Here is a 72,089-nt window from a genome sequence, read left to right on the forward strand (position 1 = left end):
CTTTTTAAGTTTGATAAGTTTTGTGTCAACCAGTACTTTTATCGAAAATATCGGTTCGTTATCGGTACATGAAGGTAAAAACCAGCCCCAGCCTGGTACATAAAACGCCAAAAGTCGGTACCGGATTGAGTTTGATAGTCTTTTAGTTCGAGAAGTTTGGTACTGCTACCCAGTACCATTTGCTCATCCCTGATCACAAGTACCGTACGAACAACAACGGTATCGTACAACTTTTTTTTTAGTTTCAGGGGTAGGGATGAGCTCGGTGCCAACTGATACCCCGGTTACGGTATCGGTATATGAAGGTAAAAACCGGTAGCAAACCCGTACCAGGAACGCCAAACGTCAGTACCAAGCTGGTACTTAGGATCTTTCGGTTCAGGAAATTCGGTACCGGTACCCATTACTATTTGCTCATCTCTGACTATGGGTTTCTACCGAACAACATCATTACCATACAATTTTTTAGTTGATTTTCTTTCGGTTATTTTTTAGTGTTTTTTTCTACATTTTCTTTTTATTCTTGTCAGCGATTCCGTGTGCAACGCGATCGTAGTGATTTCAAACACAGATAAACACAGACTAAATAACAAAAGAAGTTCGCCGCAACGCGACGACAGTTTTTATAACTAGTTAGTTTAAAATTCAAAATAAGTACACCCGTCGACTATTTATGATTTCTTCTAAAGTTCTAGAATTACAATAATTCAAAGTTCAAAATAATAACAAAATGTCGAAGACTTATTAATCAGTATTTAAGAAATGGAATATTCAAAGTCTGAGCTTGGACTACCATTTTCCAACTCCCACCTAATCCACTTACAACTAAACATCAAGTCGCGTTTCATTTTTTTTATTTTTTTGTTAAAAGAGTAAAAACGACTTGGAATATTTGTCTTTAAAAGTATAAGTTAGTATAGCTTCTAAGCTTTTGATGACGGGGTAGCTCAAACCTTAATAAACTAATTAGAGACACAACAGCTTAAAAGGTTAAAAGGTTAAAAGGTTCGGAAACGTTCCAACGGTCATGAACAGTAAAAAGGACAAGCACAGTGTCCGGTCACATCAACACTTAACGTGTGAAACCTCCTGCCCAGCTGCAACCAGACCATGTGGGAGAGCACACCCTTTTGTCCGCAGGTCCAAACCCTTTAACCCCCAAAATGGGCAAACCCCTCACTGCAAGCACAGATTCACTAGTCACGGGTTTCTCCTTTGAGAAACACCTTTCCCTATAAAATGCAGGCCATTTCACCATACAAAACACCCCAGGATCAGCAGATATCACCCTAACTCTCTGATTCTCCTTCTCCCTCTTGAGAACTAGTTTCATGCTTGCTTCTCTTCTTCACACTAAATAATTCATCTTCTCCAACGATCGCTTTCTGGGTTGATTTCTAATCAGCTCAAGATCTAAGGAAGATAAAAACAATACTAGTGAATCTCTCTCCACGTCTTGCAAACGTGGGGGGACCCCACGACCTGCGTTAGGCTAATCCAACCCCTGAACCCTTTTACCCAGAGATATCGCTACAGGCCTTGGTCTTGTATTTGTTGTATCAACAAGTTGGCGCCCACCGTGGGGCTACGCCGCTTACTTTATCTTAAAAGACCTGTTGTGTAGCTCCATTTTCTCTTTACATCATGTCTGAAAGCGAGTCTCTCGGCCAAGTAAATCAGGTTCCTAACAACACCGATTTAACACCAAGTTCCGGTCGGATCTCACCGGTCAAATCTACATTTCTTTCTACTCCCGGAAGTACTCCACCGGGATATGTTCCCGGAGTTCACTTCTTTTCAAACACCAACCCCATCTCGGTCAGGGGTTGCACCTACTCAAATCGATGCAATGCATACACCGGAATGTATAAATCTAACACTTGAGGGAGTAGCTAGAAATTTCTTACATGAGAGATTTCTTCTCAACTAGCATGTGAGCTTAGAAAGGGAAAAAGGGTGAGAACAATACTAAATTATGACGAGTCTAAACCCTCATTATCACCTGGCCCTCCATCTCTTCCTTTTAGCAGCTCACGTTCAGCCACATCTTACCTTGAAGTTGGTCCTAGTGTGATAGACCAACCACTCAAGCCTTTAAGCTTTTGGGAGGCCAAGTCCAACCGCTTTTCCCTTATTTACCTACCAACCCGTTACAACCGGTGCACCTATGGGGCATAAAACCACTCTTGATCAATTATGGTAAGTCACCAACTTCAAGTGTTCTCCCTCCCATTGCCACTTCGTGAAAACAAGCCATGGCCACCCTGCCTTCGGCTCGTGGTATGGTCATGAACACATCCATGGGAATGCCTTATACAGTAAGCCTTAAAGGCTTTAACCTTTTGACACAGATGATGACATCTTTCATGAGTACCATCAGAAAGCCTTTAAGGCTTTAACCTTATACCCTAGCTGATGACACGGATGATGGAAAAAATTTCCTTTGCAGCACGTGAAAAGTGGATGATGACACAGAAAGCCTTCAAGGCTTTGACCTTAATTTCATCAACCAAGTGCCAACCACTCACCAAGGTACCTCAAGCGGTTACCCAGCTTTAAGGGTAGTAGAAGACCTCTCAAAACCCTACAAGCCTAACAAACTTGTCTTGCTTCTCCCAATAAATCGTTGATTACAAGTTTCAAACCCAGATAAAGATGCCATCACGGTACTAAAGACTACCTCCAAATCTTCGCCGGGATTGCAAGAATTGAAAAATGACCCAACTCCAAATGTTGTCTCATGTTCATGCAAACCCTTGAAGGGTTTTCACGCATATGGTTCAATGACCTTCCTGGACGAAGCGTTCAGACCTTTGATGATCTTAGCAAAAGTTCCCTATAACAACAGAGGCATGTCAATGACGCCACGATAATCTTCCAGACCAAACAACGTGATGATGAACGTCTCAGAGACTTCATCGAAAGTTACAAGACGAAAGATTTAACTTACGCCAATGAAAAGATTAGGGTTGCAAAGTTCATGAATGCTAAATTCCAAATATTTCACAAGATACTTCAATAAATGTCTGCCCAAAACCCTTGAAGAAACATTTGAAAGGGCTGAAGCCCACATTCGAGGAGAATAAGCTGTAGACATCAAAGAACAAAATAAAAGACTCTTAACTGGAGCTTCTAGTATGGCTCTTATGACAAACGGTTCAAAGGTTCAGATTCCAGAAGGCCTGAAGGCCGGAACCCTCCAAGCCAAGAAAAAACCATAAAACTTTACAGCCTTAACCAAGGCTACATAAGAGATCTTGGCAACCGAAGGGGTAAAACACAGCTTCTGCCCTCCTCAACCTTTGCCAAAAAACAAAAGATTGGAATAATCAAGCCAGTATTGTGAGTTTCACGAATAGAAAGGTCACCATACCAATAATTTCTTCCAACCCAAAACGAGGATCGAAAAAGCCGTCAACTCCGAACTTGCTCACTTGGTTAAAGGGGTCAAGGACAAAATGGTTGAAGAATAAAAGTAGGAAGTGAACATGGTCGACCTTGAAAACAAAGCTTTAACCCTCTCAGCTGATGAAAAGCTTGAAACGCTTTAACCCTCTCAGCGACAATGAGCGTTCAAAGCTTCAACAGTCTGAATCCTCCAAAATCATGCTTGAGAAATGCTTTAACCCTCTCAGCTGATGAAAAGCTTGAAACGCTTTGACCCTCTCAACGACGATGAGCGTTCAAAGCTTCAACAGCTGAATCCTCCATCGAAGGTATCGCAGACATACCTACCAAGCCTTTAGGCCAAATAACCCCTAATGTTTGTTCAGCGAAAGAACAAAGGGACGAACCGAACAACTCACTTTTGCGGTGATCAATATCCCTTCCAACTATGATATCATCGTAGGAAGGCCAGGGCAAGGTGTGTTCGGAATGGCAGTTGTAGTTGGTCAAGACACTGTGAAGTTTCCCACTGAAAAAGGGATAGCAACCCTTCAATCTACCCAAGAAGCTTTTGTGGTTGAAGGGGAAAGCTCAAGAAAGGACGAAGACGATGGACAAGGGTTGAACATAAACCCAAAATATCCTCAACAGGGGATAAGGGTAAACACTAACCTTTACAATGAAATCCTCTCATATCTTGAAAAGCTGCTCTTGCACTATGTATTTGCTTGATGCCCCGAAGATATGATCGGCATCCCTCATAGCATTGTTGAAACATGAGTTATGGATCCCACCTGATGTTAAGCCCATTATACAAAAGAAACGGAGTCAAGCCCCTAAAAGAAGCCTTGCAGAATGCCAAAAGATGGAAAAGCTTGTTCTAGCCGGAACCCTTCGAGAGGTCAAGTATCAATCATGGGTGGCCAATCCGGTAATGGTTTAATAAAACCCGACAAGTCTTGGAGAATGTATATCGATTTTAAAGACTTGAACAAAGCACGCCCAAAGGATTGCTACCTGCTGCCCTGGATAGACCTCAAGGTTAACTTACTCACGGGCTTCTCGTGTTTTCTTGACACCTAAAAGGGTTACCATCAGATCCTAATGAAAGAAGAAGACGAATAAAAACCGCATTACACACTGATAAAGGCATATTTTGCTACCAAAAAATGCCTTTTGTTTTAAGAAACACAGGTGCCACTTATCAACGCCTGGTTGACAAAGCGTTTACCGAACAAACTGGCAAGAACATAGAAGCTTATGTTGAAGATTTGATGATCAAGAGCAAAACGGAATACCAAATGCTCAATGACATACAAGAAACCTTCCAAACCTCGAGAAAGATAAACATGAAAGCTTAATCCAGTCAAGTGCTCGTTTTTAGGGCACATCATGGGGAAACAAAGCATAAAAGCCAACCCTCAAAGGATGTGCTAACAAGAAAGACTTTCAATGGAAAACTTACAGCTTTGAAGCGTTTTACCTCAAAAGGAAGCCTTCAACCAAATGAAGCAACACTTGGCTTCACTCCCAGCCATTTCGGCTCCAGAAACAGGAGGAACGACCTCTATCTACCTTTCGATTGCTGAAAATACCATAAGTACGGCTCTAATCATTGAACAAAACAAAGTTCAGATACCCGTTTACTTTTTCAAAACTTTAAAATTAGCAGAAATCAAATATTCTTCTTAAAAAAAAAACTTGCTCTAGCCCTAGTCCAAACGGCTAGAAGGCTTCGAAGGTACTTTCAGTCACACCCGATACAAGTGATCATTGACTAACCAATTAAGAATGTGCTTGAAAAACAAGAAAATTCCGGACGATTAGCTAAATGAGTTGTGAAACTAGGTGAACACAAAATCACCTATGTCCTGAGAAAAGTTGTCAAAGCTCAAATCTTGGTTGACTTCATCTTGTAAGTCCCTAAAGAAGCCATAACAAAAGTTAATACAACTGCAGCTGAACCCTCCAACCCTGATACCTGGAAGCTCTTTACCGACAAAGCTTCCAGCATTGAAGGGTCAGGAGCAGGGCTAGTTCTAATTGATCCCAACGAATTGGAATTCACGTATGCCTTTCGTCTTGAATTTCAGACTACAAACAACGAAGCTGAGTATGAAGCATTGATTGATTGGCTCAAGCTTGCAAAAAATATGGGTGTCAAAAGGCTTCAAGTCCCCACAGACTCTCTCAAGCTTAGACAATAACATCTACATAGAAAAAGAACCCGACATGAATAAGTACCAAAATAAATCAAAGGAATCGATTAACACATTTGAAACATGTGCCATCAAATAAATTCCAAGATCTCAAAACAAGAGAGCTGATGCAGTAAGCAAGCCTGCATCTCTTACGTTTGCACATCTCACCAAGAAGATACTAGTTGAGGTATTAAAAATACCATCCATCCAAAAAACACGAGTTTCAAGATGTGATCACCGAAGAAGGGCCAAATTGGATGACTCCCATTGAAAAGTTCCCAAAAAACGGTGAATTACCTAATGACTAGACTAGGGCTGAAAGGGTTTGTATCAAGTGAAGGCAGTATGTGTTACAAAGATATATCCTTTACAAAAAAGGATACCTTGCACCACTACTTCGATGCGTTGGCCCAAAACAAAGCCAATATCTGATCAAAGAGGTTCACGCAGGGATATGTGGAGCTCATTGTGGCCCAAAATCGGTAGTGTCAAAGTTGATGAACCTCGAACACTTTTGGCCTTCCATGCATCGAGATACCTCCGAACAACTGCGAAAATGTGAAACTTGTCAGTTACATGCTCTGGTGCCCAAAAGCCCCAAACATGACCCTGTTTCCATCTCCTTCGATTGGCCATTTCACAAGTGGGGTATAGACATTGTTGGTCCATCCCCACTAGCCAAATGAGGAGTCAAGCTCTTATTGGTAACCGTGAATTACTTCACCAAGTGACCAGAAGTAAAACCATTGGCAAAAATCTCAGGGAAACATGTCATTGATTCCGAAAGCATAATCTATCGTTTTGGGCTCCCAGGGGTACTAGTCATGGATAACGGGAAATAGTTTGCCGAGAAACCTTCTAGCTCCCGGTGCAAGGAGTTCAGAATAACTCAAGTATTCAGCTCGGTAGCTTACCCACAACATTGTTGAAGAGATTAAATCTCGATTAGGAAGATACGACAACTGGCTCGAATAGCTTCCCAATGTGCTATTGGAAATTCAAACAACTGAGAAAACGAGCCACAAAGAAAATACCCTACAGCCTAGTGTTTGGATCAGAGGCTGTAATCCTAGTTGAAATCGGAGCAACAACACAAAGAACAATTAACATCGACCTTAAGCCAAATAAGAAAGAGACGATGTTGAATTTGAAACTCCTCGAAGAGGCTCGTGACCAAGCAGCCATACAAAAAGCAAGGTACAAGCAAAACATGGAATTATATTACAATACACGAGTGAAGCATGAACGCTTCAAGCCTGAGGACCTTGAGCTTCGAAATAATAAGGCCTGCAAGAAAGAAAGCCAAGGAAAGCTCGACCCTAAGTAGGAAGGGCCATACACTATCTTTAAAGCCCACAAAGGGGGATCATACAAGCTGGCAGGTCCGCAAGGCAAAAAGCTTGCCCGCCATTGGAATGGCAAAAACCTTAAAAGGTTCCATGTTTAACCAAACGTATTACAAATAGTTCCCAAAAGTTGTTCTATTCCCCTAGTAATCAAAATACTTTGAAATGAATGAACGGTGAATCAAAATTTGTCTTTCTATCCTATAATCAGGTTGAGAACCTAGCAAGAAACTCCATGGCAAGGGCCATGTAAGGGGATGAGCTCCCAGGCCACATCGCTCAATAGGTTCAAGGGTTGAATGGACCTATATAAGGGGTGAGTTCCTAAATCAATACAACTCCATGAGACTCAGAGAAATCTTAAAAATCATGTCTCATAGACAGGTTTGAACAGCCTACACCAAATGTTCCTTAAGCCCCAACATTGGCTTACGAACCAAAAAGACTCTAAGTGAATGTCATACATAGGATAGAGGTTGTATATTTTTGTTAAAAATATCCTAAGGCTAAGTGACTGCAGCACTGAACCCTTTAAGGTATAAATAACATAAGATGCACCACCCAAAACAAAGACAACATGCAAAATCAATGAAAACGCAAGGGAATAAATAGAACAACATAGCAAGATAAGTTAAAGATAGCAACGGCCATATTGGCCATCAAACATAAAACATTGTCCACAAGCCTTCAAGGCTTTAACCACCAAGGGATCTAGACGATTCCTTTAAAATAAAAAGATGTTCAAACAAACAACCCATAACATTATTCGACATGCTAAGAAAGCTATGAATTAAGGTTTCTTCTTCACTTAGCAACGTCATGGATGGTAGACTTTGATGCATCATCCTTCTTCGAACCTCCATCATCTTGGGTCTTTTTAGCCTTCCTCTTTTTCCTCCCTGCTGCACCCACTGCCTCGGAGGCTTCAAGGTTTGAACCCTTTAAGCCCTCACCACCTTCAGAACACGTTTCCTCGCTATCTCCGGAGCAAGGACGCTTCTTCTAGAGGGACTTCAACACTTCGTTACAAACAGCCTCATTAAGGCCCTTGGGTTTTAGCTCCTACAAGACAGGCAAAGGTTTACCAAAATACTTGGAGACTTCACCCACATAAGGGTAAATAATATGCCCTACCTTCAAAACAGTTTCCTTGAAAACTTCGAAGGCTTTGGGTTGAAAAAGAGAAGACTTTTCCTAAGGCTCCCCAGGCTTACAAAGCTTTGTAACTAGCAAACAAATCTTGGTGTCTCCCATGAGCAAGAAGCGCGGTGTACACATCACCCAAGACCTTTTTGAACTCTGATGAATGGAGAAGATAGTTAACCACTTGCTGGAATTCATGCTCAATGAGCCATTTATTATCACTAGTTGCCTGGGCAAGTGAAGCCTTTAACCCTTCTTTCTCCTCTAATAAGGCCTTTTTTCTGAAGCTCCAAGGCAGCCTTATCGACCCTGACTTGAACCTTGTCAGTCTCCAAGAGCTTTTCCAATTCAGTCTTGTGCGGGAAGAAAATTCCTAAAAATCTTCAAACAGCAATGCTTTCTCCCCCTTAGCGTATCCCTCAGCTTCTTTCAAAGCAACCATTGAAGATTTCATCTCATCCCTCTTCTTCGAAAATACTTCATATTCTTGCATCCTTTCTTCGAAATCGGGATACACCCTCAAGAAGCAAGGTAGCAAGGTTGCAAGCACCCATCATCATTTTCAAAATCATCAGTTCATCGTCCATAGACGAGCAAAAAAACCTCGTACAATAGGAGGAGCAAAATGGGTAAGAACATCCTCACAAATGGATGAATACTTGAAGCTGTTACCAACTATGACCTTCCAATCCGGCACATAAACCTCTTCGGGATTAATATTGGTGGAACCTTCACCACCTTTCCCGAAACCCTTCAAGCTTACAAGCTTCTTACCCGCTGCTTTACTCTCCTTACTAATCACCAAGGACAGGTCCTCGTGTTTTTTCCTCAACCCCAACGTCCAAACGTTTGAAGCCTCTATAACATCACGCAGTTGCACTGGCTCAGAGGCCGATGGATGGTCAGCTACCTTTAACATACATCGGATTAAACAATGAATAAAAGCTTTGGAAGCACCGAACCTAGTAAAGCCTTTGACATTTGGAACGTTCACATAGCCTGAACCCTCGAACCTATGTTCAGTGCCCCTAACAACAACATCTTCGTCTGACGTAGCCTCGGAATCTCCAAACACAACATTAGATGTGTCATCGCTCTTGATAAAGTCTAAGGCAAACATAACTGCAACAAATAAAATATAACATAAGCAGAAAATACAAAATATCACACCTTGATCATCTCTCACGAGCACAGGGTCACGGTCCGGCTTGTCCCACAACTTGCTAACATCCATTAGCACTAAAAGATGTTCGGGAAAGGGACAAAGCCTGGAAGGACACCCCCTAATAAACTTCAACAACCATCCATCTCGTGTTTGAAAGGTTCAAGCTCATTCAAAACAGCATAAGGATGCCTCCAAACAAGCCTGAAAGGAACAATGGACTCAGAACTCCAGAAAAATCGGTACTTCCAAGAACCAAAGGTAGTAACCATAGACGAAATTAAACACACATCAACCTGAGATGTTTCAAAGGTAAAACAATCGCCGTTCTTGGCTAACTGGAAGAAACGACGGAACAACAACAACGATGGGTCATAAAACATCAAAGTGTAAAATCCCAGCAAGACTTTGAGGACGTAACTGACCAAACGACACACGATAATACTCTAAAACATTCAGAACAAAGACTGAAAACGGATGACGCAAGTTGGAATACTCAACAATAAAGAGCAATGGAACCAACGGGACACTAATCGATCGATTTGCCAAAACCCAGAGCCACCGGATTAAACTTTAGATCGATCCCCCATTCTTTACAAAAAGCCTCAACTTCCTCTTGAGTGAGACAAGTTGAATCCTTTAAGCCTTCAAGCCTTAAAACCTTGAAGCCTATCACATCTACTATCATTCTGAAATTCAAATCTCAAAACTCAAACGCCTTAAAGCCTTGAAGCCTTTAAGCAATAAAAAATAATGTGTAAAAGTCAGAAGCATTTGAGCTTACATCCCAAACACCTCTGACTTGGGGGGCTGATGACGGGGGTAGCTCAAACCTTAATAAACTGATTAGAGACACAACAGCTTAAAAGGTTAAAAGGTTAAAAGGTTCGGAAACGTTCCAACGGTCATGAACAGTAAAAAGGACAAGCACAGTGTCCGGTCACATCAACACTTAACGTGTGAAACCTCCTGCCCAGCTGCAACCAGACCATGTGGGAGAGCACACCCTTTTGTCCGCAGGTCCAAACCCTTCAACCCCCAAAATGGGCAAACCCCTCACTGCAAGCACAGATTCACTAGTCACGGGTTTCTCCTTTGAGAAACACCTTCCCCTATAAAATGCAGGCCATTTCACCATACAAAACACCCCAGGATCAGCAGATATCACCCAAACTCTCTGATTCTCCTTCTCCCTCTTGAGAACTAGCTTCATGCTTGCTTCTCTTCTTCACACTAAATAATTCATCTTCTCCCACGATCGCTTTCTGGGTTGATTTCTAATCAGCTCAAGATCTAAGGAAGATAAAAACAATACTAGTGAATCTCTCTCCACGTCTTGCAAACGTGGGGGGACCCCACGACCTGCGTTAGGCTAATCTAACCCCTGAACCCTTTTACCCAGAGATATCGCTACAGGCCTTGGTCTTGTATTTGTTGTATCAACAGCTTTTGTTGTCCTTGATGGGAAAATTACAAAAAATAGTTTAACAGGAATAGGACTAAAATAAATAAAAAATACAATAATAGTTGCTTTTCTACCCTACAAGAATGTTATTAACGTTGCCACTTTTAGGGTGAGCGTGACTCTGTTTGATTATGTTACGCTAAAATCAGACCTGTAACTGATATTTTGCATTTTAGATTTTCATAAATGATTGGTTTTGGTTATCGACTGTTCGCTTCATTTGGTAATTGGAAATGATGGTTTGGTTATAGTTCCTTTAACTACCGGTTTCATTCACATGAATCTTGCGACCTTCACGCAAGACTTCTACGACAGAAACCCATGAATCTTGCAACCAGGTTGGTTTATTCTATGTTATTGACATTATTTAATCGGAAATCCTCGACCAATTACCCCTTTATAGATAAATAGAACTAGATATGTTGGAGTCGCGCGTTGCGGCGAAGCATAGTGAACACCAATGTAAGAAAGAGATCTAAACTTTTAGATTGCCAATAGAAGCCATTTACAAAATGAAACCAGTTACAAAATGCAGCGTATCGCATACGTTTTGGCTTTGGTTTTATAGTTCCTTTGAAGGTAATAGTTAGTTACAAAATTATACAAAATATCTAAAGAGATGCTTTTTTCGGAGTGCTAACTTTTTCTTCTTACCCTTGAGCATCTAGTTAGTTGCAAAATGATGTATACAAAATAGTTAGTTGCAAAAAGAGGTGCCTTCTTTCTAGTCTTGATGTTTTTTCTTGTTCCTAAGCATCTGGGTAGCGGATTCTTTTGGTGTCGCTGATATCGGGACCTGTGAGAAAAGTTTCATAGGTAGATATTAATGTTGTAGTACTGTTGTAGTATATGTAGTTAGGAATAGACCTGGTTCTGTGAAGGATAGTTGTCGTTTGGTTGTGGAGGTTGTTGATTGATTCGGTCGTTGCTCCTTTTGCCCAATAGGTGTTGTCTGTGTTGGTGATGGTGGGGTACCATGTGTGTCTACCAGTGGTTGTGCAATGGATGCCCTGTTAACTGCTAGAATGCTTGAGCCCGGTATTGGGGACTTGATGTACCGTACCTGCATGGAAATTAGTCTGCCAGCGGCCTCTAATAGGGGCTTTGGTACTTGGTAGCGATCTGTGTAACCTTCTTGTATGACGATGTCTCTGCATGGTTGTCCTATAATGCTTGTCAGTGCTTCGTCGAAAAGTGTTGCTGTTGTTGAGGTCTGTGTCATCGGCAATTGTTGTAGATGCACAGTACCTGCATAATTTATGGTATTATTTTGTTGTTTTTTGGCGAAATGTTTTAGATGTTAATTACATACATAAACTTAGGTTCTGGCAGATTTTCATGTGATCCGCACGACCAGCCTTCATTGGTTTTGTACATTTTCCTTCGGCATTCTGTGCATGTTGTGTAGTACCAAGGCTTGCCCTTTATAAACGATACAATTGATGCCTCACAGGTGAACGTTTTGCCCTGTTTGAAAATAATTATATGAAAATGAATTGTAATTGATAAGCTTTTTAGTTTCATAGTGGGATTGGAATATTGCCTGGTTTTGTACATTGTTTTGTTGCAGTAGCTCGGTAATGGTTTTCTTGTTTCTTTCGTCTGTTGACATGAGTTCCAATTGTGATGTCTGACCTTCCCCTGCTTGGAGTGTGAGGGGTGGTAGTTCCTTGAACCTGGATACGATTTTATTTTTTTGGTTACACGACAAAAATGTCTACAGTATTTTCATTGCGGTAATAAAAGTTGTAAAACCTGTTTCTGATAGCTGTGGCAGCCTCTATATCAGGGTTAAAGTAGATATGGGTTGGAATTGTTGATGCTAGTTGCACTCGATCTATATTGTATGTGCTAGTAATTAGATAATGAATATATTCTTTTGGCGATACAGGATTTGAGTTTATGTGTGTTACCATTGAACGTGCTTACGCAAACGGATGTCAAGGCAACGATTATTGGTTGCTCTGCAGCCAACATTGCCTGTTTATCAAACTTTGGTAAGACCTCTTCCCATAAAGTAGCGTTTATGTGTTCGCCGCTGTCACATTTGTGTAACTGTTAGTTCGCCTCATGTTAGACTGTGAAAAATATTTACATGAATAGTTATATGTATGGGTAACCTGATATCCGTGAGACGAAGACGTAGATATTCTCTTCCCTTTTTGGTTGTTCCGGGTGTTGTGTACTCTAGCTTTGCCAAGTAGTCTATGATTGGGCAAATGGTTTAGATTTGTTAGTAGATGTTATGGAAGTTTTGAAAATGCGAGTATTGTTACCTGTAAGGAGTTCTTGATCGTCACCAGTACGAAGTGAAAGGTCGCTATAGGGACAAAAGTTGAAATAGTACATTGGAAATGCATCTGGTGTAGGAATTAAGGTTAGTGATGCTTTTGTTCCCATGCGAATGCTTGCGATGTGTGAATTCACTCTTGGTGGTGTTGGCTGGTCATCGCATATGTATTTTTCCAGAAGGTAGCATGAGAAAAGGGTGATTTTCCTTTCGAAAAGTTCTTTGTCTAGCCAGTGCACGCTAGCTTGTATTCCATCACCCTGGATTAACAGAGCGAAAAAGGATCAGTTAGCACAAATTTAGCATCTGTTTGTGCAATAATACATGTGAAGACAATCATAATTGAAGTTCAAAAATATTTACTGAATTTTTTAATTTGACATATAGCATATGAATTACAAACTTACATGTTTGTCTATGAAAAAGTAGTACATGTCGCTGTTACGTAGGCGAGGCTGCCACTTTCTTATGACACGAATTTTAATTGGTATTGCAGGTCCTGCTGGGACAATGGATGATATCCTACCCTCTTGCATGTTGTCTTTCCTGTTCAATGGCACACAATTAGCGTATAGTAAAGTATGAGAAGTTTATAATGGCAGATAATATCGTAAAAAATCCTATCATTATTTATTCTATGATCTGAAACAGTAAAGGAATGTATGTATTGTTATTTGTTGTGTGGTGTTGGTTTGTGTTTGCTCATGGATTGTGAGGTTAACCTCATGAGCTTCAATATCTGCTAGTAACTCAGAGTACACGATGTTTTTGGTGTTATCACTTTCAAATTCTTCGTGAGGCGTTATGAGCACTTTTAGGCCGCTTGGTGATGTTGCTCTAGAAAGGGCAACATAAAGCTGCCCATGACTAAAGATAGGTTCAGGCAAGTAAACAGCAATTTTATTTAACGACTGGCCTTGACTTTTGTTAATTGTCATTGCGTAACATGTTTTGATTGGAAATTGACGTCTAGTAAATACAAAAGGTAAGTCATTAGTTTTATGCACAAAGTTTATTCTAGGTATATAAACGCGATGGCCAATAGCTGTGCCAGTTATTATACGTGCTTCAATGATTCTAGGCAGCAATTGTGACACTAATAGCCTAGTACCATTACACAAACCTGATTTTTGATCAATGTTTCGCATTAAAATTACAGGAGTATTTATTTTAAGCTTTAGACAATGTGAGGGTATGCCTTGGAAGTTCAACAAATTCAGGTATTCAGGTGGGTACATAAGATCGGTATCACCTTGGCTGTGGGAATGAGGCGTTATAGAGTCTACACTCAAGTATGTTGAACATTCGCCAGGGGAAGATGCAAGCACTAACTCATTGATTTCATCAGCGGTTTCATTCTTTGGACATACTATGGCTCTCTCGGAAAGGTTAGAGGCTGTTGGATTGTGGAGGATGTCGTCATCATAAATGAATTTTATCAACTGATGCAAGCCATTTTCCCCTGGTTGTATTAGAAACTGTGTTGGTATGTCAATGATTTTCGTGTCTGGTGATTGTTTGTACGGTACGCCAGTTAGACCATCTCCGATGTCAAGTAACCACTTTGAGAATGCTAGAGCAGCTTCCTTATCAGCAGGTGAGGTCGTTGATCTGGTCACACGCATGTTTTCATATAGCTTAACAATTTTGAAGTCGTTCCATAAGTGTGACCTAGGTAAAGTGGATGCAATGATTTCATTCTTTGAAGCTTTGGGTTTGACCGGCAATGTTTGTCAAAAGTCTCCTCCTAACAGCACAGATTTTCCGCCAAATGGTTTGTCTTTGTTACCAACTATGTCTTTAAGGCTCTTATCCAATGATTCAAAGCATCTTCGATCACTCATTGGTGCCTCATCCCATACAATAAGCGACGTTTCCATTAATAATTGGGAGAGCTGTGTGTTTTTTTTAATGTAGCACAATGAATCATTTGTTAATTCTAACGGGATCTTGAATCGAGAGTGAGCTGTTCTTCCTGAAGGCAAAAGCAAGGCAGCGATCCCTGATGCTGCGACAGCAAGAACTACTTTCCCAACGGACCTGAGTTTGTCTATGATTGCAGTCCATAGGAAAGTTTTTCCTGTTCCTCCATGGCCGTATATAAACAAAAGTATTTGCGTATTTTGCATAACTGAGTTTACAACCATGTTGTATACTGCTAGCTGAACAGAGTTTAAGGCCTCTTCCATAGTTCTACTTTTAGTCACCAAGGCGTCTGTGTCATAGCACTTTTCTTCCAAAAGTAATCTGTTTCTTAGTGCTGACACCATTGAATCAGGAGGCATCGGTAAGCCAAACTTGGCCAATGAGTGTGAACCTTCATTAGAATTCAACAATAATTCCAATTCGAACAATACATGTTGTTGCAGGTTTAAGCCACTAATGTGAGTATTTGACGTACCAGTAACATCATTCAAATTCCTAATAATATCATCACTCATTCGTGGCCAGTATTTCTGCCAAAAACCTAATGGATTAGATAGGTCACAGAATAAAAGCATATGGGCAAACAAAGCCCTTAATTCTGCAGTCGTGGCCCAAGACGATGCCTCTACGAAAGCTGCAACCCATTCTCTATCATCGCCTATCAAACCAAGTTTCTCGCATGCAGCTCGGTAGGTAGGGTATACAATGTTGGAAACTGTTCTGATGTCCTCGAAAGAACAACAACCTTTTTGGTGGTTAAGTAGCATTCTTAGGTAGAATGACTCACCACATGCTGGATGTATGTATGCCAACCTTCCAATTGGTGGAGTTCTGGTAGATAATCTTTTAAGCCATGCTTTCTTGGAGGGATCCCATCGGTACCTAGACAGATAGTCCACGTAACATAAATCCCTGTCATTCGGTTGTTGTTCATTGCTTCTTAACCATTCTGTTAATGTTGTTTTCTGAGTTGCTGGGTTACCAAGAATGTCGTGTAGCTGTTGGTTATCTTTAAAGATGATATTCTGCATGTGCTCTAAGTGAACGGCTAATAGCTGAACAGCTGGGTTTCTATGGTGAATTGGAAAATTGAGGATCCTCCAAGCTGCTTCATGTGGACAAACGAATCTACCATCTACAAACTTTGAGATTTCGTCTACACCTTCGTGAGAATTTGATGTTGATTGTGTTGTACAGTCAGGGGTCCTTGTGACAGCGTAACAAATGCGATCTACACCTTTGGATATGTACTTGAACAAATACTTAATGAGCATACTCCAACCGCAATATTCGACATTTATATGTGCCTCGAAATGCAAACAAAGAGTCCGATTATATGGGACTACGTAACCGTTGTCAAGTGGCACACCATTTTTTTCCAATTGAGGACCATTTGGTCGTCTTTTATAGTGAATATACCCTTCTTTGTCAAATCGAGTGACTTGTTCATAGGCCTTTGGAAAGGATTTTGAACATTTCTTATTAACCATGCATGGTGCGTTCATTTTTGGTAAGCCACAGGGACCATGCATCATAGAATCAGTCACTATTCGATATAAAGTCGGATCTGCCCCTGGATCTGGAATTTCAGCAGAAATGAAATTATCCACATGTTGCGCATCTTTTATTCTGCATTCTGGTACAACCCAGAGCAACATATGACAATGTGGAAGGCCTCTTTTCTGAAATTCAATTGTATAAAGATCTGAAAAGCAAAAAAGTGGACATAAGGAAAGGAAATTCCAAAAAAATATATGTAGATAAATCTTTTTTTTTTCATACCTGCTGCAACACCACCAAAAGTCTTTTGTGTTTTTAAGAACTTTAGTAGTGATTCAACCTTCAGTTGGAAAATTCTTGCAATAATGTCAGGTCTTTCTTGGGCGCCTGTGCAATCAGCGTGATTCAAGTAGCGTCTGATTTCTGGCCACTTAACGTTGCAGGTAAATGTTATGAAGTATTGTGGATTACCGTGGACTCTACAAATAGCGAGCGCATCCTGATAATGCTTGTACATATACCTTGGCCCACCTGTGAATGAGGATGGTAGAATGGTTCTTTTACCAACATCACGACCCTCAGTCTCACCCTTGGAGAAAGCATCATGGATACCGCGAAGAAACTCAGAACGAAAACGATTTTGGTTAGCACGATAGTAGTCAAGCCTACATTGCTCTATGCACACATATGCGTCAACTAAATATTGTTGCAAAAGACGACCAGCTTTCAACAACAAAGTGTATACACCTATGCGATCATGTATCTGATAAGCGTAGAACATGTTCATCGTCAAATTTTGATCCTCTGATAGTGTGCGACCAGATAAACGTAAATCAGGGGACCAACCTTGCTCTGCAAAGGGGAAGAGCAACGGGTACTGAAGCGGCATATACGAAGAATGCAACTTGCTAACGCGTCTTGGATTACCATCTTTGCTATGGATAACGATGTCATAGTCAGTTGCTAACGGATCGTTATCACAGATAATAGCACCAAGAGTTCTAGTAGATGGCATTTCATAGTTTTTTCGGGTATGACTATTGTACAGTTTTATCGCAAAATTTGGGACCTCCTGAAGAGAACATATATCTCTTGCGCTCCTGAAAAGCTTAACATACCCGTTCACATCTGAAAGAACTCGAGCAAGAGTAGAAACAATGTCTGCTGATAAAGGACTCCGAGTGTCACCTTCAAAAAACCGAAGCCTATTCTCGACCTCGTTTTCTGTATCACAAATATACATCTGAAGGAACCGTGGTTTGTTGTCCACTGGAGGACATAAGGAGCCCAACCAATGTGATACCTGACCAGCAACCTTAAAAACATAGGGCCCGGGAGTATGATTAATTTCATGATCTACATGTGCACCGAAGGAAGTCATTGAGAACATGGAATTGTAAGCGCGTATATTTTCCATAAAATGCGCCATAGAATACAATTCCTTTATATAGACTGGTGGTTCCCTTGGAAAGTCAATTCGCACAGTGCCTTCTCTACAGCACATATTGTACCTTGGTCTATTTTTTTGAGGTGATGATTTCAGTCTTTCTTCGTGCCAAAAAAGAGCCCCACAATATTCACAAACATTAGTACAATCCCCCAAATCAATATACGCTGGACCAGGCGCAGGCACACTACCTGATGTTGAAGCCGTTTGTCCACTCACCTGAGTATTAGGTTGTGCGGACAATGGACTTTGAAGGACACGCTGGAACGATGAAGCCCTAATAATTGTAGAGCGCCTTACTGACTGAGCAGCTGTTTGAGAACCGAGGATAAAACCAGAAGACGATGATGACTCCCCGCTTTCACCATCAACTACAGTTGCCTTTCGCTTCCTCTTCCTACTGGTGGATGGAGTTGACATATCTAACAAAGGCACTGGAACGAAAAGTGTAACAAAAACGCCACGCAAACCTAAAACGCTAACCAAACAAAACCTCACACTGTCTAGACTGAGCTACAACATTTAACATCAGGTTATGAAAACTCTACAACTGAAATAAAAGCATCAGGGGCAAAAACAAAACTAAATAAACACACAACCGAACATACAATAATTTGAAGTGAAGGAACATACCTTAGTCAACTATGCGAATGCACATGGAAATGCCAGTGAACCTGAGAAAAAAAACAACTAAAATAAAAGCGTCAGGGGCAAAAATGAAAGTAAAGAAATACACAACCGAACATACAATATTTTAAATGAAGGACCATACCTTCAACGAATATTTTCTTCAGAACTAACACTTGCTGCTGGTTGCATGTAACTGTCAACCTGCCATACCCAAAGAAAAAATTTACTATATCTTAATAAGTGCCTGAGCTTTTTGGAGGCTGTGTGCACACATAGTTGTATATAAGCCTAAAAATTAAAAAAAAAAGTGTCATCTATCTATCTAGAAGATGTAGTATCACTCTCGCATTTCATTCACTGACTCAAATTCTTAACCAAACCTTTCTCCATGACATTGTAAAAATATGAGGAACCTACGGTCTATAATCTACAAAAATCCTATAAGCAATAAGCGCGTCTAGTACAACCGATGATCATATATATGATTATTCGCTCCGGAGAAACTAATGATATTCAGTGGGCGTCCATTTGTTTAGCCTAGGGAAAAAAAGTGCCGTTATGCCATCCGGATGCTTGTTTGCCAGCACCGTTTCAGTATCCACGATGAACAATTGTCGGCCAAGAATTTACAGTTATATTTTATTTTATTTTTTTTTAAATAAAATTAGCATTGAGCCTAATAATTCAAATGTCAAGTGGGATAAATTTTAAAGTGGTATCGTTATTTTAGGGTAAAATCGGTAAATACCGGTACCGGACCGGCATCGAACGGGTAGCGAAAATGTTAAAAGTCGATACCGAGATAAAACTAAAATATTTCAAGGACATCTAACCACTATCAAAGCTATTATTCATCAAGCTAAACAAAACATGAAACAAATAACTAACCAACTGGTTCTTACTTACATATAAAACCTATTCAGATTCCTAGTTCATCATCTTTTCTACTCAAAGCAACCTCTTCTTTCACTACATAAATATGAAAATGTCAAAACACGTATAATAGCATAATAGTAATGACACAATTGAAATCCACAGTTTGTGACTAAATAAAGAACTTGTCAACAAACAAATTTAACATTTTAGTCAACAATCTATACATTTTTTATTTGAAATGCGGGTAGATGGTAGCATGATCCATAGCATAAAACACCAAGTTTCCTACTTAATGAAGACGAAACGTTATTATAGTGCCACGATGGTCGATCAGTTGTATTCTCTTGTTTTGAAGACCATCAAGGGTATATCTGACCCATTAGTGTCTATATGCTTTACACAAACCATTATAACAACATACACATGAATCTAGAGTGCATCTTCCAACTCATAGGTCATAAGCCACATTTCATATAAAGGAAAAATGGTAAAGGATATAAAGCACACATGGAAACTAAGATGAGTAGCATCGCGATAACGATTGGGGTAAAAAATACAAAAAAAAAAATCATTTCTATTCTTGATACTTTAATAGAAACATGTATGCTATAAAAGCGACAATTTTGAAAGCTTACCCTATTTGATTTCAACGTAATATGATCACATAGTAGTGGTCGGTCAGAATGCAACTACTGCATACCAAGTATCGCGGTACAACTATTAAGTATACCAAGTAAAGAAACCATTTATAATGCAATGACTCTATAGGGCATAGCATATTGTGCGTCATCTAATGTGTGTCATGTAAAGTGCGTCATGTAAACGTTTACCACGAACCGACCGAGAGTTCGCTCAAATTTTCCAAAGTACAACAATACCATTCCATAACAGTCATTTAATTCTAAAACCTCTTTTATCTAACATCAACAGCAATTTAGAGCAAAATCCATGTTACAGTAACCTTCAATCTCAACATAAACCAAAATTCTTCAAATTCTTGTCAAAATTAATCAAAAAATTACACCTCATCTGGGGATTTTTTTTTGATTAAAAAATACCACTCCTGTAAAAACAATCACTCAAATTTAACATTGTTCTTCCAAATTTTTTTAAAACCCCAAAATTCGCTAATTACTTTTTTTTTGGAACGGGTAAGTATTTTCCACGTGTAAACCCACCCTTTCGGAGCTATGTCCAAAGGCCGACTACTCGACCACCGCTCGCCCCCGTTGGACTCGAACCCGGGTTGAATCCCGAGCCGAGCCTTCACCCGGATGTCACAACCACTGCGATGCAGATGGAAGGACGCAGTCGCTAATTACTATAATCGCATGTAATTCATAATAAAAAATCGGATACTACATGCTACTGCTAATTACTATAATCCCCAAATATTTTGGGGATAAAATCAAAACCAAAAGCAAATCAATTTGAAACATTTCCTTCAAAATGCCTTTAAACCCATACTTAAAATCCTAAAACTAAAATAAGAAAAACCATATTGGAATTCATAAACTCTCAATTTAAGAACCAGCGTGAACCCTAAAACCAAAAGCATGCCCTAAATAAAACCCACTAAGAAGCAATATTTTTAAAACCACTTGAAATTTTGATGCCCAAAAGTGTTAATAACTGGAAATTAAGCAACCATACCTGTAAGGAAAGAAGCTGTAAAGAGCCAAGTGAAGAAGAAAAGGACTTTCAAGTTTGTTGTGAAACCAAAGGAAGCCGTAGGGAGCCAAGTGAAGAAGAAAAAGACTTTCAATTGTGTTGTCAAACCAAATACATGCAGTGAATAATCACATAAGCGGACGCGTGTACACTTGCGAACACGTGGCACTACATACCAAGCGAGAGGGGAAAAAAGCAAAAATGGAGGAAAAAGTAAGGTATTAGGAATCGAACCTGTGATGTTCGCTAAACCAACATCCACAATTACCACCACACCAGCATTAAATAAGATGTTTAAGTTGAAATAAAATGCTATTTATAATGAAACTAAAAATGAAAAAAAATACTATTCATGAAGCCTCACTAACCATATTTAGTAATGACACAATTGAAATCCACAGTTTGTGACTAAATAAAGAACTTGTCAACAAACAAATTTAACATTTTAGTCAACAATCTATACATTTTTTATTTGAAATGCGGGTAGATGGTAGCATGATCCATAGCATAAAACACCAAGTTTCCTACTTAATGAAGACGAAACGTTATTATAGTGCCACGATGGTCGATCAGTTGTATTCTCTTGTTTTGAAGACCATCAAGGGTATATCTGACCCATTAGTGTCTATATGCTTTACACAAACCATTATAACAACATACACATGAATCTAGAGTGCATCTTCCAACTCATAGGTCATAAGCCACATTTCATATAAAGGAAAAATGGTAAAGGATATAAAGCACACATGGAAACTAAGATGAGTAGCATCGCGATAACGATTGGGGTAAAAAATACAAAAAAAAATCATTTCTATTCTTGATACTTTAATAGAAACATGTATGCTATAAAAGCGACAATTTTGAAAGCTTACCCTATTTGATTTCAACGTAATATGATCACATAGTAGTGGTCGGTCAGAATGCAACTACTGCATACCAAGTATCGCGGTACAACTATTAAGTATACCAAGTAAAGAAACCATTTATAATGCAATGACTCTATAGGGCATAGCATATTGTGCGTCATCTAATGTGTGTCATGTAAAGTGCGTCATGTAAACGTTTACCACGAACCGACCGAGAGTTCGCTCAAATTTTCCAAAGTACAACAATACCATTCCATAACAGTCATTTAATTCTAAAACCTCTTTTATCTAACATCAACAGCAATTTAGAGCAAAATCCATGTTACAGTAACCTTCAATCTCAACATAAACCAAAATTCTTCAAATTCTTGTCAAAATTAATCAAAAAATTACACCTCATCTGGGGATTTTTTTTTGATTAAAAAATACCACTCCTGTAAAAACAATCACTCAAATTTAACATTGTTCTTCCAAATTTTTTTAAAACCCCAAAATTCGCTAATTACTTTTTTTTTGGAACGGGTAAGTATTTTCCACGTGTAAACCCACCCTTTCGGAGCTATGTCCAAAGGCCGACTACTCGACCACCGCTCGCCCCCGTTGGACTCGAACCCGGGTTGAATCCCGAGCCGAGCCTTCACCCGGATGTCACAACCACTGCGATGCAGATGGAAGGACGCAGTCGCTAATTACTATAATCGCATGTAATTCATAAAAAAAAATCGGATACTACATGCTACTGCTAATTACTATAATCCCCAAATATTTTGGGGATAAAATCAAAACCAAAAGCAAATCAATTTGAAACATTTCCTTCAAAATGCCTTTAAACCCATACTTAAAATCCTAAAACTAAAATAAGAAAAACCATATTGGAATTCATAAACTCTCAATTTAAGAACCAGCGTGAACCCTAAAACCAAAAACATGCCCTAAATAAAACCCACTAAGAAGCAATATTTTTAAAACCACTTGAAATTTTGATGCCCAAAAGTGTTAATAACTGGAAATTAAGCAACCATACCTGTAAGGAAAGAAGCTGTAAAGAGCCAAGTGAAGAAGAAAAGGACTTTCAAGTTTGTTGTGAAACCAAAGGAAGCCGTAGGGAGCCAAGTGAAGAAGAAAAAGACTTTCAATTGTGTTGTCAAACCAAATACATGCAGTGAATAATCACATAAGCGGACGCGTGTACACTTGCGAACACGTGGCACTACATACCAAGCGAGAGGGGAAAAAAGCAAAAATGGAGGAAAAAGTAAGGTATTAGGAATCGAACCTGTGATGTTCGCTAAACCAACATCCACAATTACCACCACACCAGCATTAAATAAGATGTTTAAGTTGAAATAAAATGCTATTTATAATGAAACTAAAAATGAAAAAAAATACTATTCATGAAGCCTCACTAACCATATTTATATAATTGCACTAGTTCGTACCTAATCTTAAAATCACAAATCAAAATTGAATCCGTTCGGTGTTTGAACGTTTACTAATCAAGCGGGTAAAATTTTGTTATTAATTTTATTTGATTTGTCACTCTCCAAAAAGCATGTTTGATTTCTATAATAATTGTTATAAAGTTTATTCTGACTTTAATTTATTTATAGAAAAAAAAATCAAATATAAAGTCCCTTATCATATAAAACGTATGAATAAGCTGAAAAGGTAAAAAAAACGCGGTGACATTTTCGTAATTATTTACTTGTAGTGTAATTGTAAAATGTTCTTGTAGTGTAATTTTGATCTTGTAGGTTAATTTTGTAAAATGTTCTTGTAGAATAATTTTGATCTTATAGAGTATCATAATTACTATACAAATGATCTTGTATGGTAATTTTGATCTTGTAAGATAATTTTGATCTTGTAGGATAATTTTGTAGAGTATCATAATTACTCTACAAGTGTATCAAAATTACTCTGCAAGTTTAAAAATTACCCTACAAGAACATTTTACAAAATACCCTACAAGATCAAAATTACCATACAAGATCATTTGTAGAGTAATTTTGATAAGAGTAAAATGCACGGATAGTCCCTGTGGTTTTGTAAAATAACACCTATAGTCCCCAACTTTTGGAAATTACACCGGTGCTCCCTGTGGTTTGATAATTTGTTATTCGGATAGTCCCTAGAGTGGATGACGGTTAGTTTTCTCCGTTAAATGGATGTGAAATGACAAATTTATCCTTCATCTTCTCCACTCTATAAAAACAAAATAACTCCACCCCAACCCAACCCCCACCACCTACACAATGTTGGCCTACAACACTTCAACCACTTCTTCTTCTTCATTTTTTAACAACAAATCTTTTATAAATTTTTGTTGGATCTGAGAACCCACCTTTCTTTAATCTTCATTTTGTTATTAGCATCTGAACACATGAATTATTGTGGGTTAAGGTTAATCGATTGTGGGTGTTCAGATAGGATCGAGCACCATTAAATCTATCGATCCTGAACCCTCATTGGCTCGCCGGAGTTATTCACCTACGCACTCTAACCACCGCTCGTCCTTCCTTCTGCTCCGCCCGGTAACTTCAGCTCCAATCTTCCTCCTTCGATTCAATCCGTTTTTTTTATTAACTAATATAATATGATGTGTGCAGCAGGCGGAGATTGCACGAATCAGCATACGAGAAGGAAGTAGAAGATGAGGTTCCTCCGGTGGAAGAGATCTTGCATCAACCAGCAGAGGAATACTAGGAGCCTTATCCGGATACTGGAGTGTTCATGCCAGCAAGTGAACAGAACTCGGAGGAACTGGCAGTGAGTTGCGGCACGGAGGAAACGGTGTTGGATGAGAAGGCGTTTTTCCGGCCACAAGAGGATCTGGAAGCGCCTCCACCGGAATCCTTCATAGGCGAGATACCTGCTGTTGATCCCTTTGCTGAATGATTTCTTTTGTAGAAATGCTTCTGTATTTGGAATCTATCTTTAACCTAAAGGAATGACATGAAGAACCTGTGTATTTTTTTTTAGTAGAATTGGGTGAAGTGTTGTAGGCCAGGATTGTGAGCTGATGAGGAGACTACTTGTGGTGTAGGTGGGAGGTGGGTGGTGGTTGGTGGTTAATGGTGGGGGAAACAGAGAGGAAGGTGGGGGTTGGGGTGGGGTTGTTTTGTTTTTATAGAGTGGAGAAGATGAAGGGTAAATTTGTTATTTCACATCCACTTAACGGAGAAAACTAACCGTCATCCACTCTAGGGACTATCCGAGTAACAAACTGTCAAACCACAGGGAGCATCAGTGTAATTTCTAAAAGTTGAGGACTATATGTGTTATTTTACAAAACCACAGGGACTATCCTATGAGCAAACAATAACGAAAATGCCACCACATTTTTTTTTTTTGCTTTTTTCATGCCTTTCGTACATTTTGTACGATAAGGTTGTTTATATGTGAACTTAACTCTTTATTTCTATTACTACCAAATCAAAATCTGAAATACAAAAGTAGGATAAACATCTTCTTTTTCATTAATATAATTGGTGCCATCATCGCCAGCACCGTCAGCCTCTGCTGCAAGTCGCTTTCTGAAGGATGCTTGTGAACTAGGGTTTCCCGACGGCGAATCGAATTCATCAGAAAAAGAATTGCAAGGTGGTTGGGTTTTTCTGGGTTCAGATTCGGTTATGGATCCTTCCGATGAAGCTTCTCTCTATCACAATATACATCAAATAGGTGATGGGTGTAGGGTGTATGTTCAGTTTTTAATAAAATATATTACAAGATATATAATAAATAATAACGAGACTCCCATTATTTGTGGGAAATTCTACTAGTACAATACCGGTTACAAAAGTTGAATAAGAGTAAAGAATACACATTAATTGTACCAATCTTAATTCAAGCCGTATTTTTAGTGGGTCTTTCTCACGCATTTTGTAGCATCCTAGACTCAAGTATTCACCACGTTGAGTCTTAAACCTTGATTTTTGACTGCAACAAAGAACATACTAAAAAGGTGACGATTTTGGTTGAGGATCGTGTTTGACACAGGACCCTTAAAATAGATTCCACGTATCCTCTCAGACGGTCTGTCTCCCAGGGTACAACAACCGGAACAGTATGTGTACTGCCGGAGATGCTCTCACACCCAAGAATACACCGAGTATAATGGTGTTCTAAATTGTGAAAAACATAAAGCTAAGTTGGTGATGAAGAATTAGAGAGTAATACTCTCTAGATTCTATAAAACTTTGTACATCAATAAATTTCTCTAGTATATCTCTTTCATTTTATTTTTCTATAAATTTTTCTTTCATGTATACAACAAAGAGTCATAAGATTTCTTTTTTATACTCAAAACTAGAATTCCATATTTAATTTCTATTGTTTAAAGATAATTATAACAATAAAAACCTACATTATAAGTCAAATAAGAATTATTTTTTTATTCATGACATGTTAATATCATATTAAATAAAATAAAATAATAAGACCTAATAAAAACCTTCATCATGATTTTTGAATAGAAATTAAAAGTCATAAAACCACCAATTTATGACAAAGATGAATTTATACAAGAGTCACCAAAGTTTAGAAATATTGACTTCAACCACTCAACTTCGAGCACCGATATTCCATTCATCTTAGTTTCATTTTGGACATAGTTTGATTCATTATGATGCCCTCATTTTATAAAACTTTTATGCAATCACATTCATTAATGTGATTGTTATTTTTCCTCAATAGGATTTTACTGAGAATGTGTAACATTTGTGCTTGTAATCATTATGAACAGTTCAATTATCAATAAAACAATGTTATTTGATCCCAATGTTTGTTTGGTTGTGTTTTACATTTTTCATGTTTTGACTTTTGTTCAATTTCAAACTCTACATCGCTTTCTGGAGAATTATACGCTAACTGGTGCTTAAACGTACTCAGTTTAATGCGACAAATACTCCGGAACATCAACATATACTCAACCTACCTTAAATAACCTTTACATAACTTAGAAATAAGTTTTGAAGGCCTTGGTATGGCAAAAACAATTTAATTCACTTACAGGGACTAAACTTGACAAACTGCGAAAGTATGCCAATTTGAACTGTAACAAACATTCCGGAACATGTCCATAAGTTAAACATACCATAAATATCTTTTACATAGCTTAGAAATAGGCTTTGAGGGGTTTGGTATGCTAAAATAAACTTTTGGGTCATTCAAGGACTAAAAGTGTTAAAAAGTGCACAAGTTTGCACTTTCGCGCATAACTTACGTTCTGAATACATCCGGACATCCAAAAATTTATGTAAGCATCCTTATATTATGCCTAAGTGTTTGGCATGAGAAAAATCCATTCGTCGCGTAATTTGGATCGTCTTTCGCGCTTATGCGCACTCCGTCGTAATTAACCAAACATCGCGACCGTACGGCCAAACGAACCGACATCCGAGATATTTTTGAGCACATTTTAAGTTCCCTATACTTTAGCTTCATTTTAGAGCTTTGAAATGAGGTTAACGGGGCTTAAACGTGCCAAAAATGCAGCAAATACCAAGTTTTGGTGCTGTAGGGACCAAAACTGCAATTCTGCCAAACTAGGGGCTTACGGACTGTAAGCCATAAGCCATACGGTCCGTAAGGAGTCCCCAGTACAGCAGAACCCACATTTAATGCTGATTGGCTCTTCAAATGGCGAAAGGTCCAATTGCCTTTTCACCCAATCAAAGGCCAAGGGCCATTAATTAGTGACCACAACATTTTGACATGTGTACGCACAAGATCGTGGCACGGTATTCGATAAACGATCCTAACGGTTCCACTTTTCCTATAAATACCCCCCCCCCCCATTTTGCTCAAAACCCACACAATCTGATCTTAAGGCTCTAAGTTGGAACCATTGTTTCATACCTGAGCTATTTTGATCTAGATTAGCATTCGGGGACCCTCCGTAAGTGTTCTTTCGTTCTTTTATTCGCTTTTCGAGTCCGAAAGTCGAACTATGTTTGACTTTCTGCATTGACCAGTTTATGGTCGATGCGAAGTTCATTAGAACTTCATAACGTGAGCGTGATCACGATGGTTATGGTCCGTAGTGACTATACCTACTGATCACCACGTTATCTAGGCTCAGTGACGAGTCGTAGTTTCGGCCAAAATGCGCATTCTTGCGTATTTTGTAACCAAACTACTCGTGAGCATCAAAGCCGTTTGTTTTGATGCCAAACCTGTTTTCTAATCTTAGTTAAGCATGTTCTAACATGCTTAGCTCGTCGCTTTTAGTTTAGTGCATATATAGGGTCGTAAGGTAAGCGATCTAAACCGTCGCTTATACTTTCGAACCCGACCCATTTGTCGATCATTAGGATCCGACCAAACACATTAGGTGACCATAGCTATAACCTTCCGAGGTTATGCCTTGTGGTCACGATGTTAGGCGTTCCAAACGCGTTCTACGCGAACGACGCGTTAAGGTAGCATAAGCTACCTAAACGGGTCGTGAGGGGTCGCAAGCACTTAGGTTAGGTTTCATTTTAGTATGTAGGCTTTGTTAAACCATACTACACGAGTCTCCATACTCGTTTGGTTTACGAACCCGCATACTATCCGATCCTTCCGATTTGGTCCGGTATATTAACATAGCTACCTATTAGGTGCCGTTTGATATCCCGTGATCTTTAGCATTATCTGGTTATTATACAAGGAATTCAAAGCAATCTCAGGTGAGTACATAGAACCCCTCTTTTACTGTTTTCCAACTGTTTTGGGGTGAAACACATGTGCCTATCTGTTACTTTCATGCTTTCCATGTTTTCACATCGTATATCTGCTATGCTCATTAGTACATTATAGTACATGATTTCATTACATTTTATTCTATGTATGCCCATTGTGTGCGTACTTAGTACATTGATTTACATTACATTTCTGTTGCATATGTTTACTCAGCATATGGACACATTGATTTACATTACATTTCTGTTGCATATGTTTACTCAGCATATGGACACATTGATTTACACGAACATTTCTGTTGCATATGTTTACTCAGCATATGGACACATTGATTTACATGAACATTTCTGCTGCATATGTTTACTCAGCATATGGGCACATTGATTTACATGAGCACTTCTGCTTCGTATGTTTACTTAGCATACTTAGTACAATGGTTTACATCACATGCCTTCATTTTGTTATGACATTTGGTTTGTTTAACATGGGACAATACATTCATTAACATTGATCACGCCGTTCGTTAGTAGGTAGTGGTACCATAGGAATTGACAACTCCCGTTTCTGAAATCCTGGGTTTGATAGGATTGGAAGGAATGACCGAATTCGATATACATAACTTAGATAAACCTTTAATTTGTTTAAGGGTTTATCGCCGCAGTCTCAAGGCTTGGATGTATGCATATTTCACAATACCGCATAAATGTTAATATCAATAGTGCATGCATTTTTCCACAGAACATAACGTTGATTTAAACCACGTTTTACTTCAACGACTTGTTTTGTGCATTTTACATATGGTTTAAGTTGATACATTTCGCTTACCATACATGATACATTTTGGGATACACATTACATGATTTACATTGAACATAAACACGTTGACATTGACATACACATTTGGTGGTTTACATTGAACATAAACATTTGACATGGTTTACACAATAACACTTGACATTTGGTTTATACATGAACAATTTACATGGTGGATTGGTTTGGGTAAATGGTTGGAGTAACGTGCCGTATGTAATATGATACAAACATGGTGGATACGCCGCTGGTACTTCCTATATATAAATGCTTGTATAGTATTACATATCGTAGCGTTATCCAAGTCATTTCAGTTTAGACACATTACATTTTACACAAATAACATATTCTTCGCAAGACATTATTTTCACAAACAACTTATCTTATTCAACTCATTTTACTTGGTTACTCGTTTAACCTTGCACTTATCTATACATATCATCTGATGTTATCGTTTTTCAAATGGTTTACAAAGCAAGACAAATTACAAGGTTCATGACAGACTATTATTAAACATTCTTTAAACTCAAGTCATGAATCCCATTTTCACAAAACCTATGTATCTCACAGGCATTTTTATGCTGACGTACCTACTTTCACATGTGTTTTCAGGAGCTGTTCCATAGGATGTTGATCACGATACTAGGGCGGACCTGTGCCTTAGAGACTAAAACTGAAGATAGACTTAGTTAACTATGTTATAAACTCTTTGTTTTCCGGTTTAAGACAATGTACTACCCTTGTTTAATAAATAAAATGTAACTTAAATTTCCATGGTTGTATAACAATTAATTCTGTCCACAACACTCCCCGACGTTTTCCGCCGCGGTTGCATGTTATACGCGGTCGGGGTGTGACAGAATGTCTACTTGGATGATCACCCTCATCCAAGTTTCTAGGTCTGAACTCTTTTTTACATATGTTATTCACGATTGTGAATAATGTGTATCACCCACCCAATGTTTCTTGGGAACATCATCCTGGAAGGGTATCCCTTCGAGGATTTCCTAAACCTTGAATTCTCGTATGCAACTGTCATTCATTGTGTGAATGTTTCATACAACCGTTCATACAATTATTTAAAGCGTGCACCTCGATGATACTCGCCCTCATGGGTTTTCATTGTCGTTCGACCTTTTATTCTGTATCATAACTTCATTTAGGTCCTTAATGAGCAAGCCCTACTTGTCATACTTCCGACCGTTCCACCATCATGTCGGTAGATCATTAGATTCCTGCCATCTTCAGATGCGGGCCTCGTACCATTGAAATGTTCAAAAGATTTGTAACGTCACAATTAGTATAATACAAGGTATTCTATAATACTTGTTAACACAAGCAGTTCACTAACTGTGTCGGTCTTTTACCAGTTCATTTGGGGTAATGTGCGTTCACATATTTTACCGGAATACTAGCTATACCTCACTTGAGGTGGTCTATTATACAATTTTGGCCTAACCATTTTTAGCGGGACCATAAGCCCTTACTGGGAGTATGGCCCATTACACATACGTGGTGGGGTCAAAGTAATGACCAGTTATCAATACCTTGCAATTCTTTTTGCTAATTCTTAGCAAAGCATGCTCGTACATTATGTTTACCTGTAAGTATGGAACTTAACAAGACAAAGCATTAATTACCTAGTTCAAACGGTAATATCATCACCATTTGACCCATATGACCCGTTTGTCCTTTTGGACCATTCTTGGTTTGACCTTTAAGCGTCTCAACCAATCCATATATTGTCTATCACCAAAAAGGGTGATTCAACACATTTTTACCTGTTATGATTTACACCATAGGGTCCTATTTCTACAATTTTTTGTTTCATCACCAACTTGTGAGTTACTTACTATTTTACCCATTTAAGTCGTTATGGCTTACACCATATGGTCCCATTTTAAAATTCGTTCTTTATCCACCAACATGTGATTTAACACAGTTTCACCATTTTAACCCGTTATGGTTTACACCATAGGGTCTTGTTTTTACAAATCTTTATTTGATCACCAAAATGTGATTTAACATAGTTTCGCCCATTTTGACTCGTTTCATGGTTATCACCATGCGGGTCTCGTCTTTAACAAGTTATTGGTGTCACCAAAGGTGATTCAATAGTCATTTTTACTCGTTTGACCTGTTATGGTTTATACTATACGGTTTCATCTTATCGAGTTATTGTTTATTACCAAAAATATATTTTCTTCATGACGTTATCCATTTTGATATGTTCTATAGTTTACACCATGGGGTCTTATATTAACAAACTCATTTGTTTAATCACATCCGGTCATTTGTTAACCTTGTTTTAGACCAAATACTTCCCATTACATAAGTAGTGGCTCTATTCTAGGAGGTGTAAGCTTTACTTACTTTGTTTTCGCTCGAGCTTCCTCGCATCTTTAACCCTTTTCATGACATGTATGAACACTTGATCAAATCTCTAAATTGATCAAGTATTTTACACATACAAGCAAGTATGATGACTATGTCACACCCTGTATTTTGCGGAAGCGTAATTATGTGTGACTTGCTTAATATCAGTGTATTCAACCATAACAAACATCTATATGATAAAACTAAAGATGTTCATCCATTAAAATAGTTTAAAACATCACAAACAACATTGTCTTGAAAACCAACACAAACTTCAAATCCAAATACAAACCATGCAACTTGTTTTAGAGTTCCACAAGGACTCGACAAAAGACATTAAATAAAACCAGGCTTTGGAAGATGTGTCTTATCCAGGATAAGACACACTATCCAAACCCTTAGACTCCGGATGACATCTCTTATTCCCAACATTACTTGAAACATCCAAACGTCCGCCAGATCCACATTTAATTTCCCGAAATACATGTAGTTTGAAAACATCAACAAAAGTTGAGCGAGTTCATGTGTTTTGTGTGTGAGCTCGAATAAACTTTATAATCATCATAAGTAAGTATGTATTTATAAAACCTTGGTATGAAAACAACAAGGAATAGATCGATTAATGATTTGCAAGGTCATTAATATGTGTGCGATGGTGTAGGAAGGCTCAATCCTTTGCGTATTTCGTACCGGGCCTCCCGGCTGGAATGACATAGTCACCACATGCGGTCAACTCGCGGACCCATGGGTGGGGCTCGCAACACCCAAATAGATCTATAACTGTAGGATCGTTCTCCGACCTGTTTGAGTCGTTCAGAGAAGTTCGTATCCGAATTAAGAGGCGGAAACTAATAATTCGGTGCTATTGAAGCTGTATTCACTTTAATATTGTTGTTTTATTGATCTTCAACTCGATTACAAGGTTTGACAGCACTTCGGCAGCACTTCGTGGCTTAACCGGAAAATTACACCGTTAACTATGTGTTGGATCGCTCCCCTATTTATAGATATGTCTGGTTCGCTTATATGGACTGCCATATAAGCGATCCTAGACCAATGACAGATAAGCGATCCTAACCTTGTACACATAAGCGATCCAAACATCAAACTGACACAAGAGCGATCCTAGGACATGTAAAGATAAACGATTCTATACAAATCACTATTTCTAGGATTCCGTGTCATTTCCGATTTGTTCAGCTTTAAGACTCGATGGAAGACGTAGTCAGCAGACGTAGGTGCACTAACAGACTCCCCCTCGGATGTTGACGGAGTCTTCATAGAGTCTTCGCACATGTCTATCTACAATCTTCATCAGTCGACAATCTGCCTCTGAAATATCTGTCGTTTCAAGAATCCTTGTTCTCTATCTTCATCATCATCAAACTCTTCTCTCTTGAATGTTGACACGGTGTCTTCAGACTCCCCCTCTCACATAGCTGGGATCGTAGTCTAGAATTCAAACTTTCACTGGTTCTAAGATCGTTAACAGGCTCCCATCAGGTTCCAGATCGATACTGGCTTCATTCTCTCTCAGGATCAATATCTGGCTCAAGACCTGCACAATCTCTACCTAACCATAAGTTTCTACAAAAATTAAAACTGCTCGACAATTTAGAAACTATATTGAACCAAAACAGTAATGATTTTGCATTCAAGAATTTAGAACTGGTTCTTATCAAAAAACAAACTTTATCATCTTCACATAAACACTCCCCAAACCAGTTCTTCAAGTTTAGCACTTTTGAATTTCGAAAATCAGCATCTCAACACCAGTTGTCAAAAAACTTTTTGATTTTTTCAAAATTATATAACACTCTAATTTGCAACATTTTGTTGTATTAAAGGTTGTACATCAAGCTTGGTTGATGTCTCAGGCAGTAAAGATTGTACACATTGCTTAAAGTCATGTACTACTTGACCTTAACTTTTCCCTACTTGTACATAAAAGAACATGAGATGCAGACTTTAGACTTTAGAGAGAGAAAGTAAGAGTCTGAGAAAGTAGAGAGAGAGAGCAGCAAAGAAAAAGGATCCGATGGGTTCCGGTCGCCGGTGATGACGGAGCCATGGTGCCTTTAGATGGAGCTACAACAGTGATGGTCTAGGTGGTGTCGGGTTGGAGAAAGAAACAACAGTGGTGGTGCTAGGGTTTGATAGAGGATGATGGTGGTAAGAGGCGGTGGTTCAGTTATGTGACGACTTCTTCCTTTTCTTAAAACCCCCTTATGTCTTGTCTCTCATGTCCTTATCATTCCTCTAGGGTTCTCCCCTTTCTCCGACGAAGGAGCCGACAACGGTAGTGATGGCCGACCATGATGAAGACGATGGTGTTTCTTTTGTTGAGAAGTGACGGTGGTAGTGATGGTCGGGAAGACGATAGTGTTTCTTTTGTTGAGAAGTGGCGGTGGAGGCAAAGATTAGGGTTCCGCGATGTCTTCTGGTATAGTTCATGCCAAACTCAGGTAAGGTTCGACTCTGTTAGTATTCCGTAAAACCGAGCCACTTTGTCGTCTTTACCAAAGAAATTATATACTCTTATGTTACCCTTAAAAAATAACTGAATTTGACTTAATAGTGACCGTTTGATCAAGCTGAGATGAGATATCAGCTGTGTAAATTAACCCAATTCTTCTAGAAGGAGCAGTTTTTCAGCAGTTGTAACTTGTGTTGTAACCTCCTGTTTTTGAGGATGAACCTGGGTAACCAGAATCATGTATTTTAATAGGCCACTCCGATGTGATTCAAATATTTCTTTTGATGTTTGATTTGCCATATGAAGCTGTATCAACACTCTTTTAACCCACTCGGTGGCGCGTGATGTTCACTCAACTCTATCAACGACGCCCGCCACCGGTGATGACGTAGCGGTGGTGAATAGTGAATTGGAGACGGACCCGCCCGAAGGTTCTGTGGAAGAGGTACACTGAATGTCTGTACCAGCATAAAGAACTAGGCTTGTATTTGGAGGTGAGCCGGGTCAGGTTTACATATGGGTTTGTGAGGGAGATGGAGCCTAGGTTTGCTAAGGCGATGGAGGAGCTTGAAAAGGGGATGATTTTAAACCCATGTATGTTTTTCCTTTTGATTTTTGACTACTTAATATGTTTTAGTTTGATGCCCAAGTACCTGTCTAATTCACTTAATAATGAATGGGTTGATATTTTTTTTTCTAACAACGGCTCGATGCCCTTGAGATGGAAACAGCGTACCCGACACGACCCCAATGTAAGTCAAGATCCTTATCTTATTTTGTTAATATGTTATTTATAGCTCATCTTCTGTACTTATATTTGATCTTCAATACTTGCTTTGAAATTTGGCTTTGACTTCTTTGTTCTGTATCACTTCATTTCTTTTATAATTTTACTTTAGGTGACAGGTCTATGGATATGGGCTATTATGTGAAAATTTAGTATGAAAATTTAAACCAATTTATAGATCTTGATTAGTCAGTTGTTTTTAAAATAGTATCAGTTAAACTTATTTGTAATCCAATGGTTCGTATCAATCGGTAATGAAGATTAGGTAAAAAAAAATGGAAAACACCAAAGCGGTACCAATGTGGTAAGTACCGAAAAACCGGTACCAAGCGGATATATTCAGTACCCACTTTTCCTCAATTTTGGCATCCACATTTTCGGTACCGATCTCATCCCTAGATGACATGTTAAAGATCTTGATTGTGCTGCCTCCGGCTATGTGTTAGGCTACTCCATTGATAATAATCATTTCTTTAAGATGTTACTTGGTTGGTATTGTAATTGCGAGATGTCTCACAATTCTAATGACCTTATAATTCAACGTGATGGCAGCGCAGATTGGAAGGTTACCATTTAAAGAACATCAAATATGATAGCTGGAGTTCAAATTTCATCCTGCTTGTATAAAGATGACACCAGAGGAGGCTAAACAGATATGGCTAATGCAATTGTCTTGGCAGACTGATTTCTTGCAAAACTACAATCTTTAAACTGTGAGTATTTTGTTTCTCCCAATCACACACTTCATCCATACGCTGCTTCTAAAATAGATAATTTTTTTGTTTCATTATATCTTTATTATCTATATGTTTGTTTAAAATAGATAAATCACTAATTTAATAAATTAGAGTGATAATAATTATATTTGATCTCGTGTGGGACTAATTGATATGTAGGTAACTCGAAAGGCCCTCATGTTTTTTTTTTGAACGACCAACAAAATCAATCCCTAGCACTCTTGGGGCACCCACTGCACCAAACGGAGTACCCCAAGGGTAATCCGAGTCCACCACCAATTCCAGGGAAAGGCTCTCATGTAATATTTGATTATGTCCACTTTTAAAGTCCTTACAAAATCAAGTCGAGGCGTGTGTGAGTGTGTGTATATATTTCTGTTTCATTATGTTAGTTAGAGAAAATATACTTTTCTAATTATGAATTAATAAACAAATTTCAAAGTAGGCTGATTTAGGTTGTGGTTTATCTCCAGTGGAGTAGTGGGTCAAGTAGGAAAGGTAAGTTCAAAGAGAACATGTCAAATGGTTGAAATTCATCTCAAATGTATTTTTAATGTTTATCGTCTCCCACATTGTATTAATTAAAAAATAGAATATTTGTTGGATATTTTAGTGTAATTTGAGATTGCGTGTGACATACAAATAAGAGTGCACGCTTATTTGAATGTCATTGGGACTAACGGGGGATCCAAGGGGGCAGCGCCCCCTTGGCGGGGGTTCGGGGACAGCGCCCCCGAGAGAAGCGGGGTCCAAGGGGCGGCAGCCCCTGGCGGGGTCCATTGGGCAGAGCCCCTGGCTGGGTTCGAACTGCGGGCAGTTATGAAAAACTGTAAATACGCTCTCTTAAACAATTTTCCAAACCCTAGACGAATTTGCAATTCGTCAGAATCCCTAAAAATTCTCTCAACCAAATTCTCATACAGAAATCTAGAATCAAATCTGATTTTATCCGATCAAAGATTGGTAGGCCACTCCAATTGTTTGATCTGAAAGTGATTACACGACTTCAGATTTATCCAAGCAATTTCGAATTTCTCCAACAATATTACGGTACAACAAAGCTATTGTAGGCGTTCTAACAAGTATTGATACATAGCTTGGAGGTTAGGTGAGTTTATTTATTTACTTTTACGATTATTGTAATTATTATATGTTTTGGTTTACTAAATGGCCTGAAAATGTTCTAAAATGCAGTATGCAGTATGGTGACGGAACCCATATCAGTTGGTTTGAACGTTGGTCTTGACATTGTTAGGGGAAGCTCCAGTTTTCTTTGTTGATGATTTACGTACATGCCAATATTTTAAATAGATATCATCTGAAACTAAAGGAATCTGAAACAACCATTATTGTTGGGAATAAGAAGATAGTATCATGTTAGAATTCTAATTTATTTTAGTACTTATGTCATTACAACACTAAAATATACTGTGTACCCGGCCGCAACGCGGCGGGTACTTTTCTAGTTTATGCTAAAACACACCAAAAATCTTTTTGAATTTTTGAATAAAAATAAATGCAGAAATGAAATATTTACAGACAATATTTTTGTGAGTTTGTGCAAGAGGATCATATCAGTTATAAAACATATCACAAACACCGTTAAGCTTGATTACATGTTAAGTTCTAAACAATTTACCTAGATTGTCAGTATGTTTGTCCACTTAAATTTTCACACAGATTTCAATTGATTCGAGATACGATATTAATGTTTTAGAGACTTAAACTTAATTGTGTATCACTCCACTTGAATATACTCCCGTATCCAGATCCCAAATATTCAGTCTTACAGGTGAGTATACCACAGATGATATCTGTAAAGGGGTAGATGCAAAACCGTGAGAGCTCAGGTCAGAACTTCCGTTCAGCAGAGAGATGACGGCTCGACTTTTGGTGGGTCCCCTTTAGAGGATCTTTTGTTACAACAGCAAAGATTACCAATTTTATTGTTTAATCAGTTTGCTGAGGGCAGCGCTTATGTTTCAAAGCTTTTTGCAGAAAGTATTATTCGGGGACTAGGTCAGTATTTCCATACAGCAGAAGTCCCGGAATAATACCCCAGATATCACTGAGCATAAAGACCTAGTATTTCAGAATACGGGACCTTTCAAACAAGATTTCGGGGGTTACCCATATATCCAAGAATAGTTACCCACGAATTAAGTAAGTTTGATTTAGGTTTATATCTCGTGTCAAACTACTAAATGTGCAAAAATCTACTGACACATCCGCAGTAAGATTGTTTATCACATTTTGACTTTACAATTCTTTAGCGTGCTGTGATAGTCCACTGATGTACTATCATTTCCTCTTTTATGCAACAAAAACTCATTTTTCAATTTTATCATGTTTTTGTCTTTTTCAAATTTTCTGATGTTTTTGGATTTTCTAAAAATTTCTTACTCCCCCTAAAATTCAAATACATCTAATGAAAATTGAAAACAAACTATACAAAACATGACAACTGATATCGAAACACTTCAATTCTCCATCCGTTTGGCTTAAACAATCAGAACTCCCCCTCTTAACAAACTATTTTCCCATAATGATTTCAAAACACTTAAGTTTGTTTTAATCAGAATGGTTTTTCCGGAAAATAAGTTTCGTTGTTTTTACCTTTTGTAAAAATGGGGCAAAATCATCACATTGTTTACCAAATTCATGAATGATAATTAAATCAAGTCCAACTCAATGACCTTGATTTAACCACTTGTAAGATCAACTGGTTCTTATTCTGAACCAATTACAACAATCACAAACATACAACCACTTGTAGATATAGCAATTAAGCTTTTCAAACCTGTTTTTCAACCAATTACCATCTTTTGGTTGAATTCTCAAGGTGCCGATTCCTACTCCTCGCTTACAAACCTGGGAGTTCCGGCAAGTCCTGCAAAACCTAAAACACAGATTAAGAAGGATGCCGATTCATGATCCGCAATACCATCTTGGGTCAGGTTTTTATTCTTGGAAAAATATATCCACCCAAGCCTGACCTTCCTTGGGTGTAACCTCATTGTTTTCATTGTTCCTTTCAACCAACTTGTAAACCCATCCTTTGGAAAAATAAAAATCTTTAATGCTTTGGGCCTTACCACTGACCATTTTTCCAAAGATGCGTTTTACATTTCCGTTAAAAGTTTTTTCAACATCAATTTTCTTCTTATCAGAATAAAATTGATTTGAAATTTCAACTTTTCCGATTTTAGATTTGTAATTTTTAGCACTTAGTGGCGGAAAATTCACATCGTCCACTTTCGGAACTTTCTTTACAATCTCTTTCTCAACATGTGGCTCCTCTGATTTTATGGAATCAGAATCATTACCAGACTTTTTACCTGAACCTTTTACAACCCATTTCTGATTTGTAGCATTTTCTATTATTTTGGAAGCACTCTTTGAAGATTCTCCTTTTTCATAAATCGAATTCTCAAAGCCTGTGAACTTCCGGGTTGACAGTTCAGTCTTTTCAACAACTTTTTCTTTCAATTTTCTTGAGACTTCTTGTTTTAGTCGAAATGTCTTTGGACAATCTTTCGCAACATGACCCACAGCTTTACACTGAAAACAAGATCTCTTTTCAACCTTCTTCGGGTCTTCCTTCTTCTTCATGTCCTCTTGCTTCTTAGCAAGGAATTCTTGATTTGTCTGATTTCTGAATGATTTTTCTTTTTCAGCTTCTGTTGTTTTTCCTGCAACAAACATTGTTTTTGGTTTATAAACTTTTTCATTTTTATAGTTTTTCTGTGGAACAAAACCAAGACCTTTCTTTTTGTAATTACGATTATGGTTTGGTTTCTTTTGGAAACTATAACCACAATTGTAACCCATTTTCTTGTTGATTCTTTGTTGATCTCTTGAAGTGTATTGTTTAGGTTTTCCATTAAGATTAAAATCTTTTATTTCAGAAATATTAATTTCTATTATTTTGAAAACCTTTTGAATCATTTCAAGTCTGACACTTCTTATTGGAAAACTCTCATCAGAATATAATTTGTCAGAACCTTTCAAAGTATATGCCACTTTGACCGATTCATCATTCAAATTAGATTTTGAAAGTAAAAATTCTTTATCATAAACCCGTTTGTCCTTTTTGACTGTTGGCTTTGACGCACTGGACCCAGACTTTGACTCGGGTTTAGACTTCGGTTTTGATTCCTCATTGTCATCTGTGTCTAACACCTGATCAACCATACTTTTTATCAACTTTGACTCATGATCAGTGTCTGATGACGTATATGTGACATCAATACTTTCTGGTAAGTTATCCGACGACCCAGACTCCCATTTCAAATTGATCGCTTTATTGACTCTTTCTGAATTTGGATTTCGAGGTGAATATCCATTTTCGACCAGAGGTGGACATCTATTGTAGGATACACTCGGTTTCTTACCAGAAGCTTTCAACTTTTCTTCATCATTTGTCATGGATTTTTCTTCTTCAAATATCTTCACTTCTTCAAACGTCTTCAAATCTTTTACCACTGGATAAATCCTGTCAACAACAAAAGTAGAACATGAGTAACTGTCTAATAATTTCTTAACTTTCTCAGTTTCTATCTTTTGTGTTGCCAACTCAAGCTCGAGATCTGCACATTTCTTTATGTTAAAATTCGCCGTATCAAGCTGTCTGAGATAAGCTATTTTCAAAGTATTCATAGCTTCAGCTTGTTCACCATCAGAATCAGTATATTTGTTGATTTCTCTGTTCATAGTATCATACGATTCTTTCAGCTTGTGAATATTGTGCAGCAAGTCATTGTTCTGCTTAATCAGCGAATCACAGTTCATGCATTTTTCTTGGACCATGACCGGTTCAGCATCCACTTTAATCTCGAATTCAGGAACTTCTTTCACTGTCCTGCTTGAATTTAAAAATTTAGCTCTTCTCAATTTTTCAGCTTTTGCTTCTTCCTTCAATCTCTCTTCCTCTTCTGCCTCCTATCTGTTCTTTCTTTGTCTCTCTTCAGCAGCTTCCATGACTTTTCTGCATCTTTCTGCACATTTCAAATCATAAGCATTAGCATAGAAAGCATGAGAAGTATTTTTGGCCATAAAGTCTTGATCTGGACAAAAATCATCCCAAGTAAATCCTTCAGCCAACTTCTCGTCATCTTGTTCAGCTAAACACACTTTGCTTTCTTTCTGAAGATACTTTTCCCAGGTAAAATTATCATATTTTCCGTAGCTAACAACACATGCCTTTTTATCAACCACATCTCTCCCATGAGCCGTTTGTGCCTGCTGCTGTGCTGGCTGAGTGATTTGATGATAGATGGCCTTCTTGTGATAATCATTGTTTCCGAAAGGATTCTGGGCACCGGTAGCTTCACGGTTTTTGCATTCCCTCTTGAAATGCCCCTTCTCCCTACAACGAAAACACGTAACTTTAGATTTGTCATAACCTAAAGCTGAAACGTTTGCATCACGAAAATCATCACGGCCTGTAATTTGTTTGAACTTTTCAGCGCGTCTCATCACACTCGCCATACACCATTTTATATCCATCAATTCCATTTCTTCAGCATCAATGTAAGTCCAGGAACACTACAACCGGATATCAAAATCACAATCAAGAGTGCGGAATACTATTGAAAGTGATAAGAACAAGAACACAAATGATTGATTAAAACCAAAGTGCACACGGTTTCTAGAGAACCGTCTGGTACACCCACACAGAAATCGAAAAAATGACAAGAAGAACAACCAACCTCTCTAAAAATGTCTAACCTAATAATGAACTAGGTTCACCCTATTTATAGTTACATAGGGTGACCTAGTTACAGACTGGGCCAGGCCCACATGCACAATATTACTAACCAAACAAGCCCAAATCACTTAAATAGCCCACATGGCTTATCCCAATATTATCTAACCCACTACAAGGCTAAGCCCAATAGCCTATATTTGTGTTTGATAAAGATAGGCGTAAACCTACACCATTATAGGGCCTTACAATATCCCCCTAGGTTTATACTGTCTTTATCAAACTGTTGTCTTCATTATGTTTCTGTGGGAAGATACTTCATCTTTTCATCTTCAAACTTGGGCTCTTTTGTTCTTCTTACTCGTGATCAGCTTTGCTTGAAAATCTTGTTGCAAAGAATGCAAGCGGAGGATTCTCAGCAACTCTTTTCTTTGTCAATGTCTTCAATTTCAAGCAGGTTCACAGGTACTTCTTCAAATGTACTATCACTGTCAGAGATGACTTGTATCTGGTTCTTCTGACTCAGGTACATCTTGTTGTCGTGATGCTTCATGCTTTGTCAGCAACCAACAGCATCTCATTCTTCAATAACCCCTGTTTCTTGATTTAAAACTAATTCTGCACATGCTCAGAAATTCATAAGCAAACATTTATGTGCAACAGAGGAAAGTACCACATGAACACTAGGTACATCCAAGTATTTGTACTCGGATTTCAGAATTCAAATTTCTTTCAATTTATGATGATCAATCAAATCTTCAAGAACGGTTAAAAAATTTTAATAAAACAAATAGGCACTCTATGTTTGGATTTTTTTCATTTTTTAATTTTTAAAAGTAACGATATAAACTGAAACACAAACAAACAAAGAAAATAATATACAATTACAAATTGCAATGGGATCAAATCACAGTGTTTCAGGCCAGACTACACTTATCAACACTAATTTTCTCTGGGTGATCCGAGCGATTGCCAGTATGTTTGTCCCCTTAAACTTATCTCCCTAGGCCTTTTTTTCAAGTGATGGTCTGCAACTGATTTATCATGTTTTCATTTTAAATTTGTATGAACACTCAAATCAATCACGATCAATTCCCGGATTTTTAGATTTGAACAGACTATCATACGAGTAGTTTCCCTACCACATATTTCACAAGCTCGTTCTAGGAGTCTGAAATCTTGACTGGGACTGGATTGAGAAGAGATAAGAATAGATCAGCAGCAGAGATGGATATAATATACAGATCAAATGAGATTTTCTCAGTTTGATATAGGTTTTTTTTATTTTTGGGTTTCTTTTGGGCACTAGAGGGCCTCTTTCGGGTGTATTTGATCTATAGCGCGACAACGTACAGCTAGGTCAGCATGAATCTGGATGCAGCAGAAGCTGACGTTGCCTAGCATCTCCAGGTCTTTGCTCACGCAAAACAGAGGAGATACACGAGTTGGACAGAAAAGATTTCAGAACTAGAACGAAATTGTGTGTATCGGGACGTCACAAACGCATTCAAATAGACGTGTCCTAATTCCAAGTGACCGATCTTTCCCGAGGTCATAGAATAAAGTTAGTGTTTTGCATAGAACCATTCAAAGAATCCAGCCATCGGGATAAAGCCTACCAACATATCGCTCTAGAGTCAGACCATTTCAATATTTGTCTTTACATGAGTCAGACCATTTCAATATTGGTCTTACATGAGTCAGCCTTAACCATAATGCGAAAATTTATTTCATTTCCCATTCATGCAACAAAATATTTTTGATTTTTCTTGTTTTTCGAATGTTTTTGTATTTTTCTCATTTTCTCTATTTACAGATGGATATGTTTAGATATCCCCCTAAATTTGTGCGTAAATCTTACGCGCAAATTTACCTAAACAACGAAAGCGTATGTACAAAGAGAAACACAAAAGAAAATGAAAATATTTTTGTTGTTTTTGCCTAACCGTTCCATCACAAGATTTAAGACTAATCTTTATCGAAATCAGAATATGAAATTCAAATGTGTACCTTTTTCGCTGATCTTGTCTTACTTACTTACTTTTATCATCTCCTTCAAACGAAACATATCACTGTAAAGAAATATACATTTTGCAACAGTGAAATGTTACCCGTTATGTCTCTGGAACAACCGCTATCAACATCCAAAGATTGTCAACAGTTCCTCCTTGGTTGTCCCTGAAAAGTAAGGAGATTAGTAAGACATTGGTACCCAGGCCATCGTGGTCCTGGGTATTCCTGAAGCATCAATATAAGACACTTCTCGAAAACACATGCCCCCTTTTGATTCAAGGACTGGTGATGTCGCTGCTTTGTGTTTTGCCTTCCAAATTTGTTTAGGCTTTTCTAATTTCTTAGGTGCCTTGGGCAAAACAATCTGCTTTTCAACCTTTTTGTTTTTCAAAATTTGATTTGGTTTCAAAGCTTGTTTTCGTTTAGCTTTGGCAGCATTCCAGTCCCCATCAGATGGTTTAACCTGTGGACGCTTATTCATCATTGCCTTAGGTTTTTCAACCTTCATCGGCTTTGAATAAGATTTGTCCCTTGGTGTAACCCTCTGATGTTGTGTATAGTATGGCACATAGGGACGATGTGTGCAATTCCTAGCAATGTGACCGGGTATGCCGCAGTTGTAGCAGGTTTGCTTTTTGACGTAAGTAGCATAACCTGATCCATTAGATCCAACTGATGCTGAGTATGAGTTATAAAGCTTGTTGGATGATTTGTTTGCAGAGTTTTCAACCTTTCTCCCCTGCTTCTTATGTTTATGTTTACAACAGTTAGAACAGTTAGTGGATTTAGCATTTTCATTCCTAACTGTTAGCTTTGGAGGCACATATTTGTTTGAAGGGCCTCTCAAAGCTGGCTCAGAATCAGCCTTTCTCACATAAGGAGGAGCATCAGCAGACAAATTTGATGTTTTTGGACAAACATCGTCAGCTTTTTGACAAACAACGTCATCCTCCTCAACCCAATCCTCAATTATTACCTCATCTGCACATGAAGTAGAAGCATCTAACGTTCACTTTTTCACAAACGGTGTCAGGCGATGCCGTAGTAGTGCTTGTAGTCTCAAGTGACACCGTTGGTTCAGAAGAATCAGAATTATTTTCCTTTGAACAGTCAGCAGGGGCTCCTATGGTTTCATTACCATCTAACGTAACAGAGGCTCCTGATGTTGTTTCTGATTCTTCTTTGATCGAATTTGAATCAACTGTTTCAGATGATTCATTTGTTAATTCCACTGAAGCAACTGACTCTGAATTATCACAGTCAGTCTTTTCATAGGAGTCACTGGTTGAATCAGATGAAGCTGATGATTCAGTTTGAGATGCCTCTGCTTCCTCAGGTGATGCACTGTTGACACTAGGTGATTCGCCCATATCTGATTTCTCAGAAGTGGATGTCTCAGAAGTGTCGCAAGATGTGTCACATGACGAAGCAGATTCACTTTGTTTGCTCCTATTGAATTCTTTCACAAACTCAGTCAAACCTCTTAACATGGCAAACTCGATGTTGTCTACATTAACTCTAGGCTCTGTTAATTCAGACTCTTTTGTTTGAGGTTGCACTTCAGATGAATTTTGAGAAAAACTTGACACAGTATTATCTAATACTTGAAAATGTTTGTCAATTTTCGCATTATTCTCAAAATTTAGAGTCTCGGTTTGCTTTAAAACATCAGCAGGTTTCACGAAAGTTTTATCAAATGCCTGTTTTTCTAGAACAATTTCAGTTTTATCTGGCCTTGTGATTTTAACTTTCTTTTGCTTAACAGGCTCAGCCTTCCTGTCCCCGGGCTTCCCATATTCCATTTCAGGCAAGTCGGCTATCTCCTCATCAGTCATGGGAATTGAGGTGTAATTGTGATTGTATGGTGGAGGTATGCATACAAATCCCAATCCCTTATTCCTCACTTCCTTTTTGCTATACTTTAACTGTTGATTTATCATTTTCTCGACCTTTTCCCTTGAAACATCAAATTTTTTGAAATTAAATTCAGTATTTTCGAAAGTCGATTTTAAGTTGTTTAATTCAACAGTTAATTTTTCAGATAGCTCCTTGAAGTGGAGATATCGACATTTTGCTTCGCTTAGATCACTATGCAACTGTCGAATGTCACGTTTTTGAGCCTCTACCATTTCCTTATGCCCATCCAGTTTCTTTTTAACTTCGTAGGTACTGGATTTGGTAAGTTGAAGTTGCATAGAAAGCGATTGAGCCTGTTCCTTAAAACCTTTTACTTTCTTTCTACATTTTTCAGTACAACAAACATCATCTAAACATACCTCATTGGGAATAAGAGTGAAGTCGTGAACTTGAATCCCTGCATCAGAAGTGGATGAGCAAACTGCAGCAGGCAATGGAGCAGTAGAAATAGGAGTGGGTGAGCAACTTGCATCAGATGTGTTGCCTTGAGCAGACTGCTTGTCAGCATTGTTATATGATTTGATGAGTGAGATCAGCTCATCCGGCTTCATTTTGTAACAGTAGCAGTCGGTTGTCACAATTATTTCATTAACATTCCTAAACCAACTACAGTTTGCCTGATCTGGAATCCTTTTTAGAACATCCAGAAGCTTTGTGTTGCTCGTGCGATTAGACACCTCAATCTCAGTCTTCTCCATTTCAGAGAGCAGTTTAGCAAACCGGCCTGTAAGTGCTTCTATAGATTCACCATACGAGTATTTGAATCCTTGAAATTCCTGCTCAAGCACCTCTCCTTTAGAAGACATGTTTAAGATTTGATCCCCCGAAAATGTGATTCCCCAAAGATGTGATCCCCCAAATATGTGATCCCCCAAAAATGTGCGCCTTTAACTGTTTCCACAACACAAGCCCAAAGCGAGAACCCGTGTACTTGCTAACTCAGACCCGTTGCCACACACACAAATCAACAATCTGTACCGCACCTTCAAATCTGTCAAAACTTATCACCAAAAATAACCAAATCCCCTTTTTTTAATTAATAAAACCCTTTTTTTGTTTAATTTTTAATAAAAACTATTTTAATATTAATGATTAAGTAATGATGACTTAATGATTATATTATAATAATTATTATTATTATTAATATATTATCAATTAATTAAAACAAAAACGATAACTGTCTCTTCTTCGTAGACAAACCGTCCCGAAACCCTAAAATTATGTCAGCCGTTCGTCTTCTTCGTTCAATACACAACTGTGATCGGCCGAGAAAGCAAACGATGATCGTCGGAGGTTTGTGGTTGTGTTGAACAGAAGTGAACAGTGAGGATGGTTAACTGTGGTGAACTACGATGACGAACGGAGAAGATGAATGATGATGATAAAAACAATAATGAAGATGGTCTGTAGATGATCGGAGAGATAACGGCAGCCGGAGATGAAAGATGATAATGAACGAAGGATGTTGTGAACTCAAAACGGTGTGCGGGTTCGGAGTCGGTACGGCGGAGATTGGAGGTGATGTTTATGATGGACATAAATGATTCTGATTTCCGGTAAAGAGAGGATGATGAACTTTGATGCTTGTTGGATCTCACAAGAATTGTAGTCGCACAAGATCAGTTGATCGCACAAAACAAGTTTCAGTCGCACAAGATCAGTTGATCGCACAAGAACCTCCGATCGCACAAGAACCTCCGATCGCACAAGAACAATTGTTTCAGTCGCACAAGTTTAAGATCGCACAAGGAGCCCACGTGATTTGAATTAACAAGTCACAGAATTTGATTTCATCGCACAAGATGCCTGCTGAATCGCACAAGAAAAAAAATATTTTGACTTTGGAATCGCACAAGTCTTCTTATTGGTTCACACCTCAACTTTGTCTGGTCGCACAAGAGAATTTTATTAATTTGCAAACTTTGACTTTGGAAACAAACCAATCTCGTAAATCAAGGAAATAATTTAGAAAATCAATTTTCCAAAATATCCTTTCCACCAATATTCCTAAAAACGTGTAAACACCTTCTCTCTCTTTCCCAAACGAATCAAAATGCAGAATTTTCAAAATTTTCTTGATCTTTAACAATGTTCTTCATGTTCTTCGATCCTCAAATTTTTTTTCTTGTTCTTCGAATGATATCCAATCCAACCGAGCCTTCGTGAGACTACTTAGGCTCTGATACCAATTGTAAGTCCAGGAACACTACAACCGGATATCAAAATCACAATCAAGAGTGCGGAATACTATTGAAAGTGATAAGAACAAGAACGCAAATGATTGATTAAAACCAAAGTGCACACGGTTTCTAGAGAACCGTCTGGTACACCCACACAGAAATCGAAAAAATGACAAGAAGAACAACCAATCTCTCTAAAAATGTCTAACCTAATAATGAACTAGGTTCACCCTATTTATAGTTACATAGGGTGACCTAGTTACAGACTGGGCCAGGCCCACATGCACAATATTACTAACCAAACAAGCCCAAATCACTTAAATAGCCCACATGGCTTATCCCAATATTATCTAACCCACTACAAGGCTAAGCCCAATAGTCTATATTTGTGTTTGATAAAGATAGGCATAAACCTACACCATTATAGGGCCTTACAATCAATTTGATCGTAATCCTCTTTCGTGAGCATTGGATTTCCGATCTTTCCTGCAACAAAACAACTATAAGACTCTAAAATCATCCCTAACAAAGACATTTGATTTTTTGCAATATCTTCAGTGTAGTCTTGATCATTTTCAAGGCTTAACACAATGTTACACTGAAGTTTTCTACCATTCTTTGTTACAGATATATTAGGATCAAAAGATGAAAATCTTGTGCTGTTGCTTGATCCTTGAGATGTCTTCTTTTCAGTAGAATCTTTAACACTGTAAGCAGTTTCGATCTTAGGAGAGAACTTTGTTGAATCAGTAGCACCATGCTTGTAGTACAGACTGATATCCTGCTCTCCATCGTAGTTCTTCATCCTAGCGATTTTTCTCTGCTCCATCTCTTGAGCTTCCAAATGCTTTATGAAGTCTCCTAGTTTCATCTTTTTATATTCCACTTTGTTGGACTTCAGCATCATCAAAAATGTTCCCCAGATTTCATATGGAAGCGCATCTGCAAGTTTTTCAATTAATTCATCAGTATCTTTCTTAATACCTAACTTTGTCATATTTCTCACCAAGTTACAATATCTATCAATAATTTGTTTGGTGGTTTCATTTTTCAATCCCCGAAACAAATCAAATTTCTTCTTCATGAGAGACATTTTGTTCTTTAACATATCGTCACTTCCCGTAAACTTTGCTTCCAATTCTGTCCAAATTGAATATGCAGTTCCGTCATGTTGAAGCAATATCAAGATATCTTCTTTTATAGCTTGCTGAAGCAGACTCACCATCAATTTCTCATCTCGATATTTCTTTTTATCTGCAGTACTCATCTCTCTAAGTGTTAGCGGAGTACCATTCACAACATCATCCTTTGTGGGTTTAACATATTGTTCCTCGGTGTGTTCCCACGCATCAAGATGATAGGCTTCTACCCAATTTCCGAATCGTTCCGATCACACGTTGTAATCATCAATATCCATGAGTTTCGGTGGTTTCTGAGACGTTCTGGTTTCATTTTCAATCAAAGCACTTTGAGTAATTGAGGCCGGGGTAGCAAAAGCGTTATAAAATTCAGTATCCATTGTTCACAAATTCACAATAATTTCCTAATTTTAGCAATCTGTTCACAAAAAGCGGACTGTTCTATAAGCGGTCCAATAAGATTGTCAAATGAATGGATCAAACAGTGTCCGAATGAGCGGTCCAATCAAATTACCAAATAAGCGGATCAGACACTGTCCGTTCGAGCGATCTAGACAAATTTCACTAAGAGCGATCCAAAATTCTGTCAAATGAGCGATCCAAAGATAGTCGTTCGGGCGGACCAACAGATGTTCATTCGAGCGGTTCACAAGTGTTAGTTCGAGCGGTCCAACAGTTTTAGTTCGAGCGGTTCACAAGTGTTAGTTCGTTCGAGCGGTTCAACCGAGTACGAATGAGCGGTCCAAACTAAGATTTCAAGCGATCCAAACCCAAAATTTGATCCTTGGAGCGGTCCAGAGAGATATTTTGGAGCGGTCCAGATGCTTACGTCACCTTTTGCGCGAATCCGAATGAACGAATCACCTAAAATCTTAGTTTCTACGTCGATTTTAGATCTGAAAACTTCAAGGATTTGTTAATTCATGATTCCGAGTGCACAGTGTGATTTTGAGCTTGTTTTACCGTGAAAAATTTTGAAAAAATGAAGAAAGAGTAGAAAATCAGAAGAAATGCAGCTAAAATGGCAAGAACTCCTCCTCCTGAGCTCTGATACCACTTGTAGGATCGTTCTCCGACCTGTTTGAGTCGTTCAGAGAAGTTCGTATCCGAATTAAGAGGCGGAAACTAATAATTCGGTGCTATTGAAGCTGTATTCACTTTAATATTGCTGTTTTATTGATCTCAAACTCGATTACAAGGTTTGACAGCACTTCGGCAGCACTTCGTGGCTTAACCGGAAAATTACACCATTAACTACGTGTTGGATCGCTCCCCTATTTATAGATATGTCTGGTTCGCTTATATGGACTGCCATATAAGCGATCCTAGACCAATGACAGATAAGCGATCCTAACCTTGTACACATAAGCGATCCAAACATCAAACTGACACAAGAGCGATCCTAGGACATGTAAACATAAACGATTCTATACAAATCACTATTTCTAGGATTCCGTGTCATTTCCGATCTGTTCAGCTTTAAGACTCGATGGAAGACGTAGTCAGCAGACGTAGGTGCACTAACAATAACTCATGCCCCTCGGTCCTTAACAATGATTAATGGTCTCAAGATAACGCCTACCCATTCACATGATCTAACAGTATTTTCCTTAGCTAACCATACCGTTTATAGTCATTGTATCATTTGTAACATGTATTTCACCCCCGAAGTTATAAAACTAAAAACAATAAAAGAAAAGGGGGACATGAACTCACGGTTTTGCGTTCTTCGGTATCAACTGTAACTCAAAGATCCTTCGGGTGTACACGACTACCTACAACGTACTAAGGTCTATTAGACAAGCGGGTCGTGTCTTGACTTAGTATTAATTAGTGTCTTTGAGTTACGTTTCTTTATGTCTTCAGTATTATTCCAAGTTATATAATTATTTGTTAAAATAATAAATATTTTAACTTAAATTATATTTATTAAATTTTGGAATAATAGTTAAAATAATATATTTTAACTTGTTACCTTTATGTATTTATACATATATATCCTTCCCAAGGATGGGTGTATATGTATTCGTACTCTTATACTTGTAGATTTTTGTCATGTATTGGTGTCATATTCCGGAGTGTATTTATACGTACGAGAATACGTATTTCCTTGTAATTGTTAAGTATTCTTATACTAAATTTTTGTATTAATTTTTCTGGAATAATATCTCTAGCAAAAATACATTAATATATATTTCCAAAATATATATTTTAAGAAATATTACTTAGAAAAATTATTTATAATTTTTCCCTTGACAAAAATATTTATAAATTTCATACAAGTCTCAAAAATAATATATTTTCAAGTCTAACTTAGAAAATATATATGAATCCATTTTTCATCCAAAATAATATATTTCATGTTTGTTTGAGAAATATATATTTCATATTTCTTCCAAAAATAATACATCTTCTAATAATTCCAAGAAAAATATATATATTTTTATTTGCCAAAAATAATATACTTTCTCCTTGTCAAAAATATGATATGCTTTGTATTACTTGTAAACATCATATTTTTGTTCTCTTGGTGTCCAAAGTAAAATATAGTTATGAATAAAATTTCCGGAATATTTTTGTGACTTATATTCCTTTGTTCGGTTTCTCTCATATTTTGGGTATTCTTTGTATATTCATTTTCTTGGGATTTGGTAATATTTTTGATCGTAATTTTTGGTATTTTGATGAGTTATATTATTTCAAGTCCTAAAATAATATAACTAATACACATAATATACAAATAGGCACACACATGGTGACATCTAAATATATATTTTCCTAAATACATATTTAGTCACTTTTATTTATAAAAACCAACCTCCAATATTTATAATTTTTGTAACAAAATTTGTGGCAAACTTTATGTGAAAATCCATGGTTTGAAATATACTTGTAAATATTTGTTTAGAAATATTTTTCTAAGTGTTTAATTTTTAGAAAAATTTTGTCATAGTTTCCCTTAAAAATGGAGGTTTCCATGCCTTCAAGGCATATCATTTTCTTTTGTAAATCAACACAATCAATCTATACTTACCAATTTTGCGAAAATCAAGCATAACTACTACTTCATGAACTTGAAAATTTACAAAAATTTGTAGTAACTTACTAATGTATTTAGTAAGTCTTGTTACCCTTTAAAGTATGGTTGTTTCTTTAAAAACATCATTTTTAAAGAAGTTAGTTCTTTACAACCTATAATCACATTTTCTAAAAATGCTTCTTCTTGGATTTTTCTTGTTACATAAGTGTTTCTACACTTGTTTAACCTTTAAAAATATGGTTGATTTCTTTAAGAACCAAGATGAAGTAAACTTTGTATTTTTAACTTGATTTCTTGAAAAATCATCCTTGAAATCTTAGATCTACAAGACTTACATCTTACTTTTATCATCATTTTACAAGAAGACAATTTATTCTTTCAAGTTCATGTCTTTCATGAAGATGATCTATTAATCTCTAACATTTTCATCCTCTCATCTTCCTAGATAATGTTTTTAATCATCTTCTAGCAAGATCATATGATGATCTACATCACTAACATAAACAATCAATCATCAAGTAGCACATTCAACACTAAACAACATGATTTCTTAAGATATTAAGCTTATGTTCATATTTCATGTTATTGATTCTTAGGGTTCTTCAAGATTAACATCATGTATCATCTTTTAACCACTTAAACAAGATGTAAAATGAAGAGTATGAGGTTCTTACTGCTAGCTCAAGGCTAGGGATGATCAATAGAAGAAAAGAAGTGGATAAAAGCAAATCATGCTATTGATTCTTAGGGTTCTTCAAGATTAACATCATGTATCATCTTTTAACCACTTAAACAAGATGTAAAATGAAGAGTATGAGGTTCTTACTACTAGCTCAAGGCTAGGGATGATCAATAGAAGAAAAGAAGTGGATAAAAGCAAATGGTGAAGGTCCTTTAGCTTCCGAAAGCTCCAAGATTTTTTGTGCACCTTCTAACACCCTTGAGTATATATAGAATTGGATGAAGATGAAGTGATGATGGTGGTGTGCTTGTTGTTGTTCTCGGTCAAACCCAAAGAAGAGAGGAAGAGAGAAGTGTGTGTGTTGGGTGATGTTGAGAATGAAGGTGATGTTCCTTATGGTTATACTTATAATCCCACAACTCATGATTTTCCAATGGTTTAAGTGTCTTTAAAGAGCCAACATAATCAAATATTTTAACAAAATAAAATCCAATGTGGGGCCCTTGTTTGGGCCGTGAACTACGTGGGGGGGGGGTATAGGCTTAGGTTTAATTAAATAGTTAGTTAATAGTTAGATTTCAAGTATTTGGTTAGGGATTTTGTTATTTGATATTTATATAGTGTGTTATGATGTTCGGGGACCATAACTAGCTTGGTAATGTTAAAACAGTGCTTCTAGTGAAAATTTGGTGTTTCAGGTAGTGTCCGGTTGTTCGGTTGGTTACCGGTTCGTTAAGGTGCTAAACTATGCAGTTTAGTGTGCTTTATGTACCCTTTTATGACAGTTTTGATTCTCGATACTTAGGAAAGCATTCAGGACCATTTAACCATATTTCTGCATGATATTAGTGTGTTTATGTAACACCCCAAATTTCGCATGTTATAAAATAATATTATATTTGTGAGGCTAATTAACAGAAAACAGTAACTATAAAACAGTACCGTAAGAAAATGATAGTAAGTTTAAAATATATGTATGTAACTAAGTTAACCAAAGGAAAGTAACCAAGTTAGTGTAGAAATTTCAAATATGAACACACATTCTAAAAGATGAGGGGCTAAATATGTTAATAATGCTTAAAGATTGATAAAAAAGGGCCATTGTTTTCCCATGGGCTTGTGCGATCGACAGAAAGAGGAAGCAGGGGAAAACCTTGTTCTCAAAACCTAGCAAGGAAAATCTTCAAATCAAGGGGCTTAGGGGTCGAAATTTCTATGCATGAATTAGGAATTATAACCACCTAAGTGTTCTCATCAACATGTAAGTCGAATTTTATGATTTAATGATTTTGATGAAATGGGTTATGTGTAATCCGTGAAGGTTTATTGAAATTGAGTAGGAATTCTAGATAATATGAATATATAGAAGTTATAATATGCTTAATTTCGATTATGTTAATGTTTCGGGGAAAAACCCATTTGTAGTAGTAGTAGAATGAAGATGATGATGATTATATGTGATATGTTTTATAGAATTTTGATGAATGAAGTTAGATGTTGTTGAATGAACCTAATTAGAATGAAAGTTACGTGATATTTGTTGAATCAACAATTTTGATATGAAATAGTAAGCTTATGCACAAGATACTTGTACTTTATGCTTTGTAAATAGTACGCACACAACATGTTCGATGAAATGCCTAGGCTAATTAAGTTATCCTTTGAGCATGAAATTATTGTTGAATTGATGAATTAGTGTGAAAATGCGATTTGTATGCGGATAATTAACGTTGGAATAAATAATTGAAGTGTGCGTATGAAATGAATTATTATGAATGCTAAAGGTAAGATGTTGTAACATATAGGTGCCAAGAAGGAAGAAAGCTCAAGCCATAACAAAGCGCAAGCAACGCAAGACCACGGTAAGTTCATATGAACTTTATTTACCCTTCATGTAGACTTACGTATGTTAACTCTGGTATTTAAATCTTAGTGCAAAGTTGTATTGATGTTCATGGTAGATTTGTGATATGTTGAGTATTGAGAGATGGATAGGAAATGCAATGGTAATGAATGCGTAATGACCCGCTTCAAGTGGGTCGAAATGTTTGGAAAGTATGATGTTGAAATGGTTAAGTAAAGACTTGTTAATAACGGGTCGAAATGATGAAAGTGTGTTAAAAATGTATGGTATGTAATGACCCATTACGGATGGGTCGAAAGGTTTATACTTTGAATGCTTCCGAATGTAAGGATGAATGGTATAAAGAAAATTTACGCTAGAAAGGAAAGAGTGACTACAACAAGGATGTTGACAAGATGATAAATTTGTTCACGGGTCGAATAATGATAAGTGAATGAAAGCCTTGAATTTTGTTTAGTAATTGAACTAACAAATGTTTTGGTGTTATGTATGATAGGTAAATCTCATGCTTAGGATGGCGAGCTCGGATCGAACACACCACATCACCCATATATGCGCTTCCGGTTAAAGTCGCCTTCTTGTAAAAGGGTCAAAATGATTTTTGTGATGTAATGATAAACTTAAGTCTAGGGTGTTCGTAAGTAGTTGGATGTTTTGTTTAAAATCTTATTTTGGGTAGTTTGATCAAAAAACTTGTAATGAATTTTGTATGGTTGCAACCTTTATATCTTTCAAAACAAAAAATGTCGTAGCACTTAATTTTGAATGAAGTTTGTTAAAAGCAGAGAATCGACTATTGTACGAACGGGTCATGCCCAATTTTTGTTAAAAATTAGTATGTCATTTTTTGTCTTTTTCGAATGTGAAAAAGTGGGTGTTACAGTTACTATTATTTTCGAATGTGAAAAAGCAGGTGTCACAAGTTGGTATCAGAGCCGAGGTTTGAAGGATTCAAGCATTAGGGTTAAAATGCTGGAACTCAAACCGAAAGCTCGTATGAAGGTGTGTTCATTCCGAAGCGTTATGCAAGTAAGTAAATTGTAAATTTTGATTATGCTTATAGTTAGAAATGTCACACCCCAACCGATGGCGGAAACATCGGGATGAGACGAAGTGTGTATAGATTGCTAGAGACTTCATAACACTATGTGACAATATTAATTTAATTCAGATTTCATTTCAAAACTAATTGTCATACAAGATTCAATTAAAATAACAACATTGTTTCATAACAAAAACATAACAATAAAATAGATGTTTTAATCTAGGTGTGTATCTAGTCCACCCTAAATCTCGTTTCATCTTGTAACATCACTTCATCAATTAACCTGCAACATGTATTAAAATAGAGTTTCAATGCAAAAGCAAAGGCGAGTATACAAGTTTAATTACGTAGCATAATAAAGTAAAAACTCAAATCCAACAGGATTCATAATGTGTGATTACTAGTATGCAATTTTGGCGTACAATATGATCAAACCCGAGAATACAACGCATAAAAGAGCCTAATCCCAAAAGTTTAGCGGGGTGGTAATGTTTAACTTAACAATACCCAAAAGTATAACGGGCGGGACGTTAATCCTATAGCGCTATAATTGTTAAGGTGGGCGAGCAAAGTTAATGAGCATATAACGTTCCAAAGCGTTCACAAAGCATACGAGAATAACAAGTAATTCACATTAGTTTCATGTTTAATCATGGATAGAGTATGTTTCGTTGAGTTTAAAAGTTGTTTGCATAATCATACATGTTGCATCCCAAAGTGTAAAAGGGAAAAAGGGATCGAGTATACTCACGGTGGTTGCAAACTTTTCCTACTTGAAATCCCGCGAGTAAGTTGGTGGATGGATTAGTTTGGAGCACCTAGTCCTTCTACACGAGGAAACATAGGTGTGTGAGTTTGGCGTTTAACGGAAGATTATGAATTTGGATTTTAACATAGCATAAAGTATAATATAAAAATAATCATCTTTGACTTTATAACCCTCATATGACACTAGGTAACCAATATGGTTATTAATGTTTTCATGGGTAGTACACCCATTAGAATCATATTAAGGTTTTAGGTCTTGGATGATATTCTACTACTTTAACATGTAAACACAAGTTCAACATTAAAGGTTCGAATGATTATGTATTTATATCTAGGTTAAATATTACATGTTATTTAGTCCAACAATTCAAGTAGGAGGTAGAAGATTAAAATCTCCATTTAGGCACCTCTAGTAGCATGGATGTCATGTATGGGGTAGGAAGACCAAGCTTCCATTTAGGTACCCCTTTGGTGTTCACCACTTCACTTGATGTAAAAACAGCCAAGGAGGGTCACGAACTAAGGTTTGTACAAGTATGTAAATGACCTAAGCTAAGAGAAATCATCAAATCATGTGAGGATTGTATGTTGGACAACCCAAGTTGTTCCATAATCACTCATTCATCAAGGTCTAAGCTTGACATGACTTGTGGGTTAAATACCCTAAACAAAACAGAAAGTTTATGAGGTTTAATCCTCTGATTTTAAGTGTCTCAACCTTGTTTTTAAGCCCAACTAACCATTCATTTGTTATGAGCATTAGGACATAGGTTTGAGATGAGTTAAAACTCAAGTTTGATAGGCATAAACAAGTTTTTGAATAACTTAAAACAAAACAGAAAGTTTTGGTCCTTTTTAGGGCAATTCCAAGCATGATTTCTCCAAGGAAAAACCAAGGAATCAAACCCAAGGACATAACAAAGCAATAGGAAGAAGAACCAAGTGATTTGGTTGGGAAATGAGCAAGTTACACTCACTTTTGTAAAGATGCAAGAATCTGTCCAAAACTCAGATTTACAGCAGATTAAGAGTGATTTTGTGAAGATTAGAGAGTTGTGAAAGTGTAAAATGGGTTAAAGAAGGTGTGTATTTATAATGGAAGAGGTTAGAGGTGATTGGAGGTGATTAGAGGTGGATTAAAGGTGATTGGGTGGGTTTAAGTCTTGGGATTTCGTGCACAAAACTGAAGAAACACACATTCTGCCGAAAATAGGGCCTAGCGTGACGCTAGGGGCCTTGGCGTCACGCGGCGCCTCAATTTTGACGAGTTTCATTTTGTTACACTTTAGTCCCTGAAGTTCATGTTTGATCCTTTTTGATGCCTTTTTGATAGTTTAGGGACTTGTTTGGACATAAAAGTATAGTATAAGGTGTAATCAAGCACGACGATCATAATCAAAGTATATTTGAGCGTACAAGTGTCATAACCAAGTATCGTTTACGTTCAAAACACGTTTCATGCATAAGTTTAGTTTAATTACAAGTTTAACACATAGTTTCCGGGAATAACGTTTAAGCATCAATTGATTCACCAAATCGAACGTACGAGCATATATAGAGTGCGTACAACATAAATGTAACAAAATACCAGTTTCATTAATGATCCAAGTCTCGGTTTTACAATGATTACAAAGAAAGAACGATTACAAGAATACAAGGTGTCCAAAAATAGAAATGCGAACAAAACTTTCTATAAATGGAAAGTACAAAAGAACCGGGCGTTACAAGAAATGGGAAGGGGATTATAGTTAACTCACTAGAAAAACCTGGGTGTCCCGACGGTCTAACCTCCTGCCTACGCACAAGCCTAGCGACGCAACAATCTGGGTGCGTCGGCGACGCGGCCAGTGCCGTCGTCGACGCCCCTCCCTAGTCCACTTTGCTGAATTGTTTTGTTTGTTAATCCATGGCCTCTAGTTTAGTTCCGGACCTTCGTTAAACTTAGAAAAAGCCCCAAAATGTTAATGAAACCATGAATATAAGTTGACTAACACGAAGGCTATTAGTTAAAGAACGAAGGAATAAGAAGTAAGTGTAAGAATGAATGTATGTTTTGATTAACATGTCTAGAATGTTCGTAATGAAGGATAGTATGGTTTTATGACCTACAGAAATGAATTATTGAAAGTAAATAATGCATGAATGATAAAGAAATGAATGATACGGTATCTAATAAAAGTATGTAATTGTAAATGGCGGACGCAGTGAATGTAAATGATGATGATAATGATATTACCAATAATGATGGTAAAGATGATGCCTTATGATGAATGGTATGCGGTGTGGTCACGAAGTGACCATTAACACCGAGAATGATGAATGGTATACGGTGTGGTCACGAAGTGACCGTTAACATCGAGGATGATGAATGGTATGCGATGTGGGCACGAATTAGTCGTTAACACCGAGGATGATGAAAGGAATGCGGTATGGTCACTAAGTGGCTATTAACACCCGGAATTATGAAATAAAAGCATGATAACCATAATTAAAAGGGCAAGGGTCAATAAGACGTAAACATGATGGCATGAAGTAACATATAACGAAGTGAAAAGTATATAAAATTAACAAATGTGTAATAAGTAAGAGAATGAAAGTCATTGAAATATGTTAGGCATATTAACATATTTCCTAAACTATGTTGTAGAGTATTTCTTAAGGAAAATCCAATAGTTTCGTTAAGTTTCCGAAAATGCAACCTATGATAATTAGGATTCTCTAAATGTCGACCGGGTCATGTCGAAATGTTTCGAACGTATATGATTGGAAGGTTATAGGTGAAGTTCTAGTTGGGTTTATCAACCCTATGATGAGAGATATATGGTGTGGTCATAAAGGACCGTTAACACCTAGCATGAAAGAAAAGAAAGTATAAAAAAAATATTTTAAATGTTAGAATGAAGTGAACATGACCAGAGAATAAACTTTAATAATGATCTCGAATGATATAGTAGATGGCTGATGAAAACGAAGAAATTGTTAACAAAATATGTTCCGAGTAGCGGATAGTGCGAGAAAATAAGTAAGAAGGATGAGGGATTCTATTCCCCTATGAACGAAAGGCATGCATGATGTGGCCTATCGTGACCAATGTTGATGATGATGTACAAGTGGAATGAAAGATATTGAAACATGATTATGAATGCATGAATGTAACTTGAAATGACATGGAAAGTATATGAAGTAATGGATGTAGAGAATGCTTAATGTAGATGACGGACGAAGGAAATACAAATGATAACAAATGGCACGGTAGGAAGGAATAAAAGCAATGATTACGGAAGAGGATGTTACGGTCCTAGAACGTAATGAAAGGTGAGAATGATAATTATGATTAAGCTTAGAAAATATTGAACATGAAAGGATGATGAAATTTCGAGTATAGTATGGTCCTAAGGATGAAAATTTTGTCAAACAAAAGTAAAGGTTAGTAGAATTAATTTTTTTTAAAGGAAGATAATTATGAGGAGATGTTTTTTTCCTCCACCTAACTAAAGATAAGTATAAACATAACAAGTATGTGGCACAGATAGCCTGGTTGATCAAGCATAATGTAGGACAAAAAGAACACATACATATATATATAAATGATGCGTATGTGAACGTATGTGAGATATGTTGCCGCTGGTTGTGGGAATGAGTAGGGATATGTTGATAGTCAATCGTTGTAGACCTAAACGGGATATACGAGTAAGAGTAAAACATATGACAAATGTGGTAACTGATAATGGTGTGTAAGTAATTATATATATATATATATATACGTAGGAAGATGTTGAGGTAATAAGATTATGATGAAAGAAGTATGCTCCGAACACGTTGTGTATTAAGCATGTGATGATCGATTTATGAGAACTAAAATGAATAATGGGCTAAGACCTAGATGGATGATTTAAGCTTTGACAATGATAGAGATTTTTGTAAGAAATAGTAAAATGAAAACAAGTATGTCTAAAACTAGTAAGGAAGTACAAATGTGCGAATTAGTCCATACTGTAGGAATGGATTAACAAGCAACTAATAGTAATAGAGTTACTAAATGTTTGAGGCAAGTATATGTATATGTATATATACACACACGCATACTTTAGCAGCCAAAGTTTCTACGTCACAAGAGGGGGTGACTAGGAAGAATGATGATATTAGTAATAGTGAAATCAAGTAGTAGGCTCATCGTGAGCATTATTGTTTCTAACGACATAGTGAAGGAACAAGTATGGTTAGTAACGTGGAAGGTAGAAGTAAATGACTCAATTACAATCTTCATATCAATACAGGGAATAATGGTGGCTCTAAATTCTTGTTTATTGTAAAGTATGGTTATTAGATATCTTGAGATGTCATAATGGAAAGATGGTAAGAGTCGACCCGCATATCGGAAAATGGGAAGTAGAAAGGAAAGAAAAGTGAGGAACTGTTAAGAAGGCGGGGTACACACTTAGTATGCCAAATTTAGAATAATTAGAAAGAACTGTATGGAAGATGTGAAAGGTTAACGTCGAAGGAAGCTAGAATGAACATATAAGAACGCCTAACTGTTAGAGGTGGAATGTTACATAAAGAGGGGTTGAGTGGAATGCAAAATATGATGAATATTTGAATGGATATTTGAATAAATCTTGCCCTCTGTCGAGTTCCCTATCGTATATAAGGAATTATTAGAAGATAAACCTCTAAAGAAATGTTCGAGATTTAAAGTTTTTATACGCATGATTCTTGATTCGTATTATAAAACAACCCTACGTGGTAGAGTGTAAACTCAATTATCGAATGAATGGTTGTGCCAAGTTTTATGTAACTCATACGTAAAATGGAGTGGCATATGTAATAAGCTTGTAATCTCGTATGTAGCGGAACCTAGGTTGATAAGAATTAACCCTTTGAAGTACAATGTTAGGTAATTGCCTTAGTATTACGATTGCTAGAAGGAATGAGGTATGTATGACAGCTATGAAATGTGATGACAAGTATAGCTAAGTATGACACCTCGAGTGTAATATGAGTTGCTCAAATGTAAGTATTGATTACACGATCATATTGATAGCGTGATTAAAGACTTATGTTGGCCCTTGTACCTAGGGATAGACAGTAAAAAGATTAGAGCAAGACAGTATGTACACGATTTGTATAACCATATACATTAAGTTGTGGTAAACCATGCAGTTATGATAGATCATCAGTGAAAGAAATATTGGTCTTGGGTAAAGATTATACGTAGGTATTGCAAGGAAAATATGAAAAGAACTATCAAGCAAGTGACATGAAAGAAATTTTGCTTGATATTGGCCCCGGAAGGGTGGGGAGTATGTAGAAGCTAAATAGTTAGAAACTATTGAATGATGTTTGAATTGTGATTTTATATGATTAAATAGGAATGAACAAGTATGAATATTACGATAATTATTTTTCCCCTAAGTAGATGTTAGAGGTATGCGGGAATGAATAATCTGACAGATAAGTTTTAAGAAATCAGCTTGAACAATTGAACGCTAATCATGAAATAATGTAATAGGATTGCTTTGATTCATACAAGATTGAATTACCAAATGTATTAGACAAGTTTAGAGTAGTAACGACCGATTCATCACGAGGGATGATCGAATGAAAGCATGTTATCGAAGTTCGAGGTATGTAATTACGAAGGGATACAGATAAACTCGTCAGAATGTATGTATTCAGGTTTCGAGGACGAAACCTTCTTTAAGGGGGGGTAGACTTGTAACACCCCAAATTTCGTATGTTATAAAATAATATTATATTCGTGATGCTAATTAACAGAAAACGGTAACTATAAAACGGTACCGTAAGAAAATAATAGTAAGTTTAAAATATATGTATGTAACTAAGTTAACCAAAGGAAAGTAACCAAGTTAGTGTAGAAATTTCAAATATGAACACACACTCTAAAAGATGAGGGGCTAAATATGTTAATAATGGTTAAAGATTGATAAAAAAGGGCCAGTGTTTTCCTCTGGGCTTGTGCGATCGACAGAAAGAGGAAGCAGGGGAAAACCTTGTTGTCAAAACCTAGCAAGAGAATCTTTAAATCAAGGGCTTAGGGGTCGAAATTTCTATGCATGAATTAGGAATTATAACCACCTAAGTGTTCTCATCAACATGTAAGTCGAATTTTATGATTTAATGATTTTGATGAAATGGGTTATGTGTAATCCGTGAAGGTTTATTGAAATTGAGTAGGAATTCTAGATAATATGAATATATAGAAGTTATAATATGCTTAATTTCGATTATGTTAATGTTTTGGGGAAAAACCCATTTGTAGTAGTAGTAGAATGAAGATGATGATGATGATTATTATATGTGATATGTTTTATAGAATTTTGATGAATGAAGTTAGATGTTGTTGAATGAACCTAATTAGAATGAAAGTTACGTGATATTTGTTGAATCAACGATTTTGATATGAAATAGTAAGCTTATGCACAAGATACTTGTACTTTATGCTTTGTAAATAGTACGCACACAACATGTTCGATGAAATGCCTAGGCTAATTAAGTTATCCTTTGAGCATGAAATTCTTGTTGAATTGATGAATTAGTGTGAATATGAGATTTGTATGCGGATAATTAACGTTGGAATAAATAATTGAAATGTGCGTATGAAATGAATTATTATGAATGCTAAAGGTAAGATGTTGTAACATATAGGTGCCAAGAAGGAAGAAAGCTCAAGCCATAACAAAGCGAAAGCAACGCAAGACCACGGTAAGTTCATATGAACTTTATTTACCCTTCATGTAGACTTACGTATATTAACTTTGGTATTTAAATCTTAGTGCAAAGTTGTATTGATGTTCATGGTAGATTTGCGATATGTTGAGTATTGAGAGATGGATAGGAAATGCGATGGTAATGAATGCGTAATGACCCGCTTCAAGTGGGTCGAAATGTTTGGAAAGTATGATGTTGAAATGGTTAAGTAAAGACTTGTTAATAACGGGTTGAAATGATGAAAGTGTGTTAAAAATGTATGGTATGTAATGACCCATTACGGATGGGTCGAAAGGTTTATACTTTGAATGCTTCCGAATGTAAGGATGAATGGTATAAAGAAAATTTATGCTAGAAAGGAAAGAGTGACTACAACAAGGATGTTGACAAGATGATAAATTTGTTGACGGGTCGAATAATGATAAGTGAATGAAAGCCTTGAATTTTGTTTAGTAATTGAACTAACAAATGTTTTGGTGTTATGTATGATAGGTAAATCTCATGCTTAGGATGGCGAGCTCGGATTGAACACACCACATCACCCATATATGCGCTTCCGGTTAAAGTCGCCTTCTTGTAAAAGGGTCAAAATGTTTTTTGTGATGTAATGTTAAACTTAAGTCTAGGGTGTTCGTAAGTAGTTGGATGTTTTCTTTAAAATCTTATTTTGGATTGTTGATGATCTGTTACTAGTAGATAGGGTTGATATTCTGTCACGAACTATTTTAGACTAACTCGATGCTCTGGAATGAATTTGTTACACCATGATTATGTTTTGATTTGATGTTGTGCACATGATCATCACTGGATTGTATGAATACACATATTAGCTTTGAGGGTATCAATGATTTCAGAATGATTGCTTGACTACTGTTTGATTGTGGGTAATCTGTGGGTAACGGCTGTTCATGATTATTAGGGTTTATGTGTTAATCTTTGTAACTGATATGTTGACGACGCAATTGACATGTGTAGGCGAAACGCCTATCCTGACGAAACGAGTACGACGAAACGAAAGTGTGTTTCGTCGAGGCCAGTCACGACGAAACGAAATGTGTTTCGCCAAGGGTTATAACGACGAAACAGTGTTGTTTCGTCGAAGGGAATTCACGGTGAAACAGGGGTGTTTCGCCGAATGGGTAAACAGCACACTTAACTTAGTTAATTCTGTTAAAAGTTAATCTGGTTAGTTAACTGCCGTTAAATGTTGTGCATGACTTGTATGGTTGTAAATACGTGCAATGTGCTACTCGGTGATTATAGATGCATTGACCACTGTGATTGTACTTGTATGCGAACTTCGTGAATACAAACTGATTACGTATACGTGCATACTTTAGGACTTGATTGATTATTTGCAAGCACATACCTTAGCATACCGAGCAAACCAAGGTGAGTTCACACTCTTACTAAGGCATGGGATTCCCGGGGTAGGGAATGGGATTGATTGATTGATTGATTGTACTTACATGGTTATGGGAATTACGTACTACTGACCTCATTTGGGAAAGGTCACTTATAGATACTGCTAGACTAGTGATACATGGGGAAGCCCCCACTACTCTTCGCACACATGCCTGTAATGGCCGCGATACTGATACTGATGTTCGCACACATGCCTAGAATGGCCGCGATACTGATACTAAACTTCGCACACATGCCTGGAGGGTCGCGATACAAATAAAACTAGTCTACAATACATGGGAAACTCCCACTAATCTTCGCAAACATGCCTGGAGGGCCGCGATGTAATTATAAACGATACATGGGTTACTAAACAAACAAACGTTTTACGAAATGAACACTATTACTAAACAACCTACTGTGAACTCGCTCAACTAGTCGTTGACTCTCTGTTGCATGCCTTGCAGGTCGTTAGGTACACTTGGAGCTTGCACTGGGAGGCGCGGTCGTTGTGGACAAGGATCGTGAATGCTTTGATTTAAACATTTTGACATTACATATTCATACTTATGTTGGGTTTATTCTTATGCTTCCGCTAAACATTGACATTATACTTATGTTTTGAACACCTTTCATATTGGTTTGGTTGAATTACATTTACTATTAATTATTACTTACATGTTCAATATAATATGATTGGTGGCTTGATCCTGGTCAGTCACGCCTCCAAGCGGTGATACGCCGTGGGTGGATTTTGGGGGTGTAACACAACGCACATCCTTCAAGCCGTTGTTTCATGCGACCTATGGATTTATCATGCATTTTTTGGTGTTCCTGGTTCAAATACTAACATCAACGTTTTTTAGCAATCGCTTATCATTGAGGATCACACAACAGGTAACGTAATTATCTCTTTGTTTTGGGCTAACGGAAATGAGTACCCACATGGTCACATTATGGTCGATGGTATATATCCAAAATACATGCTTATTGTAAAAACATTTAGAGATCCTATTGACGATAGGAGAGCTCATCTTAAAAAGTTTGAAGAGTCGGCCAGAAAAAAAAATCAAAGTCTATTTGGCGTTTTACAATAACTTTAGAATTTTGTGAGGAACCCTTATCAACTACGGCACAAGGATAAGGTAAGAAATGTAATGCATTGTTGTCTCATTTTACACAATATGATTCTCGAGGATGAGGGGAAAACGATCTGCCAAGATTACGATCCTCAATTTGTGGAAGCTGAACAAGCTGGTGCAACTATGGAATAAATGATTCAAAACTCGACATTTATACATAGCTCTCAAGACACCAAGTTCTAATGACTGATTTGGTTCAGCATGCTTGGATGAGACGACGGGATGACGAAGATAACAAAGACGACGAAGATAATGAAGATGAGTAATTTAATTTATTTTGAACCGACGTTTTTAGTTTCTAGTTTTTTATGTGTAGTATTATTTTAGTTATATTATTTATGTTTTAATATATATTTGAAATTATAAACAAAAAATAAATAAATAAACAATCATTAGGTAATTAATGAAGTGATACTAATACACCATTTTACCATGTAAAATGGGTATCATGATATGATAGACACGCGGCAAAAAAGTGCATGTGGTTTGAGTCATCGCTACTCATGAACTCATGGTCTAAGTGGATGAGACAATTTTTAGTGGTTCACCTAATGAAGGGGCGTTTTTTACCATGTGATAACACATCAGCAAGACCATTTTCCTTCACAAAGTGATGTAGTGGTTCACCCTCCTCCAATAGTTACGTTAATAATTACCTAATTATTTTTAAAAATTTTATTTTAATAGAACGTAACAACAATTAAAAAAACATAAATAGTTAGATAATAGATAATTAGTATTCTAATCTATTAAAAGTATTCATTAGACTATGGGGTGTGGATGAGGCAAGTCTTTGGAGGATGCCCTTCCCGTCATCGACACGTCAACATCTAAGGAGGATGCCCCTCCAAAGATGGACCAAAGGGGATGGAGGATGGGCCTCCCTCATTTATTTATTTTTTTAATTTTGGCAAATTAAATATGCAATGAACCCATAAATATTATTGGAGATGAACCCATAAGCAAAAACAAGCTATAATTCAGTGGTTAAAGCTCCTCTTAACTATGTAAAAGATCCTGGGTTCGAGACCCACTAGCATCACTTTTTGCAAATATAATTGAACTGTGAAGTGATTTTGTTACGTATTGTACTAGTAAGTTAGCTAAATGCTATCTCTGCTCTTCTCTTTTATGTTCCTTCTTTCTAAGTATTGGTTTCCTTTTTCTTAATTTGCAAATGGAATCATTAACTTAGTAAATTTTCAATTTATTAATTTCCTATTAGGTTAGAAATTGTGAATATGATTATATGAAATCTGTTAAATTGCTAATGCATAATGGAATGATTATGTCATGAACCTTACTCGACCTGACCTGACCCGATCCGAACCGTCAAACCGATCTGAAATTTTTCATGTCCGGTTATATAAAATTTTAGCATCTAAAAATATTGAACCCACCGGAAAAAAACTTGGATCCGCCACTGCTTAAAGACCCTTCTTTCAACCATTTTTTATCCACGTCACATGGGACCCACATGTTATTTATCTTTTTCTATATAAGTATTCACACATCTATACTACTTTAATAAGGATATAGGAAGGATAGAATGGTAATTCAGCAATGTGTTGAAAACATCCTCAATGCACAATGTACAAGTCTCAAGGCACCAAGAAACACAAATAAATTACCCTTCTACTGGTTCATCTTCAGCCGTCCATTTCTCTCAATTTTCACACGGATCGCGATCTCAGCCGTCCACTTCACCTCACACACGGATCAACAATTCCTTTCTCTCTCATTCCTCACACATCTCACAAAACCATCAGATCTTCTCTCTCTTCTCTCTCTCTCTCTCTCGGCGACTCAAGAAATCCATGCCAGATCTATCACCAGATCCGTTTCATGAGCAGATCTGTGAGGATTCCACCGCCTATTCCCCTCTGCCTTGTTACGCTGCTTCAATCGCGGCTTCTCTTTCATTCCAGGTTTGTCTTTTATTCAGGAATCGTCATTCTCTAAGAATCGAAAGCTTTGATCTTGATTTTGTTTTTAGGGCTTTGCTGATTTCAGGCAATCTTGGGTTTTGTAAGTGGAGATTCTGGCGATATAGGGCTTAAACAAGCTAGGGTTTTGGTAAGAACTGATACCTGTAGAATCATTTCTTTCTTCTGATTTAATGAATATATCTGGCTCTAATATGGCAAGTTATGGTTATGATGTTTGACGGTAGTTTCTATATGTTTTTCAGATGTCGAAGGCACCAAGGGATCCACAGATTTGAACAAGGGATCCACAGATTTGCTAGAGAATGGCCGGAATCAGGTGACTGTCTGTCCATGAATCTCTCTGGAATCATGTTTCAGATGAAGGTAAACACACAAATCGCTCTTTAAGACGACGTTTTACTTCCATATTAATTACGTTGTCCTTTGCACAACTTGAATTACTATTAATTACGTTGTCCTTGCAGGAGTCTTTGCAAGGAGAGGGTATAATATCGAGTCACTTGCTGTTGGTTTAAACAAGGACAGAGCTCTTTTTACTATAGCTGTATCTGGGACTGAAAGAATGATAGAGCAAGTTATGAAACAACTTCTAAAGCCTGTTAATGTTTTAAAGGTTTTGACTTACATTTTGACTATTGATTGATTCATCATATCATCTATTTGTTTTTTAAAGCTTTAACTGTCAAATTGACCGTTTTAATAGGTTGAAGATATCTCAAAGGAGCCACAAGTAGAACGTGAGTTGATGCTCAGTAAGATAAATGCAGATCCAAGATACCGTTTACAGGTATTTATATAATTACGCCATGCTCTTCATATTTTGGTTAATGAGTGTTATATATGTTACACTGAAGTACTGAACTGTTCTGATAAGTTGCAACGAGTGTTATAAGAGCTGCTGGGATCATAGTCACCTGGATCGTAGTGTATCCAATCGGAAATTGTAAGCGTACCAGAACGGGTCAAAAATATGAATCTAAGAGCTGCTGGGATCATAGTCACCTGGATTAAGATACGCTCCGGTACACATACAAAACGATTAAGTTTAGAAATTTTGCTTGGCCCGAACATTTATTTACTCAACCCTTCTAATTTTCAGGCTCCATCTATGAATTTAGAGTGTTTAGCAAGCTACATATCTGAGTTATCTCTTGTGGAGTATAACATGCTGCGATACATACTTTCTCCATCCCAGAATCCTTGGGTAGGTCCCATTCCAATTCATAATTACTGTTTGCTTCGATTATATCGTACTAAAGTTAGAATAAATTCATGATAAATCTACAGAACTCGACGTTGAAGCATCATACTCAGTAGAACTAAGCATAAAGTTTATAGAGGGTCTTTAAAGGTTGTAGATAACCAGGCATTTGAAACCCAAAAAGTTGTCGTCTTGAGTTCTGGATTGTAGATCTGTCATCCTTGCTTATACATAAACACATAATTTCTGGGGTTTCTTTGTTTATGAGTTCTAGCCCTAATTGTATAAATATAATTAACCTTGCTGTCAAATTTATAGAATATGAAGTTCTATAAGTTTATCATTTATTCTTAATTCTTAGTATTATATACCCTGCTTTTTCAGTTAAGATCTTGATCTGTTGTAGTGTTATTTTTCATAGTTGCTTCTTATGCAACTCAGAATGAGTTAAGATGATATTTCATATTTAAACAATAGTTGCTTTGGCCAAATTTTTACAATTGTCCATTAGAGAATCACTGAAGCATCAAAAGATCTCTCCATTGCATATACTCATATCGCTATGTTTACTAACAAGCTAAGGGGTCTATGTTATTCAGGAGGATGTTGCTGGATGTTTTGAATCTAATGCTGATCTTGCTAAAGCTTTAGATGCAAAACAAAGTGCATCTATTAGTCTTCCAATGGAGGAGAATGGTTGAAGAAGCTGGTGACGTCAACGACGGTTTACAAGGGCATATGCATAGAAAAGTTTTTGGAATATTTCTGGTGGTGTTGGGATAGACTCAAGGCATGCTTTCAAACGAAGACGTTTTATGAAGCTGTAAACCAGTATGCGTAAATGGGTCTTCGTACTTTTTGTTTGGCGTGGCGGGAACTAAATGAGGTAAGTATCATGATTGGTATTTGATGTTTAAAGAAGAGAGGTACACATACTCTCTGTATATGTATATATGTGTATGTGTATGTATTCTACAACTTAAAATCTATATTTACAGTGGAGAGTAGCAGAGGTTTGCCAAAGATTAGAACAGGACCTTGAAATACTCGGGGTTGCTGCAATTGAGGACCGTTTACAGGTAATTCTTTATGTTTATAAAAAATTAAATAAAATAAAGAAGTTTAGCAAATGCAAAGAAACCATATTTCTAATTTTCAACCGTGTACATTGTATAGGATGGTGTGCCTGAAGCAATCTGGATATAAAAACAACTCTGTGTGTGTATGAGTGATGTTATTCTGATTGATGTCATAACTTACTTCGTTACAGGGATCAACATGTGTTTTCACAGAAGCTATACTACGCAACTATGGCTTTCACACTGGCCTCTTCACATCTCCACACCTCATTGACGTTTGAGAAAGATTTCGATTGAACGGGCCAGTCTTTGAAGCCTTTAAATACAATTTAAACAGCGTATCATGATGTCACTTTATTTGTTCAAATATATTCTTTTTAAGTTGCTAAGTTTTCTTCTGTTTCAGAGAGGACATATGCATATGAATAACTGATGGTTTCTTTGCATCATATATTATTGGTGTTGTGGTAACAACACACATGGTGATTGGCGGCTTTACATTCACTATAGGCTGGTAAGATATGAAACTATCTTATGAACAATTATATATCAAATTTCATATGTTATAATAAAATTTAATATGAAAAACAAACTTATGTCTATGTAGGTACTCATTGAGAGTTTGAGACCACGAATCCATCTATTGCTTAATGAATAAGGTAATTGTACTTCCCTATACTCGATTTTAGACTGATATATGTTGCCGGCGACTTGATTATGTGCTTAGAATGGTTTTGGTAAATTGTAGGGATAATATTGACAGGTTATAAAGCTGGAGCTTCATACATGGATGAATGGGTCTAACGGTTCAAACGGGTCAGATGTGTTGCAGCACTGGGCCATTCAGTCACGTTTATTTTCTGTTTTATTGGGTCTAAATAAAATGATTTTGTTTTCAATTGACCCACCCAAAACTTCAATGTCCGTTCTTAACAACGAAGAGATCACCTGCAGCTACATATGTGAGTTGTGAGGGGACGAGATGACGGTGGTCAGGCATCACTCCGGAGCACAATTCCGAAAGCAGTTGTCTATTGTCATATTAAAGAGGCCAAGCAAAATCTATCAAGTTAAGTTGGCACACAAAGCGGAAGGAGGGAGGTAACTCTTATCTTTTAATATCAGAAAACTTATCTTTTATTATTTAAGAAAGACAGTCATAAAACTAGATCATTTAATGTGGTTAACTATATAGTAGTCACAAGCGCCCTAGAGCCTAGACGCAAGCCTAGGCTCTAAGGGTGAGGCGAGGCACAACCAAATTGCCTCAAACACACTCAGGTGCTACAAACGCTCTGCACCAGCCTCTGTGGGCCTGAACCAGCCTTGTGGTTCCTTTGTTTGACTTGAATCCACTCTATAGTCATCTCTCTTGCCAAATTTCATTAAAACCACACTAAAAAATACAATACATTTAAAAAAATATATTAGATCTATCATATCTGTAATGATCTGTATTTTACTCTTAGCAAAAGATAGTTCCAGTCGTTGTGTTGACTATCACATAGGTAATCGAACCATTTAAGATAAGTAGTATAGTATCTACTGGAAGTAAGAAGAGTTAACTTCAATAAGTTATTGAAACCTTTAACAGGCTTCTCAACGTGACCTGGTTTTGGGGTTGTTCATGTAGGTAAGTTGTGTGGCGTTTCATTGGTAAGTAAAATGAAAGCGTGTTGCTATTTTTCTAAAAGAAACGAAGTATGTATTCCTTTTTTGGTAGTTTTTAAAGTTGGATTAGCAAGTGTTGATTTTTGTTGAAAATAGAACTAAAGATATATGCCAAGAATTAAGTATAACTGGGTAAATGTATAAATATATTACATGCTAATATCCATTTATTTTTATTTTTAACTTCAATAATATATTAAAAAATCTTGTAGGAAGTGAGCTTTTGGCTTTTCCAGGGGTGATTAGTTTTATGCATCATATCCTACGAGTGAGTTTTTGACTGATACCTTAAAGTGAGGTTTTGCATAAGGAGGGTTTCTCATTTCTGTAGCCACTGGTGTTTCTGACACTAAACAATGGTAAGGAATGGTAACTCACACAAACATGGAAGCTTGTGGATGAATATTCTGATGATGTAGTCCTTGGCTTGGCTCTAAACCATCAAGAAAGCGACACCATTCAAGGGAGGTGGATTGCACACAAATGGAAGAGTGAAAATCGGTCACAACTCAAGATCTTGTAATGGCCAAAGGACAATCAGCATCACAGACTGGATGATATTTTTTTCTTTCTATTTTTACTTTAATTTGGTCCGTCTTTTTGGGTTTTTAACAACTAAACTTAGACTGTCTTTTGGGTTGCTTAACTTTCTATTTAAGTTTGATATTATGTGGTCTTTTGACTTTTGAGCTGAGAAAGAAATAATTGTTTGGTTTACTTAAATTGATTCAGAAATGGTTGTTTGATATTGTGTTGGCAGCTTTATTTTAGTT

The 72,089-nt window shown here is 37.2% G+C and overlaps 2 protein-coding genes and 3 long non-coding RNA genes across 14 annotated transcripts; 3 read left to right on the forward strand and 2 right to left on the reverse strand.

Annotated features, from left to right (window-relative positions):
• Positions 1 to 12,404: 12,404 nt before the first annotated feature.
• On the reverse strand, positions 12,405 to 14,619 carry LOC118480275. The gene is made up of 6 exons (XM_035975041.1): positions 14,231 to 14,619; positions 13,402 to 13,540; positions 12,981 to 13,254; positions 12,825 to 12,909; positions 12,618 to 12,742; positions 12,405 to 12,541 (listed from the first exon to the last, which is right to left on the reverse strand). The coding sequence occupies exons 1-6, from the start codon at positions 14,617 to 14,619 to the stop codon at positions 12,405 to 12,407; spliced, it is 1,149 nt and encodes a 382-aa protein (XP_035830934.1).
• A 108-nt stretch (positions 14,620 to 14,727) lies between these two features.
• On the reverse strand, positions 14,728 to 18,287 carry LOC118480276. Its single transcript, XM_035975042.1, has 2 exons — positions 16,703 to 18,287; positions 14,728 to 16,625 (listed from the first exon to the last, which is right to left on the reverse strand). The coding sequence occupies exons 1-2, from the start codon at positions 18,285 to 18,287 to the stop codon at positions 14,728 to 14,730; spliced, it is 3,483 nt and encodes a 1,160-aa protein (XP_035830935.1).
• Positions 18,288 to 24,155: 5,868 nt separating this feature from the next.
• Positions 24,156 to 24,891, forward strand: LOC118480451. Its single transcript, XR_004862801.1, has 2 exons — positions 24,156 to 24,444; positions 24,520 to 24,891. It is a non-coding gene; the product is annotated as an uncharacterized LOC118480451 (long non-coding RNA).
• Positions 24,892 to 33,593: 8,702 nt separating this feature from the next.
• LOC110920455 lies at positions 33,594 to 37,184 on the forward strand. Of its 5 annotated transcripts, XR_004862803.1 has the most exons (6): positions 33,594 to 34,248; positions 34,566 to 34,853; positions 34,991 to 35,011; positions 35,604 to 35,759; positions 36,743 to 36,891; positions 36,978 to 37,184. It is a non-coding gene; the product is annotated as an uncharacterized LOC110920455 (long non-coding RNA). The 5 variants fall into 5 exon arrangements; XR_002581708.2 differs by having other exon boundaries at positions 33,594 to 34,853; positions 35,599 to 35,759; XR_004862804.1 differs by having other exon boundaries at positions 33,594 to 34,853; positions 35,599 to 35,759; positions 36,794 to 36,891.
• Positions 37,185 to 67,172: 29,988 nt separating this feature from the next.
• On the forward strand, positions 67,173 to 72,051 carry LOC110920483. 6 transcript variants are annotated; one of them, XR_002581731.2, is made up of 14 exons: positions 67,182 to 67,344; positions 67,430 to 67,492; positions 67,608 to 67,728; positions 67,830 to 67,978; positions 68,069 to 68,152; positions 68,240 to 68,387; positions 68,465 to 68,569; positions 69,166 to 69,452; positions 69,565 to 69,645; positions 69,837 to 70,159; positions 70,253 to 70,304; positions 70,394 to 70,461; positions 70,600 to 70,746; positions 71,529 to 72,051. It is a non-coding gene; the product is annotated as an uncharacterized LOC110920483 (long non-coding RNA). The 6 variants fall into 6 exon arrangements; XR_002581728.2 differs by having other exon boundaries at positions 67,173 to 67,344; positions 69,743 to 70,159; positions 70,394 to 70,746; XR_002581725.2 differs by having other exon boundaries at positions 67,173 to 67,344; positions 70,394 to 70,746.
• The last annotated feature ends 38 nt before the right edge of the window (positions 72,052 to 72,089 follow it).

Source organism: Helianthus annuus, chromosome 7 (assembly GCF_002127325.2).
Source record: "Helianthus annuus cultivar XRQ/B chromosome 7, HanXRQr2.0-SUNRISE, whole genome shotgun sequence".
In the NCBI taxonomy this organism is placed as follows: Eukaryota; Viridiplantae; Streptophyta; class Magnoliopsida; order Asterales; family Asteraceae; genus Helianthus; species Helianthus annuus.

Coding starts and splice junctions, on each gene's coding strand:
- LOC118480275 (XM_035975041.1), bottom strand. CDS start 14,619: ATGCGTGTGACCAGATCAACGACCTCACCTGCTGATAAGGAAGCTGCT. Junction 12,910..12,980: donor CGATCAAGAACTCCTTACAG/GTAACAATACTC, acceptor GCCCAATCATAG/ACTACTTGGCAAAGCTAGAG. Junction 12,542..12,617: donor TTGCGTAAGCACGTTCAATG/GTAACACACATA, acceptor CATACAATATAG/ATCGAGTGCAACTAGCATCA.
- LOC118480276 (XM_035975042.1), bottom strand. CDS start 18,287: ATGTCAACTCCATCCACCAGTAGGAAGAGGAAGCGAAAGGCAACTGTA. Junction 16,626..16,702: donor TTTTGGTGGTGTTGCAGCAG/GTATGAAAAAAA, acceptor TTTGCTTTTCAG/ATCTTTATACAATTGAATTT.